A 72,089-nucleotide genomic window follows, 5' to 3' on the forward strand; every position below is an offset into this window, starting at 1 on the left:
TCTGAACCAATCAAACACTCACACCCAGTCAACAGATCTGGGTTTAATCCATCACCGTTCTTTAGCCCACTCTGCCACCCCAGTTCAGACATGGCCATATGCAAATCAGTCTGACCCTGTGCCTCATAGGAACAGTCCAGCTCGAACTGCCGCCGTTTGGGCGGAATCACGAAGGAGCTGAAGATCGGCCATTTTTTCAGCGCTCCTTTTCATTCTTAGGTGTTACATTTTTTTTTTTCCTCAGTTGCTCATGGGAGCCTTCTGAGCCTGTATTTCCCCCCCCCTCTTTCTTGTTCATGTTTTTGGGGTCTATCTGGAGAAGGTGTGTCAGATTCTGCACAAGAAGGAAAACTGTGTCCGGCATTATCGAAGTGTCTTTTTCACCCTCATTTGCTTTTCGACTCATTCAAGACAAGTGGATTCTAACACCAAGAGAACTTGTTCCTCGTCATATGCAAGGCGTCCTCCGCACTACTGGGTAAACCCGGGGTTCCCTGAGTTCTAGAGTGCACTCAGTTATGCCTGTGATGTGTTATAAGCCTGTTGTGTGTTCCCTTATTCTAATCTTGTTGTCCCTTCTTGTTTTAAGGTCAATGCTGTGGTCAGTTGAGTGCAGGAAGGGTGATAGACAATCAAAAATGATGCAGCACCTGGGAAGCCTCTGAGGTCTCTGCCCCCCTGTTTTGTTGCCCCACCTTTTTCCCTGCATCGGGGTTGCCCATCGCCTTGATTATCTATCCAGGGGTAGGGTGTCCGCGGTGGGGGTAGTGGACTGAGAAAATCTTCACTCCTGCAGTGCAGGGCGGGTTGGCAAACGGAACACCAGGGCCCCCATGACCCCAGTCAGCTCCCCGCAAGCGACCTAGCATTGCACCTGCCTTTCAGGTGTAACTGTTTGTGCTTGCTCCCACCAAACGGGAGCAGTCAGTGTTTCCCTGCATGCAAGAGCAAGGGCAGGAAAACAAAGAGTGCTCCCACCCAGGAGCTGGGTGGGAGCACACTAGCTTTCCCTGCCTGCGCTCCTGCAGATAGGGAAAGCTACTGTGTCCTAGGGTGGGCTCCCTTGGACAAAATTAATGAACCGGTCCTGAGGGATGGGATCTCAGGGGCCTTTTCAAGTCCCTGGGAGGGAAGATGAAAACCCCTTTCCCCCATAATTAGTGTTTTCCCCCTGGGGAATGGGCCCACACGGCCTATTTGTGTTCCATGTCCCCTACCCTAATTGAAACATTTTCAGCCACAAGAGACAATATCCCTGGAGCCTTTACTAGGTCAGGGAGGGAGGCCACATACTCAATATGCTGAACATATTTAAAACTTGGGAGGGTCCAGAGGCATATTGTGACTTCACAAAATAAATAAATACATATGTATTAGTATATCATTTTTTTTTTTAGATGAACTCAGGACAGGGGACTAAGTCCCGATTCCTGTAATGGCTTCCTGCAACATTTTTCCTCGTGTTTCATGCAGCCAATCAGAGCCTTGCTCTTGCAGGAGCATGATGGCCCAAAAGTAAAAAAGCTCCCTGAACCAATCAGTAGGTTTTGTATTTTGAAGTTAGGTAGTAAGAGTCCCTCAAACCCAACTGTCCAAGTATACAAAAAATATTGAACCTTAATTTCTCAAAAACTGCTGAATGAATTTTTTGTGCATGTTTATATAGAGCAAACTCGACCCAAAGGTATTGGAGTGCTTTAGATGAGCATCAGTTTCATTCAAATTCACTTTTGGTAGGCAGGAGGAGATTCAGTGATTTGCCAAGAATCACAGGATGTTGAGCTAATACTGGAACTTGTTCCCCAGCTCCAAAGTAGGAGCTGGGGAACATTTGCACTAAATCAAAAAAAGCATGCTTTCGGGACCAAAATCGACCAAATTTGGTTTAAATCTGTTCAGCATCTCTTGCGGTAGTGCTTTTTAAAAGATTCTATGGAAAATGCGTGGGGATTTTGTGTTTTGGGAACCCTCCTCCATGTGTTTGCTAAGTGTTTACTATTTTTCCTCTGAAGAAACCTGTATTTGTGCATCAACGGGCAATAAAAAAGTCATGATTTCAGTCATCCTGTGGTGAGACACTTTTACGAGAAGCATGCCCCGCAGCCCCAGGGACCATCACCCCCCGGGCTTAATTTTTATTTAAATTAAAAAAACCTGTGTGGGGGGGCTTGAACCCCCCACACCGCACGGGGACCACCAGCTCCCCGGGGCTCTAAATATGTAAATTGGGGGTCCGTGACAGACCACCCAGCCCCGGGGACCACCACCCCCCCGGGGCTTTAAAAAAGGTGGGAGGGGGCCACGGGGCCTCCCTCCTGGAGCCCTTGATGACCCTGGGGACCACCACCCCAAAGGGTCGGCTCCTGCAGTGTCCCGGGGGCCCACCCCAGGGACCCTGTAGTTTGCTATGGCAGGGCGGGAGCCTCGCGGCTTTGCTATTTGGAAGAGAGAGCAGGAAACCTGGGGTTGGGGTCCATGGGGCTACAAGTGGCCAGGAGGGGGGCCCTCTCCCAGAAGTAAAAAAAAAAAATAGAAAGGCCGTCCCCGGTGGATGGGTTCCCCAGGGCCAGAAGTGACCCGGGAGGGGTGCCACGAGGCCCCACTCCCCAATAGTTAAAAAAAAAAATGTAAATGCCATGCCCGGGGGATGGGGTCCCCGGGGCGATTAAGGCCTCGGGATGGGGGCCACGCGGCCGCCTTCCTCATTATTTCATATAAAAAAAAGAATTAGGGGAAGGCCCTGGGGGATGGGGTCCCCAGGGCCCAAAACATTGTAAAAGAAGGGGGGCTACACAGCCACCCTTCTTAAAAATTTCTTTTTAAAAAAGACTGGCATCGCGCCGGAGGCCATGCCCCCTTCTTGCAGGACTCTGCAAACACGCCCCTGGCATGTTTGCAGAGGGGGAAAGAATTCCCCTTAAATACTGGGCGTCCCTGGGGGCCAACTAGCCCACCAGAAACCTCCAGGATGCACGAGGGGGCTGCGTTGCAGAGAGGTGTTCTGATGCCACACCCCTTTTCACACCTCTCTGCAACGCAGGTATCTGGTTCTTACTAGAGGTAGCTGGTGGGATAAGTGCACCCCAGGGACCCTCAGTATTCAAGGGGAGTTAATTTCCCCAACTTAAAACACGCCACGGGCGCCTTTGCACAGTGGTGAAGGGAGGGGGCAGGGCCTGAGTTCACATGTGTGCAAACACATCCTGTGGTGCGGTTTAAGTTGGGGAATTAATTCCTTGTCAAGCCTGATGGTCCCTGGGGGCCAACTAGCCCACCAGGTACATCCAGTAAGCACCACAGAGCTGTGTTGCAGAGTGTTGTAAAAAGGGGTGTGGCTTCTGAACACCTCTCTGCAACGCAGCCTCGAGGCACATACTGGAGGTACCTGGTGGGCTAGTTCACCCCCAAGGACCCACAGGATTGAGGAGGAATAATTTTCTTACTTAAAACGCGCACGCACCTCACGCACCTCAGGCCACACCCCCTTCCTTCACCACTGTGAATACACGCCCCTTGGTGCATTTTAAGTTGGGGATTTAATTCTCTTTCAATATTGAGGGTCCCTGAGGGCCAAATAGCCCACCAGGTATCTCCAGTATGCGCCAGGGAGCTGCGTTGCAGACAGGTGTTCAGAGGCCAAACCCCATTTTACACTTCTCTGCAACGCAGCTCTGTGTGGCTTATTGGAGGTACCTAGTGGGATAGTTTGACCTTAGGGACCCTTAGGATTGAAGGGGGATTTATCAATCAACTTAGAACGGCCACAGGGTACGTTTACACAGTGGTGAAGGGAGGGGACAGGGCCTGAGGTGATGTGTGCAAACACGCCCGTGGAATGTTTTAAGTTGGGGTATTAATTCCACTTCAATCATTAGGGTCCATGGGTGCCAACTAGCCAACCAGGTGCTTCCAGGAAACGCCACTGCGCTGTATTGCAGACAGGTGGTGCAGGCTGTGCCCCTTTTTATATCTCTCTGCTACACATCTCTGTGGCGCTTACTGGATGTACCTAGTGACCCTCAGGATTGAAGGGGAATTATCCTCAACTTAAAACATGCTAGCGGGCGTGTTTGCACAGTGGTGAAGGGAGAGGATGGTGTAGGAAAGTGGCTCTATATATACTGGGCCGAAGTGCAACCAGCCGAACTACGTATTCCAATTTACTCACCTGTTATCAGGAGAGACCTCAGTGCTGCATCTTTGAGCCCAGTACTGATACTGAAAAGTAATTTTAACCGTACATACCAGTAACTTGAATTTCCTTCCATAGGCTAACATTGACTGGTTTCACTTGGAAATTCTTTTAAGTGTGGAGTTTTGGAACTTACAAATATTCCTCTAAAATCAGCCAAACTACGAATTCCGATTTACTCCCCTGTTATCAGAAGAGACCTCAGTGCTGCATCTTTGAGCGCAGTACTGATCCTGAAAAGTAATTCTAACCGTACTTACAGTAACTTGAATTTCCTTTGATAGGATATCATTGCCTGCTTTTTGCTGAAAAAGTTTCTAAGTGTCAATTTTTGAAACTTACAAATATTTCTCTTGTTAGGACTGGGGGTCTCTAGTTGGCAGAGGTAGGTACTACAGTCCAAATAGGGACCCTTGCTTCTAGTCAGGGTAAGGAGGATACACTTTTTGGATAACCCCTGCTCACCCCTTTGGTAGCTTGGCACGAGCAGTCAGGCTTATCAAAGGCAACGTGTAAAGTATTTGTACCAACACTCACAGTAACACAGTGAAAATACCACAAATGAACTCCACAAAAGTTTAGAAAAAATAGACGTATTTAATCTAAACTAGACAAGACCAAAACAACAAAAATCCAACATACACAGTTCAAGAATATGGCTTCAAAAGAGTTCTTAAGGTTGCGTTAAAATAATCCACAGTTGTGTCACGTTTTAGCCAACAGTACCTTTAGATGCGACAAAAGTTCCAAGTGAAAGCTGGAGGGTTGAAAAACAAGCAATGCGTCACTCCTGAGACCCTGGGAGGTGAAGCGACAACCCCGCTGGACGCAGTGGGAGTGTTGCAATGACTCCAGCCTGTGTGGGGAGGGATGCGATACTTTGTGTGGATTCCGGTGCGCAGGTTTCGTAGGAAGCGTCTCGCAAAGGTACGATGCGATGATCTTCGGGACGGCGACGATCTCAGGTGCTTCGACGATGCGCAGCGTCGATCTTCTCCTCTCACGGCCCCTCAATGCGATGGCTGTGTGACGACACTCGCAGCGACGTGATGCGGTCCGCAAGCAAGCGGTGCGACGATCTCACCTAGTGACGACAGGCTCTGCGACAATACTCGCAGCGATGGTACTTTTCCCGCACCGGAGCAATGCGTTCTGCAAGCAAAGGATGCGTTGGTTCTTGCAGCGGCAACAGGCGCTGCAACAATCTCGATCTTCCAGGCGGCGGGAATTTCCTCGCACTGACGGGGATGCGCTCCGCAAGCGAGCGATGCGTGAAACTTTGCAGAAAGTCTAAAGCATCTTCTTTTCCAGCTTCCCAAGCACAGCCACAGCTTCCAGAGGCCCCACAACTGGCCCAAGCACTCTAGGAAGGACAGAACTCACTCAGTAGAGTTCAGGGAAGCTGCTGGTGAAGTACTTTTGTTCATGGGACTTCTTAACAGGGAGCCAGCTCAACTCAGGCCCTTGGAGATCTCTTCAAGCAAGGGGACACAGCACAAAGCCCAGCAGGAGGTGGAGCCAGCATTGTGGAAGGCAGGCACAGATCTATTCAGGCCCAGGTGCTACACCTTCCCAACACTCTAGATGCAGATGGAGCTATTCAGCCCAGGGATGGCCCACTCAGCCTCTGGGAGCCACCCAGCCCCTGTCACTCACAAAAGTAACCAGACAGTCAATTCACAAACAGGCCAAGGCAAGGCACACAGAAAGGTCAGACAAGAGAACAGTAACTTTCTAAAAGTTCTGTTCTCAAACACAGTATTTAAAAAACACCTTTCCTAAATGATGTGTTATTAAATTCTGAGTTTAGGGATACCGGACTTTTATGTCCTATCTTGCTCCTATGGGAAGATATGCACAAAACCACTGTACACAGCATTCCCCATGATAGTCTATGGGTAAGATAGCCTTACAATAGTGAAAAACGAAAATGGCTGTAATTCAGTACCAGAGCATGTCACCTGCACTAGTACATTCTTCACCTTTCACATACACAGCACCCTGCCCAAGGGGGTACCTTGGGCCTTCAATAGGGGTGACCAATGTGTACAGAAAGGGAAGGGTTAGGCCTGGTCAGTGGGGACACTGGCCAGGTTGACATGGCAGTTCACAGACTGCCCACAGGCACTGCGGTGGCAGGCCTGAGACACCATTTTAGGGCTACTCATGGGGGTGGCATAATCATTGCTGCAGGTCCACTAGTAGCATTTGTTTCACCAGCCCTGGCACACTCAGTGCACTTTACTAGGGGCTTCTTGGTGATACAAATATGCAAATCATGGATAACCAATTACAATAACAATTTACTCAGGAGCACTTGCACTTTGACACTTATCAGCAGTGGCAAAGTTCCCAAAGCACCCAAACCAGCAAAAACAAAATCTTTTAAGAGTAATAGTAGTTATACCAATTTTTTTACTGATTAACTACAGTTTTTTAACTGTTTATTTATAAATATTTTATTCATTAAATCACATATTTTTCAGGAAAAAAAATTCAAAAATTCCAACTGAAATATGGTTTTTTTTTTTTATTTTTTTTTATTTTAATATATTTATATTATTTTCTTTTTTCCAATTTTATTTTCCGAGTCGCGCACCCAAAGCGTACACATCACGGTGGATGCGCAGATTCTAGCCGCCATTTTAGAAAAGTTGTGAAGGATCCACGTACGGTGTGCAACGGCTGCGTGTTTTTCAGTTACATCATATACATTTAATATCACGTGATGTGCGCGATTGGTATGGGACCAGTGCGCACCTACTGCTCCCATGCATTTGTGACACATGCGCTTTACCGTATGAGATGCTTGTGCAGTGGCGGGTCACGCATGACATCATATACGTGCTGGGGCACGCTCGGTGCGCGACTCCCGCAAAAAAATGTATGTTCTAAAATGATATGTATGTGTCTTTAATATATATATTAGGGCAAGAGATTATCTAAGCATCTAAACCAGCAAAAACTAAATCCAGCACAGCATCAAAAATACAGGAGGTAGAGACAAAAAGACAGGGGAAACCACAACAAAGATGCCAGGTCTAACACCTCTAAAGTTAGCCGAACTACGAATTCCTATTTACTCACCTGTTATCAGGAGAGACCTCAGTGCTGCATCTTTGAGCCCCGTACTGATCTTGAAAAGTAATTCGAACCATACTTACCAGTAACTTGAATTCCCTTCCATAGGCTAACATTGACTGGTTTCACTTGGAAATTCTTCTACGTGTGGAGTTTTGGAAGTTTAAAATATTCACCTAAAATCATCCGAATTACGAATACCGATTTACTCACCTGTTGTTAGGAGATAACCCAGTGCTGCATCTTTTAACCCAGCACTGACCCTGAAAAGTAATTCTAACCGTACTAATCAGTAACTTGTATTTCCTTCCATAGGAATCCATTGTCTGGTTTTCACCAGAAAAGTTTCTAAGTGTCTATTTTCACAAACTACAATATATTACTTAAAAATCGCCTGTATGACTTAAACACATTCCTTCAACTGTTTACAAGAGATGCACTAGTGCTGGATACAGGATCCACCACTGAGTAAGAAAAAGTAACGATAACACTACTTACCTGCTAAGTGAATTTTCTCCCAAAGGATAACATTGGTGATTCTAAGTGAAAAAAATTCCGCTCATCTTTTAAAATACAATAATATCCCTTAAAAATCACTACTGTAACCAAAACACTTTTACTGATCTATTTACAGGAGATGTCCCAGGACTGGATCTAGGATCCAGTCCTGTGGTTAGAAAAGTAATCCATAGAGTAACTAATTGCATTTAACTAGAAATTCACATTGAGCTCAATGTTACATTGTGTTTGAAATTGTGTTGCCCATTAAACAACTGTAACTACTGTACTTAAAAGTATAGTGCCTATTTGCAAAGTATTTAAACTAAAGTAATTAATTCTGAGAAAGTATATTTTGTAATGTAATGTATAATGTAACTATAATGTAATTTAAAAAGTAAAATATTTGAAAAAAGTTTAAGAAATGTAGTAAATCAGTATCAAAAAAATAAATATAACAATTAATACATTTAAAAAATGTCATTTACAAAACCACTGACCAAAACCACACACATATTCACTATCCAGTCCAAATACTCACTTAATTAATTAATACTAATAAAAACTTTCACATAAATAGTAACCAACTTATGTAGTAGTTTAAACAACAAGAGATACAGTGAAACAGATATTCACACAGTTTAATCACTATCCCATATATTTAGTAAGACACTTTAAATTAGTCACTTAGACACTCAATCACAGTGCTACTAAATCCTCCATCCAGACACTTATACATCCATTCATTCTTCAGTGCAGATTGCTATATATATAATACTTTATTATTATTTAAATATGGAAGCAAACAACATACACTGGATAATATCATCAGTGTTGATGTCAGTAATGATGTCATCACGGATGTCACTGACCATGTCATGAATGATGTAATATGTGACATCATCAGCAGTGCATTGCGGGTGCGCGAGCTATAGTTAGCAGAACTAACTGTAACAGAGGAATTTCTATGGTTTTGTACGAGTGAAATGTCCAGCTAACTATAATACCCTTGAAACCTATGTTTTTTTCTGTGAAGTTCTAAGGTTTTTAAAATGCTAATTTCTAACCATAACGTCTCTGAAACCTATCGTTTTATCAGTGACTTTCAAAGCTTTTTTAAATGCTAATTTGTAACTATGACGTCTCTGAAACATATGTTTTTTCAGTGAATTTCAAAGGTTTTTTAAATGCAAATTTTTAAGTGTAATAGTAGTTATACCTTTTTTGTACTGATATTCTACAGTTTTTTAACTGTTTATTTATAAATATTTTATTCATTAAATCACAAAATTCAAACTGCAATATTGTTTAATTTTTTTTGTTTTATTTTTTTATTTTAATATATGTATATTATTTTCTTTTTCGGAGTCGTGCACCCAAAGCGTACACATCACGGTGGATGCGCGGATTATAGCCGCCATTTTAGAAAAGTCGTGAAGAATCAACGTACGATGTGCGACGGCTGCGTGTTTTTCAGTTACTACAGGCCCGATTCACAGAATGAACTTAAGACTCAATCCTAAACTTACTACTATTTTGGCATTCACAGAATGAACTTACTATTTTTGGTATTCACAGAAGTTAGGATTTTGTCTTAAGTTTGTCTTAAGACAAACTTAAGACAGACTTAAGACAGACTTAAGACAAAATCCCAACTTCTGTGAATACAAAAAGTAGTAAGTTCATTCTGTGAATGCCAAAAGTAGTAAGTGCATTCTGTGAATACCAAAATAGTAGTAAATTTAGGATAGAGTCTTAAGTTCATTCTGTGAATCGGGCCCATCATATACAATTAATATTACGTGATGTGCGCGATTGTTATGGGACCAGTGCGCAACTACTACTCCCATGCATTCGTGACACATGCGCTTTACGGTATGCAACGCTTGTGCAGTGGCGGGTCACTCATGACATCATATACGTGCTGGGGCGCGCTGGGTGCGTAACTCCCGCAAAAACTTTTTATGTTCTAAAATAATATGTATGTGTCTTTAATATACATATTAGGGCAAGAGATTATCTAAGAAATTCATAAAAATTATATATTTGTACTTATAATAAACATATTATTTTTAAATATATTTTTGCAAAGTTGTGTTGGGTGCATGCTTCGTGAGCGCAGAGTGCGCGGATCCTATGTGACCTCAAAAAAAATAATTCATTGGTTCATAACATTTCCCACTATAACTATTGAAGGATCCCACCCATTGTAATCATTCTTGTTGGAGCATCTTTAGAGAGACATCTCTTTTCTTTGAAGAGCCCTTTTTGCTTGTTTTTTTTGGTGTTTTATAAAAAATATCAAACAAAATGGCATCTGGACAGTGGCAGCAGCAGGAGGAAGTATCTTCTGAAGAAGAATACTTGCAGGAGGCACCATGTCCACACAGGCCAGAATCTGTTGTGTGGAAATTCTTCACTTCTCCACCTGGAGAGAAGAAGGTAAATGCAAGAAAGGTGACGTGCAAAATGAGGGACCGAGTCCTGTCAAGAGGCAGTGAAAAAAAACTACTGTTGTCGCACTGCTTCTATGTAGAAGGATCTCCAGACCACACTTCCTCTCAACCTTGCTCGGGAGGAAATGAGGCGAGCTGCTTTGAACACCTCAAATTTGAAGTTTGCAGGGAATTCTGGGTAGGAAAACGTTGGAGGACCCACGCATGCCATACCTCGCTGGTCTCCCCCAGGTGTCTAGTTTACAGAATTGTTTAGGTTTGGTATTTTCCCAAGATGGCCGTCGAGCCCGGGGGCAAAAACCCAGGTACACCCCCATCAACCAGGTAGCTGTGCTATAGGTAATTTTAAAGTCTCCACCGTAAGATTAGGGCCTTTTCCTGTTGCAGCCACTATGCCAACCCACGCAAGTGAGGTACCATTTTCATTGGGAGACCTGGGGGGACGCTGGGTGGGAGGAAATTTGAGGATCCACGTAGATTCCACAACTTTACCACACAGAAATGTGAGAAAAAAGTGAATTTTTTAGCAAAATTTGATGTTTGCAGTGGTTTCTGGGTAGGAGAATGATGTGGGTCCCACGCAAGCCATACCTCGCTGGACTCTCCCGGGTGTCTAGTTTCCAGAAATATGTGGGTTAGGTAGGTTTCCCTGGATGGCCGCCGAGCCCCAGGCCAAAAACTTATGGGAACCCCCTTGCAAAACCAGGTTGGTTTGTGATAGGTAATTTTGATGTTGCCTCATTAGGTTTCAGACCCTTGCCTGTTGCGGGTACTTGAGCCACCCACGCAAGTGAGGTACCATTTTTATCGAGAGACCTGGGGGAACACTGGGTGGGAGGAAATTTGTGGATCTACTCAGATTCCAGAACTTTCCACCACAGAAATGTGAGGAAAATGCGTTTTTTTTTTGTCAATTGTTTAGGTTTGCAAGGGATTCTGGGTAACAGAACCTGGTGGGAGGCAGTCGAGTCAACCCATCCTGAATTCCCCTGGGTGTATAGTTTTCAAAAATGTATAGGTTTGCTAGGTTTCCCTAGGTGCCGGCAGAGCTAGGGTTAAAAAACTACAGGTAGGCACTTTGCCAAAATAAGGGCAATTTTTCACTGCAAAATCGAGGTGCAACCACGTTGCGTTTTGCGCCGTTTCCTGTCGCAGGCACTAGGCTGACCCACGCAAGTGAGGTACCATTTTTCTCAGAAGACTTTGGGGAACGTGGGGTAGGTGGACATTTGTTGATCCACGCAGATTCCAGAACTTTCCACCACAGAAATGTGAGGAAAATGCATTTTTTTGTCATTTGTTTAGGTTTGCAAGGGATTCTGGGTAACAAAACCTGTTGGGAGGTAGTCAAGTCACCCCATCCTGGATTTCCCTGCGTGTCTAGTTTTCCAAAATGTATAGGTTTGCTAGGTTTCCTTAGGTGCCGGCAGAGCTAGGGTTAAAAAATTACAACTAGTCACTTTGTCAAAAAAGAGTCATTTTTCACTCTGAAATTGAAGTGTGACCAGGTTGCGTTTTGCGCCGTTTCCTGTCGCAGGCACTAGGTCCACCCACACAAGTCGGGTACCATTTTTCTCTGAAGACTTTGGGGAACGCAGGATGGAAGGAAATTTGTGGATCTACGCAGATTCCAGAACTTTCCACCACAGAAATGTGGGGAAAATGTGCTTTTTTGGTCCATTTTTTAGGTTTGCAAGGTATTATGGGTAACAGAACCTAGTGGGAGGCAGTCAAGTCACCCCATCCTGGATTTTCCGGGGTGTCTAGTTTTCATTGATGTATAGGCTTTCTAGGTTTCCCTAGGTGCCGGCAGAGCTAGGGTTAAAAAACTACAGCCAGACACTTTGCCCAAAAAGGTTCATTTGTCACTGCGCAATTGAGGTGTGACCACGTTGCGTTTTGCGCCGTTTCCAGTCGCAGCCACTAGGATGACCCACACAAGTGGGGTACCATTCTTCTCGGAAGACTTAGGGGAATGCGGGGTGGGTGGAAATTTGTGGATCCACACAAATTCCAGAACTTTCCACTACATAAATATAGGAAAAATGTGTTTTTTTGTACACTTTTGAAGGTTTACAAGGGTAAACAGAACCTGGTGGGAGGCAGTCACGTCACCCCATCATGGATTCCCCACGGTGTCTACTTTTCAAAAATGTATAAGTTTGCTAGGTTTCCCTAGGTGCCGGCCGAGCTAGGGTGCAAAAGCTACAGCTAGGCACTTTGCCAAAAAGGGTCAATTTTTAACTGCAAAATTGAGGTGTGACCACGTAGCATTTTGCGCCATTTCCTGTCGCAGGCACAAGGCCGACCCACACACGTGAGGTGCCGTTTTTATCGAGAGACTTAGGGTAATTTAGATTTGTAAATCAACTGTTATTACCTATTGAGTTTTTATGCATTTATCCCTTCCAAATGAAAGACATTGTGTAAAAAAAAAATCATTTTGAAAAATGACCAATAATTCTCATGCTAGTATGAGTATTCCCAAGTTTGAAAATGTGCAAATATATACTATTTCTAAACTCTATAATTTGTACCCAATTCAGAAATACATAGGTGTCTTTCATACCGGTTTTTCCATGTATACATTTTCCCAGAATAATTGCTCTATACCCGGTACATAATAAAATACCATTGCAAGTTGCTGCTCAGTTTTTGGCTCTGGGTTCGTCGGGTTCTTGGTGAAACTACAAGTCCTATATATCCCCACAACCAGGAAGGTCCAACGGGTGTAATGGTATATTGCTTTTAAAGAGCTAATTTTCAAATATTCCAATTTTTAACTGTTAGTTTCTTTAAATAAACCTTCATGGATTTAGACAAATTACCCCTTTCTGAATTCAGAATTTTGTCTACGTTTCTAAATTGTATAGCTTTCCAGGATCCATTATTGCTTTCAAATTCATTTCTACCATTAACTGGAAGGAGGTTGAAAGCACTAAAAATAGCAAAAATTGGCTATGTCCCAGAAAAATGCCAAAACTGTGTGAAAAATGTTGGTTCTCTGACAAAAGACTGTCATTCCCTAAAAATTGGGAAAATGATGATTTCAGCCCCACAACCCCTTTTTTAATAACATTTGCAGGGAAAACCCAGAGGCTTTCATTTGCAGCCCGTTTTTCCAATTTTTCTGAAAAAAACAAAAATGTTACTGTATTTTGCTTAATTTCTGGGACCCCTCCAAGGGAATCCACAAACCCTGGGACCCTTTAGAATCCACATGATGTTGGGAGAAAAGAACCCAAATTTGGCGTGGATACCTTCTGTGGTCAAAAAGTTACAGGGGCCTAAGCGCTTACTACCCCAAATCGCCAAAAAAGGCTTAGCACAGGAGGGGATAAGGCCTAGCATCGAAGGGGCTAGATCATTTGGGTCTCTGAGTCTGGTTAGAGAGAGGGGTTGAGAGTAGATTGCACCCTTGCACTTTAGCGTATCTTTGATAATTAGAGCTGGAGAAAGGCTGGGACGGTTGCAGGCGCGGGTTGCGCTCTCGAAGTGTATTGAGGTTCAGTAGGATATCTTGGAGGTCCAGGATTACAGTTTCTACAGGCACGGCCCGTGCAGAGCGTTATAGCGGGCGGTGACGTCAGGCGGGGGAGGGTCAGGGTGGGGGTTGTGAAATGCGGGATATGGACCATTACAGGTAAGTATTGAAAAAACAAAAAAAACAAATTTCGTAATCCTGCGCTGCATCACATTTGGTGATGCAGTGCGGGCAACAAAATTTGTTTTATTAATTTTTTTCGGTACTTACCTGTAATGGTCCATATCCCGCATTTTACAACCCCTCACCCTGACCCTCCCCCGCCTGACGTCACCGCCCCGGTATCACGCCCTGCATGGGCCGTGCCTGAGTTTCTAGTTGGCTTTCTAGCAGAGCGAGAAGCTGAGTCGTTTTCTCAGGGGGGAACTGGGCAGGGTGGTCCCGGTAGGAGGAGAGCTTGTCCGAGTTGGGCTTTTTTATGGTGTCAATGGTGTCCATGTTAATACTGTGGGTAGCCATGGGAGGTGGAGGCGAGGAATTGCGCTGTGGTGTTTACATTCTCAAGCATGTGGGTGGAGGGAGGGTGCAGGGAGTCGTATCTAGTGGGATAGGGTTGGTGGTTACTGGTTGGGGGTGGCATTGTGAGGGGGAGGGGGTAGGCAACGGACGAGCTGGGGTTTGAGAACCTCCGAAGTATATTGGCTAGTATGAAGGTGGGGGTATGAACTGTGTGTGTTGGGAGTGAGGGGGAAGGGGTGGGGCAGGTGTGGGATAAGATTCTGGAATCCCATCGCAGTTCGATGTGTCCAAGGCTAGGGAGTGAGTCGGTCAAGGGAGGCGAGCATGAGAGTGAGCATTGCGTTGTGAGGGGTTGAGGGAGTTGAATGCCTCTAGGTAGTCGTTATTGGCTTGGATTAGGACTGTACCATTAGGGTATATGGTCACCGAGGAGTTGTCGCTGCACAAATGGCGATTGGGGGATGAGAACGTCAGTTTGCAGCTGTGGGAGGTGTTGGTGGTTTTGGAAATGTGAAGATGCAATCTGAAAATGGAGTTCCAATTTTCCGGTCTGTCCGTGTGGAAAATGAGATCCATTTTCAGCTGGCCTCTGGATGAGCAGTGGTAAATGTCCGCAAAGAGTGTTTCTGGGTGTTGTTTGATCAATTTGTGTTTTAAGTTTCTTCTGGTGTTAAGGGGAGAGGTTGGGGGAAATTATGGCAAAGGAGTTCGGGCCATGATTGGGGAGGTGTGGAGCAGGGGAGCTGAGGGTGGTTGATGTGGTAGAAGGCATTGTGTCTGCTTGGGGGGTAGCTCCTTCGAGTTCAGCTCCGCCTGTTTGGGTGTGCATAGGACCGGCTATTCTGTTCTGATCTAGGATTACAAGTTTGGCAATTTGGGAGGGCTGATTCGCCTGTGAGGATGGGCTGGGGATGCAGTTGAGTGCAGTCTAGGGATGGGCATCGCTCTAGTGACAAGAGGCAGAGTCGGGATTGCAACGATTGAGTCACTAGAAGCTAGGATTTGAATCCTCGGAAAGGGTAAGATGGGGGAAGAGGTAGTAGTAATAAGGAGCGGCAAGACGTTAGGAGGCTAGAGAATGTCTGTTATATGGGAGTAATGGGTGCTCAGTCATTGATTCAACGTGGTTGTATGGTCGATCTGGGAGGTCTTGGGGAGGTTGCTATGGAACAGGAATAAATGTGATCTCATGGAGGTGGTAGGGGGGAGAATTAAAGCCAAGAGGGGGTCATCATCCTGGGTACAGAAATCAGAGATATGGAGGGATGACGAGTGCTGTTTTGTGTGACTGTGCGGAGATGATGTCGGGATCAGGGTGACACAATGGAGGGGTAGGAGGAAATGAAGGAAATTGATCAGTGTTATTAACCGAGTAGGCATAGGTTGTGAACCGCCATTTTAGGGTCAGGCATCACAGTCACAGGACATGAAACTCTTTATCCAGGGAGAGTGTTTCCAAAGGGTCTGTTTCAAGAGCAAGGAACCAATGGGTAAACCCTTCCTCTGGAGTTGGATCGGGTTGGATCGGGAACTCACCAAAATTGCTGAAATTGCTTGCTGGATGATGCAATTAGTTACACTCTGCATGTCACGTCTACCACGCACCAGGTCCGGTTAAAACAGGACTGCGGGCGCGCCCCCCTTGTAATTGACTGCAGAACAGAGACTGATACAGACGCTTGCTGTTATCCTCCCAAGTAAGTCCTACTGCGTAGAAAATAGTGAAATCTCCCCCCATTTAGCCACCACTACCGCGGAAAGTTTTTAATGTAAGCCCGTCAACTTAACTATTATTTATAACTCAGTGACATTCTTGAAGAGCCACAATATCTTGTGTTTGGTTTGTAATAATACCGCTCGGGTGGGCCTCTTTTAATATTGCCTAATTTTTTGGAACACCGTAATGTTTACAAGTAGCAGATCCCTCTGTAGAATCTGTGTACATGGCCTTAGCATTACTCAATGTGCGAGTGCAATCCAGTCGTCAAGTTAATCCCTCATAGTAACTCGTCCTGTAATAGTCATAATCACTCCTCATTTCATCGTGGAGGTTTAATACAGGGAGATTCACATCTAACATTGTCAATCATCATCATACTAATTATTTCTTACTATTATGGAGCCCCATAATATTTAAAGTACTAAAAAAAAAAATTCAGAATAATTCTACCAGCAATCCAACAATCAGACAAACCATTATTCATTTTGGCAAGTAACTTATATGTCTATTCTTTTCCCTGACATTTAATTTTACGTCCCTGCTAATTCCTCACTGCTGTTCAGCCCGTTGGGAAACTTGGTCATAAGATCTATGATGTATCTTGACTCTAATCTTGTGAGCTTTCTCAGCCTGTCCCCTCCTCTAGCATTTGTAGGAACGTAGTCCAAACCAAAGTACTGTAACTGATTTCTATCACTTTTATGCTTCTCATGAAAATGGTGTGCTACAGGATAAGCATTGTCATTTTTATCTATAGCTCTTAAATGCTCTAGCACTCTGATTTTCAGGTAGGTGGTACTACAAGTCAGAAATATATTAATGGATTTGCTACGTCCTGTTTCTGGTGTATCATAGATTAAGACTCTTTTACTGTTCGTACATGCTTTGCAACGGTTACAGGGATAAAAGCCTTTCATATCCATTAATGTACTGGTTTTTTGTGGTATTTTCTCTAGGTAACTCTTTACCAGAATATCCCTAAGAGACCTTGCTTTTTTGAAAGTCACTCTGGGGTAAGCTGGAATATCATCACGAATGACGTTATCTGTTTTTAAAATATGCCATTTTTTCTTTAGCATCCGCTTCAGAAAATTGTCTTTAGCCGAATATGGGGTGACCATCCCGAATTTCCCCTCCATTATATTTTTCTCCTTGTTCTTATCTTTCAACAGATTTTCCCTAGAGATCCCTCTTACTTTCTTAAGTGCGCTTTCCAAAGTTGTGAACTCATACCCTCTCTGTGTAAATCTAGAGATACATTCCTCAGCTGCTGTTTCAAAATCTATGTCTCTGGTGCTGTTTCTTTTTAACCTTAGAAGTTCCCCATGGGGCATACTGTGGACTACTTTAGGGGGATGGCCGCTGGTAGCAAATAGTATAGAATTCCCAGCCGTGGGTTTTCTGTACAATGAAGTTTGTATCTTTCCTTCATCTATGAACACCTTCAGGTCCAGGTAGTCCACTGCCACTGGACTAACAGTGCCTGAAAAGTGTAAATTCACATCATTGATGTTGAGATATTCAATATACTTCATAGCTAATTCAGTTGTTCCCTGCCAGATAATAAATAAATCGTCAATGTAACGATACAACTTTATTTCCTCTCCTCTTTGATTGTCATCCCCAAACAAACTGGGCACCCGCTCCTCCCACCAGCCAACGAACAAGTTTGCATAGCTGGGGGCAAAGCAGGTGCCCATTGTCACACCAGAGAACTGTCGATAGTATCTGTCTCCAAAGAGGAAGATATTGTTGTTGAGACAGAACTCTATGAACTGTGGTATCATCAGACTATGTTCCCAATAGCGCAACTGCCGCTTGTTCAGAAAGTATTGTACGGCCTTTAGACCATCATTGTGGATTATACAAGTATATAAGCTCGTTATATATAACACCATCAACTTGTACGAAGGATCCCATATCACATCCATGATTTTATTTAAAAAGTCCTCAGTGTCCTTGATATAGGGCTTTAGTTGATTCACAAAATTAAACAAAAAACAATCAATGAATATGGAAAGATGTTCAGTCAAACTTTTCTGTGATGAGATAATAGGCCTTCCAGGAGGATGTACATTGTATTTGTGCAATTTAGGAATGTGGTAAAATGTTGGCACTACCGGGCTTGTGCTTGTGCTTCGTAAAAAAGTATTCAGAATAAATCTCAAAGGTGCACCTTGTGTCTTTTTGCACGGGGACGGCTACTCTGCATTTCATAATCAGCAATTTAATGCAACTAAAGTTGAGATAAATCTAACACAGTATTCAGAAGTTGGTGCAAACTGCAGAGATCACCAGTATTCCCGCAATGAGTGCCCCAAAATTTAACACTATGCAAATAACAGTAATAGGAACAAGAAAGAGTCACACAGCAGTTAAGAAAACAACCAAAAAGGTTAATACATGTTTTTTGTCAAACTTTATTTTTTTTATAAGCATATATAAATCATAAACTATTTTCATTTTTTTAATGAATATATATATATATATATATTCACTGAAAAAACCATAGGTTATAGACCATATATAGTTAGGAATTTGCATTTACAAAACCTTGAAAATTCACAGATTTTGAGAAATTAACGTTTAAAAAAATATATAGATCTGTGACAGCGCTCCGGTTAGCGCCCCGGTTCGCGTACCTGACGCGTAACGGAACTTCGCGAAGCGAAGCTGATTGGCTCTCCGGTGTCTGTCAACATTCTAAACAGTCCGGATCGGCCGCCATCTTGTCTCTCGGTACGATCGGGAGACAAGATGTGGTGAAAAACGAAGGGGGAAATGAAGGAAAGGGGGCAAGGTAGACCACTCCTGACCCCCTAGGATTGATGAGGGGGATATTAAAGTGCCCCGCGGGGCAAAACCAATAATATTTTTTTTGCGATTTTACGCCGTAGAGGCGCATCCCGGTACGCTCACCGGGCAGCTCACCGGGCAGCTCACCGGGCAGCTAACCGGGCAGCTAACCGGCAGCGTATGTCATTTGAGATGTCATCAGTGATGTCATCAGTGATGTCATTTGAGATGTCATCAGTGATGTCATCAGTGATGTCACTGACCATGTCATGAATGATGTAATATGTGACATCATCAGCAGTGGATTGCGGGTGCGCGATATATAGTTAGTGCAACTAACTATATATGGAATTTCATTGGTTTTATGTCAATAAAATGTCCAGCTAACTATATATCGTCTTTAACCTATGGTTTTTTCAGTGAATTTTCAAGGTTTTGTAAATGCAAATTCCTAACTATATATGGTCTATAACCTATGGTTTTTTCAGTGAATTTCATTGGTTTTTTAAAAGCTAATATCTATAGCTGTAAAATATATTCTTTATTACGTGACGTATCACTTAGCCACGTGAGACGCCTCATGAAGCGTCGCATAACCGTGACGTATCGGCTCTGCAGCGCAAACAAAACCCGTAACGTAGATATATATATTTTTTTTAACCTTAATTAGACAAAATCCACACGTGCACATATCTTGAGGCCTTGCAAAGGCACATCAAACAAACAGTCCCTACAATTTTGCCAAGTTTGCTGGAAATCTATTCCCTTAATTTTTTTTTTACTGTTTCTCTTGGTTTTCCCCTTGTTACGCGTACCGGAACGCTACCCGGTGCGCGAACCGGACGCTCCAAAAACACAAGATGGCAGACTCCCGTTACGCTGCCGGTTAGCTGCCCGGTTCGCGTACCGGGAAGCGCCTCTACCGCGAAAAATCGCGGGGGACTTTAATATCCCCCTCATCAATCCTAGGGGATCAGGAGGGGTTTACCTTGCCCCCTTTCCTTCATTTCCCCCTTCTTTTTTCACCACATCTTGTCTCTCGAACCTACCGAGAGACAAGATGGTGGCCGCTCCGGACTGTTTACAATGTTGACAGCTACGCTGCCGGTTAGCTGCCCGGTTAGCTGCCCGGTGAGCTGCCCGGTGAGCTGCCCGGTGAGCGTACCGGGACGCGCCTCTACGACGTAAAATCGCAAAAAAAATATTATTTTCTTTGCCCCGCGGGGCACTTTAATATCCCCCTCATCAATCCTAGGGGGTCAGGAGTGGTCTACCTTGCCCCCTTTCCTTCATTTCCCCCTTCGTTTTTCACCACATCTTGTCTCCCGATCGTACCGAGAGACAAGATGGCGGCCGATCCGGACTGTTTAGAATGTTGACAGACACCGGAGAGCCAATCAGCTTCGCTTCGCGAAGTTCCGTTACGCGTCAGGTACGTGAACCGGGGCGCTAACCGGAGCGCTGTCACAGATATATATTTTTTTTTAAACGTTAATTTCTCAAAATCCACTGGAGCACATATATTGAGACATAGCAAAGGCACTTCGGGCAAACCATATCTACAATTTTGCCAAGTTTCATGTAAATCTATTCAGCCGTTCGAGCTAAAAGTGAGTCCAACCGCCCTATGGAAAAATGAATGGGAAAAACGCGTTTTGGGACCCCCCTTTTTTCTCGGCCCCCCCTTGACGAAACCCCCCCCAATTTTCAGGGGCTGCTCAGAAACAAAATGTGCCATTTTCCTGAAAATTTCAGCCAATTCCGTCCACAAAATCCAAAGTTATTAGACATAGAATTTTCAGAAATCCCATAGAGAAAAAATCCTAACTATATATACCCACTGGCTATCGCCAGTAGGTAATATACATATATAAGCATATATAATCTGCATATCTATATAAATATAAATGCATGCATACATATACATATATGCATACATATGCATGTTATTTACATGAAAGTCTTAAAAACACTAATAAAAGCAAAGCTAAAAAGCCACCTCATTACAAACAGAATGGCTTTAACTTAAACGAGGGCGAGATCTATTGCATTTTCAATGCTTGTTTACTTTGGTTCTATCAAGAAGGCATTCAGATGTGTCACACATTTGCCATAAATTCTGAATGTTAGCACTCTAGTTGCTTATTAGATCACTGTAGTAAAGCTAGTGCTCACCAGGGAAGTCTGCTGCTAATCATGGTTTGCAGCCATTTTCCCGCATTTTTTATCCCGCAGACTTTCAGTCCGCATACCATTATCCCGCAAGGTCATTGACCTCGCATACCATTATCCCGCATTTTTTCAAAACGCATGTGCATTTATCGCGCATGCCTTTACAAAGAATTACGTTTTAAAGGCATGTATGGTAAATGCATTTGCGTTGTGAAAACCACGATGACGAGAGAGGTAAGTGGGTTTGTATTAATTTTTTCGTGGGTTAGTGATTGTGTAGTGTAGTGTAGTGTTGTGTAGTGTAGTGTTGTGTTAGTGTAGTGTAGAGTTGTGGTGGTTGTTTAGTGTAGGGTCATGCTGGGGGTAGTGTTTTAGGGTTTAGGGTTGTGTTGTAGTGTTTGCGTAGTGTAGGGTCATGCTGGGGGTAGTGGTTTAGGGTTTAGGGTAGTGTTGTAGTGTTTGCGTAGTGTAGGGTCATGCTGGGGGTAGTGTTTTAGGGTTTAGGGTTGTGTTGTAGTGTTTGCGTAGTGTAGGGTCATGCTGGGGCTAGTGTTTTAGGGTTTAGGGTAGTGTTGTAGTGTTTGCGTAGTGTAGGGTCATGCTGGGCGTAGTGTTTTAGGGTTTAGGATAGTGTTGTAGTGTTTGCGTAGTGTAGGGTCATGCTGGGGTGTAGTATTTTAGGGTTTAGGGTAGTGTTGTAGTGTTTGCGTAGTGTAGGGTCATGCTGGGGGTAGTGTTTTAGGGTTTTGGGTAGTGTTGTAGTGTTTGCGTAGTGTAGGGTCATGCTGGGGGTAGTGTTTTAGGGTTTTGGGTAGTGTTGTAGTGTTTGCGTAGTGTAGGGTCATGCTGGGGTGTAGTGTTTTAGGGTTTTGGGTAGTGTTGTAGTGTTTGCGTAGTGTAGGGTCATGCTGGGGTGTAGTGTTTTAGGGTTTTGGGTAGTGTTGTAGTGTTTGCGTAGTGTAGGGTCATGCTGGGGGTAGTGTTTTAGGGTTTTGGGTAGTGTTGTAGTGTTTGCGTAGTGTAGGGTCATGCTGGGGGGTAGTGTTTTAGGGTTTTGGGTAGTGTTGTAGTGTTTGCGTAGTGTAGGGTCATGCTGGGGGTAGTGTTTTAGGGTTTTGGGTAGTGTTGTAGTGTTTGCGTAGTGTAGGGTCATGCTGGGGGTAGTGTTTTAGGGTCTAGGGTAGTGTTGTAGTGTTTGCGTAGTGTAGGGTCATGCTGGGGGTAGTGTTTTAGGGTTTAGGGTAGTGTTGTAGTGTTTGCGTAGTGTAGGGTCATGCTGGGGGTAGTGTTTTAGGGTTTAGGGTAGTGTTGTAGTGTTTGCGTAGTGTAGGGTCATGCTGGGGGTAGTGTTTTAGGGTTTAGGGTAGTGTTGTAGTGTTTGCGTAGTGTAGGGTCATGCTGGGGTGTAGTGTTTTAGGGTTTTGGGTAGTGTTGTAGTGTTTGCGTAGTGTAGGGTCATGCTGGGGGTAGTGTTTTAGGGTTTAGGGTAGTGTTGTAGTGTTTGCGTAGTGTAGGGTCATGCTGGGGTGTAGTGTTTTAGGGTTTTGGGTAGTGTTGTAGTGTTTGCGTAGTGTAGGGTCATGCTGGGGGTAGTGTTTTAGGGTTTAGGGTAGTGTTGTAGTGTTTGTGTAGTGTAGGGTCATGCTGGGGGTAGTGTTTTAGGGTTTAGGGTAGTGTTGTACTGTTTGTGTAGTGTAGGGTCATGCTGGGGGTAGTGTTTTAGGGTTTAGGGTAGTTTAGTTGTTTAGTGTATGCTAAAGGCATATTCGTTCTAAAAGTTTTCGTTATTTTAATTTAATAATAATAGTACATGCGGGATTTTTTTTGCGGACTGATGGTATGCGGGATTTCGTCATATATTCGCTAATCATACTTTCTATGGCAAAATGAACCCCCTCATTTTGTTCCTTTTTAAATTAAATGTTTTAAGAGTTACCACTTTATTCCAATCAAGATGGCTTCAGGTGTGCCATACCTTTGTAATAAGTAGGACTGTTAGCACTCTAGTTGTTCTTTAGAACACTCTGGGACATTCTGTCATTGGGCTATAGTTAGGCTACATCTGGCTGATATTTGGGCTACATTTGTTTTTTTTTGTCTCTGGTGGCCATCTTTGGGCTACATTGGGCTACATTGGGCTACATTGGGCTACATTTGGGCTCCAACATATATATAGCCCAATGTAGCCCAATATATATTTTTCAAAGTTAATTTTCGTAAAAACCACTGGAGCCTATATCTTGAGACATAGCAAAGGCACATCGGGCTACCAGTCCCTACAATTTTGCCAAGTTTGGTGTAAATCCATTCAGCCGTTCAGGCTAAAAGTGAGGCCAACCGCCCTATGGAAAATTGCATGGGAAAAACATGTTTTGGGACCCCCCTTTTTTCTCGGCCCCCCCTTGACGAAACCCCCCCAAATTTTCAGGGGCTGCTCAGAAACAAAATGTTCCATTTTCCTGAAAATATAAGCCAATTCTGTCCTCAAACGCCAAAGTTATTCGACATAGAATTTTCAAAAATCCCATAGGAAAAAAATCCTAACTATATATACCTACTGGCTATCGCCAGTAGGTAATTTATATATATATATATACCTGCATCCACTGAGACCGTGGGGTAGAAAGTGCCGGTTTTAAGAGAGATCCTGCGCCCAGAAAACACGCTGCTATCACCAACCTGTGCACGCTCATAGCCAGCCTTCCAACTGGATGCCCCACAAGCAGCTGGCGAACAGGATCACTCACCACAACATCGCAACATGGAATAACTGCATTCTGGGAGTTGCAGTCTTTACACTCAGAACCACGACAGTGATTCCTGCTGAATGAGGCACAGGTGCGCAACAATCTACTTGAGATGAGCCAGTATAAAAGACACTTAGGATTGCAGCGTCAGTGGCAACTTGAAAGGTATTGCATCTGACGAAGGCGAAAGCTGAAACGCGTTATATATGTATATATATATATATATATATATGAAGCAACCTGTGCCCTCCTCGCTCGCTTGTCCTCCCACGCCAAGCTCAGGAAGCAGACACGGACCAGAGGTAATAGGATGCAGATTTCTTTATTCCGCTACTGCCATAACGTTTCGGCTCGCCTGAGCCTTGATCACATGACAGCGTATAGGAGTGCAAGATGTGTTTTTAAAGTGCAAATGCTGTAAGCTGATAGGGTCACTGTGTGAGTAAACAGTGAAAAAAGACCCGCTTCCACACTATAGCGAGATACAGTTAGTCATTCTGAGTTCATGGACAATACGCAGACAAGAAAATAAAGTATATCCAAAGTCTAAATAATACTGACTTAATAGTCCACATTGGTATTTTATAAAAAATTCCGGGTTAAATCCTTTATGTTAAAGTATCACAGTAAACTATTATGTACAAAATACCCAAATCTATCATACTGCATTACTGAGTGAAAAAAGTGCAAGGTGCTGTTTTAAAACATATACAATAAATAGTTCAATTAATTCCAAAATTGATACAAGACAGACTAAGCCCAGTCTATCTAATCCAAAGGATCATGGAGTTGAGTGACCTAATTCCTTACATTTAAATATGATCATGGTAAAACTAGTCAAGGAGACTGCTTATCGAGGAGAGAAAATACACATTGAAGTAACAATCACTTAGTCATAATAAAAGACAGTCACAAAGTGACTCTCAGTCCGCTGAAGCACAAAAATATCAACTGTGCAGTAATTCATAAACTAGAGTGCAACTGAGCGCAAAGAATAATAATAATTCAACACATAAAGTAACCAATACACAGATGTGCAAAAGAGATAAAAAGCATAAAGCCATGATAAAATGTTAAATAATAAATCCCTTAAAACGCACTGTCTAAAAGAAATTTAAATATAAATCTAAGCACAAATGACAATGTAAAGGTATCTGCTGAATTTTAATGTAAACATTTGTATAAATCCTCTGTGAGGTGTAATCCTCCAGGCTGCTTAGTATTGAGCTGTAAAATATACTTAGTTTCTAATTTGCGCAGTTTAGCCTCTCTGTTACCACCACGTCTACTATCTAAAATAGCATCCACCACATAGTATTTCAGCTCCTTGTTGTTGCTTTGATGTATCTGTTTAAAATGACGGGCAACAGGGTACGTATCGTCCTGTGTGGTAATGGCTCAAATTCCGTTTTGCACGTTAATACTTTGCTAATTGGATGTTCTAGATCACTGAATCCATCCTTGAACGTAGTTTTGTTGGTGCCGTGTGTACATGCTTTACAGGTTTTACACCTGAAAAAGCCCCTATTACTCAGAAGCCATTAAGTTTTATTTAGTATCTCAGGGCTGGTATCCACCAGCCTATCCCTCATATTCGGGGCCTTACTGAATGTGATGGAGGCTTGCTTGGGTAAGACGGGACCTATTACTGGATCCTTCAATATTATGGGCCAGTTGGTATTAATGATTCTGCGGATTTCTTTATGTTGATTGCAAAACCCTATGATGAACCTGAAGGATTCTGCTTTGCAACTGTTACCGGCACTGGTCAAAGATCTGTCACCAACCACCTCAGCCGAGGTGTCGTATTTAGCTAATAACTCAGAGCGACTTTTTTCCATGGATTTTAATCTTGCCTTATTGATGGTACCCATATGGTATCCTCTTTCTAGAAACCTGTTGGTGCTATCAGTCTGTGCCTGCCGTAACTCAATGTCGTTGCTTCACAGCCTTCTGAGACGTATCATTTCCCCATACGGGATGCTCCTATTTAAATGAACAGGATGGGTACTACCCGCATGTAGAGTTGTATTTCAAGCTGTACTTTTGCGAAATAACCTGCTTTCAAGTTTATTTCTGCTGGCATATATCACAGTATCAAGAAATGGCACTTCTTCCTGGCTCATGGTGACCGTGAACCTGATATTAAGCTCATTGTAATTCAACTTGTCAACAAATTTCACTGCCTCTTCTTGACTGCCCCTCCATACTACAAACAGTTCATCTATAAACCGGTACCAGGCAATAACATTGTTGGTCATTTCATCCTGAAAGTAAGCTTTGAGGACCAGTTCTTCCCAGGCTCCCATGTGCAGACACGCGAAGCTTGGAGAAAAACTGGCCCCCATCGCTACTCCCTGTAGCTGTCTGTAGAGAAGATTATTGAACATGAAGATATTATGTTCTAAGCAAAATACAAGCATATAAATCAACATTTGGTTATGTTGTTCAAATTTAGCATCCCTACGTATCAAGTAATATTTCACTGCCTCTATCCCATCATGATGACGGATACTAGTATAAAGGGCAGTGACATCCAATGCCAACAGCCAGTCACCTGTCTACCATGGAATATTCTTGAGTTTGAACAAGAAATCACCCGTATCCTGAATGTAAGAATCCAGGGATTTTACATAGTTTTGTAAGAAGTAATCAATATACACTGACGTTCTCTCAAGGAGACCCCCCTCTAGCAGTGATGATCGGTCTGCCCGGGGGGTTGGTTTGATCTTTATGTACTTTAGGTATAAAGTAAATTTCTGGAAAGACAGGGAAATTTATTTTTAAATACCTGTATTCAGAATCAGAGATCAGTTTCTTTGACCTCCATCTGGATAAAAGAGAATGAAATTCATTCTGCATGCTCCTGATCATACCAACATTCACTCTCTCATAATGATCACGATTATTCAATTGTGTGTATGCTTCTTTATCGTACTGAGCCCTTGTTAATAATACAACATTGCCCCCTTTGTCACTGGGGCGCACAACAATGTTCTTGTCCTTATTGAGCTTGGACACCAGTGCTTCGTAATCCGATGTTACTTGGTTATACTTGTAATGGCTCTTGCAAGTTTTCATGTGTAATTCCTCCAATTCCGCGGTTAGATTCTCATGAAAGACGTCACGTGGCATGAGTGGGCAAAAGGTGGAGGGTGGTTTAAATGGAGTCAATGGTGCCCTATCAGTCAAATTGGTCACAATGATGTCCGAGGCGGAACACATCGTGTCCCTCTTTGTTTCTGCCCCGTCCTCATCTACCCATAACTCCAACAGTTCCTGTGAAAGAGTAGTTGTCGATTCTTCCTGAGCAATGGCTGAACTCCCCAATTGCGAACTAGCATCCTTAAGCATGTGGAATTTTTTCAATTTTAATTTCCTTATTGTTTTGTAAATGTTAGTTTGTGTTGCTGCATAGTTTAAATTGGTCTTCGGAGCAAAGGAGAGTCCCAAATTAAGAATGTTCTCTTCTCTGTCAGTTAGGTTCATAGGTGTGAGGTTGATGATGGTCAAATTTGAGTTGTTGGCACTTGTCACTTCTTGACCCAATGGCCGCTGCCCAGTTTTTTGGGCTGCCCCCCATTTCCTTGCCCTTGCCCTCTTCCTCCTCCTCCTGATGTAGTTTTTATGTTTTCGCTGTAGTTTTTGCGCGTCCCAGGTCTTTTCCTTGATCATTTTTTCTTTCTCTTGTACTGGACCCATGGACTCGAGTTCCTCTTGTAGTCCGGCAATTTCCTCAAGAAGTTTAGTGCGGTCGATATCGGCGTATTAAAACCAACTGTCTGGACGCTTCAAGATTACTGTCCGCCCAGTCCCTCATGAGATCTGGATTAAGGTTCTCATAGCTGGGAGCGGTTAGGATACGAAGCCCTCGAGGTATTCTGTTGACATCGATGTAACTCTGCAGGGACTTCGACTTCCACCTTTTACGTTGCTCCTGTCGGGATTTCTTCTCGGGGACTTTAATTTTTTCATGCAGTGAGTCACTCTTGGGGCCACTGACAACATCCAATTTATCCTGGATAGCAATTGGTACGGGGAGACTATCTGAGAACATCGTGCTCGCCCGAGCCTCCCTCTCCTTCACGCTGTCTGCAGACATGGTGTAATGCGGTAAATATAATTGCGGGTGATCTAAACTCCCTTGTCATTTTCTAAACAAACAAAGTTCAGCCCGCGCATCCAAAAAACTCTCCTCCCCTGTAATACCTGGTGCAACAGATACTCTGAGTCCGAATTCAGTCCCGGTTTAGCGCGTCCATTCTCCGACGCAGTCCTGACGGGAATCGTTTTACTTCCGGTGTATTCTTCCAGGTCCAGGGGGTCAGACACTCGTCCTCCTTCCGGAGGTCCAAAACCACCCAGGCAAGCCCAGGCTCAAAACCACTTTTGTAGCGTCGACCTCCTAACTCGCTCAAGTTAGGATGTGGAGAGGGTCCCGTGTATGGCCGAGTGGTGTCAGACCGCCAAATATATGAAGAAACCTCTGCCCTCCTCACTCGCTCGTCCTCCCACACCAAGCTCAGGAAGCAGACACGGACCAGAGGTAATAGGATGCAGATTTCTTTATTCCGCTACTGCCATAACGTTTCGGCTCGCCTATATATACCTGCATCCACTGGGACAGCGGGGTAGGAAGTGCCGGTTTTAAGAGAGATCCTGCGCCCAGAAAATACGCTGCTATAACCAACCTGTGCACACTCATAGCCAGCCTTACAACTGGATGCCCCACAAGCAGCTGGCAAACAGGATCACTCACCGCGACATCGCAACATGTAATAACTGCATTCTGGGAGTTGCAGTCTTTACAGTCAGAACCACCACAGTGATTACTGCTGAACGAGGCACAGGTGCGCAACAATCTACTTGGGATGAGCCAGTATAAAAGACACTCAGGATTGCAGCGTCAGTGGCAACTTGAAAGGTATTCCATTTGACGAAGGCGAAAGCTGAAACGCGTTATATATGTATATATATATATATATATATATATATATATATTAATATCCCAAAAATATTTTGTGGGCGTATAAATATGTGCAATAAAGAAGGGACTCACCTACCGTGATCAAAGCCGTAGAGGCTGAAACGCGTCGGTTGAGCTTGATTCAATAAAATTACTTGAATATCAGAACTTCCCCTGAGTGCCGCGTCTTTTGGATATTAGTAAATGAAATACGGGTCTGGGTTCGACCCCTGCGCAGAGCACCCGCTGGCAGTGTGCGTCTTAATTTTCGGACCCCTTCGTGGTTGATATATATATAAAAAACAATAAACAGCATTCAACAAAAATAATAGAAAACAACAAGGTGGAAGACTCCTATGGGGACCATGGATGTCGACGGCAGAGCCTGGAAAAAAAAGCACAAAATAAGGACGTGTGTAATGCGCATATCAAAGGACTGATAGAGAGAAACAGAGAAGGAAAAACAAGCCAGAGAGAAAAAGAGATGGAAGGAAAGAAAGGGAGTGAGAAAGGGAGAAGAGAGGAAAGGAATGAAGAGAGTGAGAGAGAGAGTGAAGAGAGGGAAGTGAGAGAGAGAGAGAGAGAGAGAGAGAGAGAGAGAGAGCGGAGGGTGTAGCAGTGGACAGACTGCACGTGCCCGTCAAAACCCCGCCGATCTCAGAGGTGTTGCTGAGTCCTGAGTCATGAATGGTGGAGACCACATCAGCTTCTTTGCGGATCTGACAGATGTCACTGAGTCCTGAATGGTAAAGACCACATCAGCTTCTCCGTGGCCAGGCAGATCTCAAACATGTCACTGAGTCCTGAGTCATCAATGGCGGAGACCACCTCAAGGTTAGGTGGTCATATTGAATAAATCATATTATCAAGAAGCAGTCATAGAACATCTTAACGACGAAAATACATACATGGAAATAGATTTTGATCCAACTGAAGAGATCCGCAAAACTCTGTCACTGATTCTCCAAAAAGCACAAAGCACACGACAGAGGCATTATCAATGAGAAAACAAAGAAGTATTTGACACAGGACAATCCCACCAGTCCGAGCCTCTACATGGTACCCAAAGTACATAAAGATATGTCAAAACCACCATGTCGCCCTATCGTCTCAACAAAAATGAGTTTACATGAACCAGTAGGGAAATTTTTGGACAGACTGCACGTGCCCGTCAAAACCCCGCTGATCTCAGAGGTGTTGCTGAGTCCTGCGTCATGAATGGTGGAGACCACATCAGCTTCTTTGCGGATCTGACAGATGTCACTGAGTCCTGAATGGTAAAGACCACATCAGCTTCTCCATGGCCAGGCAGATCTCAAGCATGTCACTGAGTCCTGAGTCATCAATGGCGGAGACCACCTCAGGGTTAGGTGCCGCTAAGCCTTTGGAACTCAAGTCTGTGCCACGTGGTGGTAGGCCCCTGATGGCCACATGAGTTTGGGGTGGCATTAACACTATGCATATGAAGTCCGTGCCAAGGGGATGGTAGGCCACTGACGGCCATACAGCTGAGGGAGTGACTAAACTTCTGCGCAACTTTTCATGGACTGTTTATGGTTGAGACCTGCTTGAGCGTTCACCAGCTAGTCAGCACCGGCAATAAATGATGTGACGTTGTCGATCTATTATATTTGCGTGGTCACATGGTCTGTGCGCATGTGCCGATTGGGTGTGGTGTGTGTGCAAACCTGCCCTCAGGGAGTGGCTGTGAGATGTCGAGAACTAGTCCGTAAGTTGCTGACCTACTGATCGTAAGGCTGTCACCCGGAGGGGAAGTGGTAAAACAAAAAGAGAAGGGACCACCTCAAACCAGAAACGTAACGGCAAAGAAGGACAAAACGAAGAAGAACTGACAGAAGAAAATAACCTAGTTATCAACATATCAGATAGTCAATTGAATCAAGCACAAATTAAAACTCTACAGAAGGGCATGTCCTATGTACCAACAGCACATACTAATAAATTGGAATTGGAAGTGAGTTTATTTAAGTTGACGCGCAAAATGAGATTGCGTCATTTCTTTGAAAATGTAGTCACAGAAACAAGAATAGAACCAACGGATGCACTTAAGGGTTTAAAGACTCCCAGTACATTCATGCCGCCGATCAGCCACAAAACCATAGACTTGTTTGAACAGCTATGTAAACAAGAAATTGGCATGATCAACACTAAAAAAACCAAGCGGAGAAACATGACCAATAAAGAATTTGGAATAGTCAGTGCAATGGCCAAAAACATCATCTGCCAGAAAGCGGACAAAGGGGGAGCGATGGTCATATTGAGTAAATCATATTATCAAGAAGCAGTCATAGAACATCTTAACGACGAAAATACATACATGGAAATAGATTTTGATCCAACTGAAGAGATCCGCAAAACTCTGTCACTGATTCTCCAAAAAGCACACGACAGAGGCATTATCAATGAGAAAACAAAGAAGTATTTGACCCAAGACAATCCCACCAGTCCGAGCCTCTACATGGTACCCAAAGTACATAAAGATATGTCAAAACCACCATGTCGCCCTATCGTCTCAACAAAAATGAGTTTACATGAACCAGTAGGGAAATTTTTGGACAGGTACATGCAACCATTAGTTTACAGAACCAGATCATATATAAAGGATACCTCAGATTTTTTGATGAAACTGCAAGCACTCAACACACAGGAAACAATAATCATGGCCACAGTGGATGTCAAGGCACTGTATACATCAATACCCCATCAACAAGGCACGAGGCGGTGGAAAAAGCGTTGCTGAATAGCACCTATTCACATGAACTACAGGTGTTCCTAATGGAACTGATGGAATTCACCCTTATGCACAGTTACTTCACTTATGAAAACAGATGGTTTATCCAGCGCAGTGGAACATCGATGAGTAATTGTGCCGCCCCAGCCTATGCGAACTTGTATATGACATCATTCAAAGAACAACACATCTATGAAAATGAGGAATGGCAAAATCACCTACTTATGTTTGTCAGATTTATAGACGATATATTTATAATTTGGAGAGGCACCACGGAGTTGTTGCAGAAACAATTGGAGATTTTGGACACCAAAGATGATCGCATTAGATTTACATGGCAGATAAATGACAGATGTATCCAGTTCTTAGATGTAGAGATAACGAGGGAGGGAAACCAATTCAACACCAACCTATGTCGAAAGAAAACAGATAGAAATAACCTCTTAAAATATGAGAGTCATCACCCGCACCCACTCAAAAAACACTTACCCTATTCTCAGTTTCTTAGGGTTAAGAGAGTGGTCTCTGAGGATACACAATGTGAATTGCAATTAGACAATATGGCGAAAAGATTCAAAGAAAGGGGGTACCCACATGAAATAATACAGGAAGCACTAACCAGAACAAGAACCAAATCCAGAAGTGAACTTTTGACCACTAAGACACGGTTCTCTGAACAACGGATTACATGCTTTAGTAAATTTTCTAATGTGAGCTTCCAATACAAAGCTATCATAAAAAGACACTGGCGTATACTCACGCTGGAACCAGACTTTAAAGGAATTTTCTCAAAAGAACCTCGATTCGCGTACACTAGAGCGAAAAATCTAGGTGAACTGTTGAAACACCCAAGGGAACAATCAACTATGAGCGTATTTCGGGGAACTATCCCCTGTTTGAACTGCACCAATTGCCATAACGCAATGAAGGGAAGTTCCATTTCCCATCCCATGAAGGGATACAAGATTCCTTTGAAAGTTAATGCGACGTGCGACTCCATGAACATAGTATATATGCTCAAATGTCCGTGTGGTTCGGTGTACGTCGGACACACGGAAAGAAAATTGAAAAACCGGCTCAACGAGCATAAAGGTAACATTCGCACCAAATCCCCCAAATCATCGGTAGCGGTTCATTTTCAAGAAAAAAAACACCACATCAGCCAATTAAGAGCTTGTGTATTGGAAATTATCCCCAAGAAAGAAGGTCCGCTTAACAAGAAAAATTTGTTAAAAAGAGAAAACCATTGGATATATCACCTGAACAGTTTAAAGCCACATGGGCTTAATGACAGGACTGAATTTACATGTTACTTATGAATTTGGAATTCATCATACACTTAAGTGTGACAAGAATGGTCTTTAATGGACATGTGTTGAACATTTAAGACGCCAAGGCGTCATGGTTACTCGCAACGTAGTACGCTCCTTGATAGCACATTTAGAAAGTTTACCAAGCACACAGGACAATTGTATGTCTCAATAAAGTTTTTTAAAAAAACAGCTACGCGCGATAATCACACAGCGCGCACGTGCGATAGTTTATTCAGGGCTAACATCACGTGAAGTACACGTCATAGCACATCCCAAGAGTATCGCCGGTAGTGGCGGAGGAGAGAGGACACATTTGAACTAACAAGGTGAGCTGAGTGAGATAGAAGTGGCTTCTCCTTTACTGGAGTGCGGCACAATAGCAGAGCGTTGGTTAAATGCGTACGAAAATGCAAGCTAAGTATAACGTAAATTGATACTTGTATAGCGCACTACTCACCCGCAAGGGTCTCAAGGCGCTTGTACGAATACCGCTGTGGAACCCATCCTTGCTTTCCCTGTGAGGTGTCCACTCCTGGGCACCCCCAAGGTGGAGGCCAGGCATCCTTAGCGTTGTGGGGGCCGTTGTGGAGATTAAGCAAGCTATTGCCCAGAGTTGCAGAGTAGGACTCCATGATTGGAATAGGCACCGAGGCGAGAATTATCAGGTCCGTGGAATTTTGAGCCCAAGACACGCCGAGGCGGGGAATTGAACCCTGGTCCCGGGCTAGACTTCTGCATCAGGGCCTGCCGCTCTAACCATTGAGCCACACTTCTCCACGTAGCGCAATAGCGAGGAAGCACATGCAAGTAATGTAAGTCTCATGACACAAATGCCAAAAATATGCGATGACACGCGGTGAAAAGGTTGGGCGTTTACTTAACCACAATGAATTGAGTGCAAGCAGTAAGCGGCATTTTATTAAGGAAGGGAGTCAGCTCAAGAGCCAGTTAGAATGAAGTATAAATATTTGGTGCTTCTCATGAAATATAACATAAATATGGATCTTTTTTAGAAAGTTACTAAACTATGAGCCGACAGTGATTTAGCGATACGAAGACAGCACTTACCCTTGAATGCAGTGTAATAATGGTGGCAATATTAAGTGAAAACACCAACATTTAAGGGATACATCCACAGCCACTACGGGCATTGGTTTATATATTCAGAAAGCAAAATGGGCACTAAAGCATGTCAAAGTGAGCGCGTAAAGGGGGTTAATAGATACCGCAGTTAGAAGTAAAAGGATTATAAATGAAACAGTCAAGTTGGAACAGACTACTAAGGGTGTTTTATGATTGTTTAAAAATTGCAGATTGTTCCCTGATGAAGGTGCAGAGAACACTGAAATGCATTGGAATGTGTATACACGTATTATGGAACTAAATAATGAAATCATGTGAATGAAACATGTTGACAACAAGAAAATTACGAATGAAGAATAACTTGAAATATTGAAGAAACAAACAGAATAAGCGATATTGAATTGAAGTATGAATGAATTGCAGGCTTAATAGAGTTCAGTAAAAAAAAAAAATAGTGCCTAGGGTGACAGCCTTATGATCAGTAGGTCTGCAACTTACGGATTTCCACAATACACTCCAGGAGGGGAGTGATACTCTAGAACACGGATAAAACGGGCAAACACAGAGCAGTGCACATCCCACAACCAAAAGCATGTTGAGAACTAGACCACTGACCTGCACACCAACAGCGAGTACGCCTGCAACAGGTAGCTATGTGGGGCCAACATTGGAATGTAATTGGAGTGGTGTGGCGTGGCGTATGACGGAACAGGGCAGGGATAGACACAATGATGAAACTGCTCGTAGTACTGCGTCTGTGAGTCGAGCGGACAGGCCACAGCTGTCCCTCTGCAAGCCTTGGTGTGAACTGTTCATAACTCACACTTTATAAGTATTGAAAAATCAATTTGTGATTCAGTCCGTCAGCTGGCATCTTTCCGAGGCATTTGTGAAAACAAATCTGAGTTCTTTGTGTGAGAGATACCCCTTTGTGCATACGTTGGTGGCCCCACACGGCCTGCGTAGTGCAAGTTCAGTGGCACCACGTGTCGCCGGCCTTCCATATGTAAATACTCCTCACTAATCGAAGGAAGTCAGGTGCTGTGGTCGCTGTCACGAAGTTGGGGGTCACTGCCATTCAGAACTCAGGACACAGTTACACATGTGGGATTGAGTTGTGTTAATGAGGGTTAGTGGGACTACCTGTCGCCAGTCTTGCATATTGAAATAAGCCTCACTGATCAAAGGGAGTCTGGTGCTGTGGTCGGTGCCACAGACTTGGGGTCACTGCATTCAGGACTCAGGACACAGTAACATATGTGGGATCAGCTTATGTTGAATATGGTTAGTGACACCATGTGTCACCGATCTTCCACAGTGTACGCCGGAGGCAGCGGTGAGGAACGGCCCACAGCCACATGCATACGTTGGTGTCCCCACCAGCCTGCGTAGACTGTATGATCCTGTGATGGCTCTTGGTGTGGACAGCTTCACTGGGAGCAATGTGTCTTGCCTACTGGACTGCGTCATGTGGAATCGGGACTCTCTCTGAATTGTGAGTCCTGCTGACCATAGTGTAGGCCACAGGTATCGATGAGGAAGGGCCCACAGCCATGTGCATACATTGGTGGCTCCACCGGTCTGCGTAGTGCAAGTTCAGTGGCACCACATGTTGCCAGCCTTCCATATGCAAATTCCCCTCATTATTCGAAGGGAGTCTGGTGCTGTGGTCGCTGCCACGAAGTTGGGGTCACTGCCATTCAGGACACAGTTACACATGTGGGATCAGCTTGTGTTAAAGAGGGTTAGTGGCAGCATTGGTTGCCACCGTTGCATATTGAAATATCCCTCACTGATTGAAGAGAGTCTGGTGCTATGGTCGCTGCCATGAAGCTGGGGTTGCTGCCATTCAGGGCTCAGGGCACAGTTAAACATGTGGGACCGGCTATTGTTAAAGAGGGTTACTGGTACCACGTGTCGCTGCCATTGCATATGGAAATATGTCTCACTGATCAGAGGGTGTCTGGTGATGTGGTTGCTGCCACAGACTTGGGGTCACTGCCTTTGAGGACTCAGGACACAGTTACACATGTGGGATCGGCTTGTGTTGAACAGAGTTAGTGGCAGCACGTGTCGCCGGCCTTCCATATGGAAATATGCCTCACTGATCGAAGGGAGTCTGCTGCTGTGGTTGTCTCATGGAGTTGGGGTCTCTGCCATTCAGGACTCAGGACACGGTTCCACATGCAGGATCGGCTTCTGTTGAAGACGGTTAGTGGCACCATGTTTTGCCGGTCTTCCACAGTGTAGGCCAGAGGTAGCGGTGAGCAAGGGCCCACAGCCACATGCATACGTTGGTGGCCCCACCGGCCTGTGTAGTGAAGGTTCAGTGGCACCACGTGTCGCCGGCCTTCCATATGCATCTATTTCTCACTTATTGAAGGGAGTCTGGTGCTATGGTCGCTGCTACGAAGTTGGGGTCGCTGCCATTTAGGACTCAGGATACAGATACACATGTGAGATCGGCTTGTGTTGAACAGGGTTAGTTGGCACCACATGTCGCCGGTCTTCCGCAGTGTAGGCCGGAGGCAGCGGTCAGCAAACACCCATACGCACGTGACATTGACTTGAGCTGTACAGATTGGGAGCATTTGGTCTTCTTAACCCATTAAAGTCTCTTATACAATTTGCGTTGCTACTACTCTTGAATTGTGAACCATGGTAACCCAAGTGTAGGACGGAGGCAGTGGTCAGGATGAGCACACAGCCACGTGGCATTGAGTTGAGCTGCGCAGTTAGCGGCTCCTGGAGCACTCAGCGTGTGCGCACCCTGCAATGGTATGTGGTCCCGGAGGGCCGCACTGGGAGCAATGTCTTTTGTCTAATGAATTCTGCCTTAATAAGGCCACGTGGCGATGACTTATGGTGCAGTGAGTTAGTAGCACCTGAAACACACAGCGTGTGTGCAGCCTGCGATGATGCGTGGTCAGGGCGGGCCACACTGGGAGCAACGTGTCTTGCGAACTGAACTGCATCATCTGCAATCACCACTGCATCTGAATTGTGAGCCGTGCTGTCTGCAGTGTAAATCGAAGGGAGTAGTCGGTACAGGCATAAGTCTGCGGTGCTGTGCCGCGGGTTTGCAGGGGGCTTGTGTGGAGGAGGCCCGCGATCATGACGGCAGCCACATGCCAGGGTGAAGGCTGTCGCTCTGGCAGATCGTTGGTCTTCCCACAAGTGAACCATACCCAGGGCCTGGCCTATTTATTCATACTCCTACGCTGGAGTGGCGTACGTTGGACCAGCCCTCTCTGCTTCCATTTCCACGGGGGGACAAAACAGCTACATGACCGAGATCTCACCCATTGCGTGAGGTAACATGGTTGCGTCCACTGTGCACTACACTACAAGTATCAATACTATATCTCCACATGGAGAGGTTTGTGCTTTGCATATTGAGGTCTGTGCAGCATATCACCGGTACACTTGGCATTGTGTGCCTCCTTCACACATACTTGGTTGTCACATCTCCCAACATTCAGCTATTGTACAGCTGAGGGGCCATGGCATTTTGGGAAGGTCTGATGTCCTGTTTTGCACTGCCTCAGTGGTAGAAGGGGTGGTGGTCCGGGGAGAGGTTCTGGTTGTGGTGGCGCTGGGTGTTGTGGCCTTGTTGGGTGTCGGAGCTGCATGATCAGTAGCTCTATCACGTGTTGGTCTTTAGATGTGGCTGTGAGTTGGGTCCAATTCACGCAGTAGATTGTTTAAGTTCTTACACCAGTTAAAGGTTGATGTTAATTTGTTACTGGTAACTCAGCCTATAGCCTGTTTTTGGATCGCATTGTAGACTTGGCTGGTCGTTGAAAATATGGGGAAGTGGTGTTTTAGTTTTAAGTTTCCACAGGAACGCTTAGTTTGCATTTCATTAGCGTTAGTTGTGGGTCTCGTTTGTGGCAATTTTTTGGGGCGGAAGGTATAGATGGAAAACTCGTGAGATTTGCAGTTTTCACCAGGTTGAGAATGGGATGATAATTTAAAAATACGAAAAAAATAGGTTTTATGAACATAATAATTAGAAATTGGCATTTAAAAAACCTTTGAAATTCACTGAAAAAACCATAGGTTTCAGTCACATTATAGTTAGAAATTAGCATTTAAAAAAACATTTAATTTCACAGAAAAAAACATAGGTTTCAGGGACGTTATAGTTAGAAATGATGCATTTCAAAAACCTTAGAAATTCCCGTTATAGTTAGTTGAGTTAACTATAACTAGCGCTCCCGCAATGCACTGCTGATGACATCACATATTACATCATTCATGACATGATCAGTGACATCACTGATGACATCACTGATGACATCTCAAATGACATCACTGATGACATCATCCACGTGAAAATCTGATGCACCTCATCAGACCCTAATATAACCCTTGATACACCCACTCTAAATACAGACTATAATTTTCTAAACCATTAACCCACCAATACCAGTTAGTACATATCCACTCGCTAATTTGTAGGTCTACACACACATCCACTCATTCACCCATACAGCCACTCATACATACAGTCAGCCATCAATACAGCATTATCATATCCAGTCACATATTTATACAGACACTCACACACCGCCTCTCATTGATAGAGTTATTCACACACCTAGTCAGTCATGGAAATAATCAATCCCACTTTCATTTACTCACCTGTACAGTTATGCACATACCACCTCACTTATTTAAATATATACTAACACATACTTACACTCTAATACAATAACTAATACAAGCATGCATTGATCCATACAGGCACTCTCACAATCACTCAGTGTCACATATACTCATTTATACACTCCAACACTCATATATACTGCCTTTTACATATGCAGTTACTCACACATATACCGCTGAGGCATCCATTCACTCACCAAGACACTCATACGCACACTCACCCAGCCATAGAGCCCTTCACAGATATATACTTGAACACATATACCTCATTTAGCTGCTAACCAAACCATGCAACAGCTTGCACATAAACTGACAACCTAAAATGTGTGAATGTCTGTATCAGTTGGTAACATATGTATTAACTCACTTATCACTCAGTTATACAGTCAGTCACACACCTACTTGATCATCCTTCCTGACTCTTATACACCCATTCATTCTTCAATACACCTTTGCATATATATATATATACATATATATCCACTCTATCCTCTCGCTCAACGAAGGGATGACAAGCCACACCAGCCAGGTACGATCAAAATTTCTTTACTGGGCACAAAACAAGATGCGTTTCGAGCTTACGGGCTCTTGGTATATATATATATATATATATATATATATATATATATATATATATATTCACGCTCCAGGTTGTCCACCTTGTGAGTAGCACGCGAGCAGCAGCTTTATTTATGTGTAGGTGAGGACGGGGATCCGCTCGTAGACGCCGCTCCGTAATGGATCTGCCCGACGCGTTTCGAAGCTCCATCTGCTTCTCTTCAGGGGCTTTAACGGAAGCGGTGTGCGCACCCGCTACACTTCTCCAATTTCATATAACTCACCCGCCAATGGGAGGCTCCAATGAGACTTCTGGGAAGTGTAGTGCGGAAAGCACACAATCAAGTCCTGTATGGACTCCACGAGTGGGCCCGTCCTCGATCCCATGTACGGCTGCTACTTCACTGCCGTGACCCCCACGTTAACGGGGTGGTGCATACTCTGCGGCTGGACTGCCGCATATAGATTCACGCTCCAGGTTGTCCACCTTGTGAGTAGCACGCGAGCAGCAGCTTTATTTATGTGTAGGTGAGGACGGGGATCCGCTCGTAGACGCCGCTCCGTAATGGATCTGCCCGACGCGTTTCGAAGCTCCATCTGCTTCTCTTCAGGGGCTTTAACGGAAGCGGTGTGCGCACCCGCTACACTTCTCCAATTTCATATAACTCACCCGCCAATGGGAGGCTCCAATGAGACTTCTGGGAAGTGTAGTGCGGAAAGCACACAATCAAGTCCTGTATGGACTCCACGAGTGGGCCCGTCCTCGATCCCATGTACGGCTGCTACTTCACTGCCGTGACCCCCACGTTAACGGGGTGGTGCATACTCTGCGGCTGGACTGCCGCATATAGATTCACGCTCCAGGTTGTCCACCTTGTGAGTAGCACGCGAGCAGCAGCTTTATTTATGTGTAGGTGAGGACGGGGATCCGCTCGTAGACGCCGCTCCGTAATGGATCTGCCCGACGCGTTTCGAAGCTCCATCTGCTTCTCTTCAGGGGCTTTAACGGAAGCGGTGTGCGCACCCGCTACACTTCTCCAATTTCATATAACTCACCCGCCAATGGGAGGCTCGAATGAGACTTCTGGGAAGTGTAGTGCGGAAAGCACACAATCAAGTCCTGTATGGACTCCACGAGTGGGCCCGTCCTCGATCCCATGTACGGCTGCTACTTCACTGCCGTGACCCCCACGTTAACGGGGTGGTGCATACTCTGCGGCTGGACTGCCGCATATAGATTCACGCTCCAGGTTGTCCACCTTGTGAGTAGCACGCGAGCAGCAGCTTTATTTATGTGTAGGTGAGGACGGGGATCCGCTCGTAGACGCCGCTCCGTAATGGATCTGCCCGACGCGTTTCGAAGCTCCATCTGCTTCTCTTCAGGGGCTTTAACGGAAGCGGTGTGCGCACCCGCTACACTTCTCCAATTTCATATAACTCACCCGCCAATGGGAGGCTCCAATGAGACTTCTGGGAAGTGTAGTGCGGAAAGCACACAATCAAGTCCTGTATGGACTCCACGAGTGGGCCCGTCCTCGATCCCATGTACGGCTGCTACTTCACTGCCGTGACCCCCACGTTAACGGGGTGGTGCATACTCTGCGGCTGGACTGCCGCATATAGATTCACGCTCCAGGTTGTCCACCTTGTGAGTAGCACGCGAGCAGCAGCTTTATTTATGTGTAGGTGAGGACGGGGATCCGCTCGTAGACGCCGCTCCGTAATGGATCTGCCCGACGCGTTTCGAAGCTCCATCTGCTTCTCTTCAGGGGCTTTAACGGAAGCGGTGTGCGCACCCGCTACACTTCTCCAATTTCATATAACTCACCCGCCAATGGGAGGCTCCAATGAGACTTCTGGGAAGTGTAGTGCGGAAAGCACACAATCAAGTCCTGTATGGACTCCACGAGTGGGCCCGTCCTCGATCCCATGTACGGCTGCTACTTCACTGCCGTGACCCCCACGTTAACGGGGTGGTGCATACTCTGCGGCTGGACTGCCGCATATAGATTCACGCTCCAGGTTGTCCACCTTGTGAGTAGCACGCGAGCAGCAGCTTTATTTATGTGTAGGTGAGGACGGGGATCCGCTCGTAGACGCCGCTCCGTAATGGATCTGCCCGACGCGTTTCGAAGCTCCATCTGCTTCTCTTCAGGGGCTTTAACGGAAGCGGTGTGCGCACCCGCTACACTTCTCCAATTTCATATAACTCACCCGCCAATGGGAGGCTCCAATGAGACTTCTGGGGAGTGTAGTGCGGAAAGCACACAATCAAGTCCTGTATGGACTCCACGAGTGGGCCCGTCCTCGATCCCATGTACGGCTGCTACTTCACTGCCGTGACCCCCACGTTAACGGGGTGGTGCATACTCTGCGGCTGGACTGCCGCATATAGATTCACGCTCCAGGTTGTCCACCTTGTGAGTAGCACGCGAGCAGCAGCTTTATTTATGTGTAGGTGAGGACGGGGATCCGCTCGTAGACGCCGCTCCGTAATGGATCTGCCCGACGCGTTTCGAAGCTCCATCTGCTTCTCTTCAGGGGCTTTAACGGAAGCGGTGTGCGCACCCGCTACACTTCTCCAATTTCATATAACTCACCCGCCAATGGGAGGCTCCAATGAGACTTCTGGGAAGTGTAGTGCGGAAAGCACACAATCAAGTCCTGTATGGACTCCACGAGTGGGCCCGTCCTCGATCCCATGTACGGCTGCTACTTCACTGCCGTGACCCCCACGTTAACGGGGTGGTGCATACTCTGCGGCTGGACTGCCGCATATAGATTCACGCTCCAGGTTGTCCACCTTGTGAGTAGCACGCGAGCAGCAGCTTTATTTATGTGTAGGTGAGGACGGGGATCCGCTCGTAGACGCCGCTTCGTAATGGATCTGCCCGACGCGTTTCGAAGCTCCATCTGCTTCTCTTCAGGGGCTTTAACGGAAGCGGTGTGCGCACCCGCTACACTTCTCCAATTTCATATAACTCACCCGCCAATGGGAGGCTCCAATGAGACTTCTGGGAAGTGTAGTGCGGAAAGCACACAATCAAGTCCTGTATGGACTCCACAAGTGGGCCCGTCCTCGATCCCATGTACGGCTGCTACTTCACTGCCGTGACCCCCAGGTTATATATATATATATATATATATATATATATATATACAATCGAAAAAGGTTGCCCTTCAATGAAAACGCCACATTTGGGGAGAGTTACTTCCTTTTATTTGAAGACCACAGCATTTCAGTTCCCCAACAAGAATCCTCTTAAAAAGCCTACCGTGTTTCAGACGCTGACCGTCCTTGTTCACAGGCTGTCGGGAGAGAAAGAACAAGCTGCGCTTAGTGTCACATCTGCTTAAATGTTAAAGTCCCGCCCTCGTGAGCGTCGGCACGCTGTGCCTCCTGGTCTTTGTAGTTCATCAGCAATAAAGCCCCAGTGGGTGCAGCTGTACTTTCAAAATAACCTCCAATGTTGTACCCCAGTGGGTTGATGTGTGTCAGGGACTCCTGAAAAACTGTTTTTAATCCATCATTCAAATGCGGTCTTCCCCAATCCTTTATGCACGACCTGGTGTAAGCCATGCGGATCCGCTTTTCATGCAGAAGGGCGTTCTCGCGGTTAAGGCTCACCGCACAAAATACAATCGAAAAAGGTTGCCCTTCAATGAAAACGCCACATTTGGGGAGAGTTACTTCCTTTTATTTGAAGACCACAGCATTTCAGTTCCCCAACAAGAATCCTCTTAAAAAGCCTAACGCGTTTCAGACGCTGACCGTCCTTGTTCACAGGCTGTCGGGAGAGAAAGAACAAGCTGCGCTCAGTGTCACATCTGCTTAAATGTTAAAGTCCCGCCCTCGTGAGCGTCGGCACGCTGTGCCTCCTGGTCTTTGTAGTTCATCAGCAATAAAGCCCCAGCGGGTGCAGCTGTACTTTCAAAATAACCTCCAATGTTGTACCCCAGTGGGTTGATGCGTGTCAGGGACTCCTGAAAAACTGTTTTTAATCCATCATTCAAATGCGGTCTTCCCCAATCCTTTATGCACGACCTGGTGTAAGCCATGCGGATCCGCTTTTCATGCAGAAGGGCGTTCTCGCGGTTAAGGCTCACCGCACAAAATACAATCGAAAAAGGTTGCCCTTCAATGAAAACGCCACATTTGGGGAGAGTTACTTCCTTTTATTTGAAGACCACAGCATTTCAGTTCCCCAACAAGAATCCTCTTAAAAAGCCTAACGCGTTTCAGACGCTGACCGTCCTTGTTCACAGGCTGTCGGGAGAGAAAGAACAAGCTGCGCTTAGTGTCACATCTGCTTAAATGTTAAAGTCCCGCCCTCGTGAGCGTCGGCACGCTGTGCCTCCTGGTCTTTGTAGTTCATCAGCAATAAAGCCCCAGTGGGTGCAGCTGTACTTTCAAAATAACCTCCAATATATATATATATATTACCTACTGGCGGTCGCCAGTAGGTAGTTATAGTTAGGACCTACTTTCCATAGGAAATCGTCAACATTCTATTTGGATTAACTTTGGCCCTGGTGGATGAATCTTTGCGAATTTCTCAAAGAAGATGGCTCGGTCCGCTGCGCTCCTTCCCTGAAAATTTGGGGGGGATTGGTGAAGTGGGGGCTGAGATAAAAGGGGTGTTTGTTGATTGTACATTTTCTGTTTGACCTTATATGTACCCAAAACATTCTTCTTGTACTTGTACCGCCTTCTTTTGAGCCCCTATGTTGGTATAAAAGGACCATGCTCCTTCTGTTCAGTGTGCTACTTCATATACTACCGAAGGGTGTTGTGTGAATGTAGTTCTCCCTCATGAGGTTAATAAAGTATTCTGTTTTATATTCCAGTTTCTGTGCCAACTTCTTCCTATTGGTCTAAGGACTTTGTGCAGAGAATCAATCAATCAATCAATCAAGGACATTTATAGAGCGCACTACCTACCCGGAGGGTCTCAAGGCGCTTGGGGGGGGGGGTGCTGCTACTGCTCGAACAGCCAGGTCTTGAGCTTCTTCCTGAAGGAGAGGTGGTCTTGGGTCAGGCGCAGGTCGGTCGGGAGGGAGTTCAATGAATACACGCTGTGCTCTGCAGACAGCGGATTTCGCCCCCTCGCTGCTCCCTCACAACGCAGTAAGATTGTGCTTTACTTCCGATTTAAAGATAATTAATCTTGACGGCAACATATCTCCATGGTTCCATTGAGCGCTTTCTTTTTCTTCAAGATCGAGCACTTCTCAGTCCGTTTCAGTCCTCTTTTTCCGCCTGGCGAGCATGAAGCTCCTGACCGGTTAGTCTAGCCGGCTGCCATCTTCTCCCTGTCATGAGTCTAGGTCTAGGTATAAACCAATCTTACTGTTAGACCTGTCATCCTTAGGGTGGTCTTCCCTCAAGCCTTTTGTCTGATTACCTCCACTTGTGCTGTATCTTTTTGTTGGACTTAGGACTCTGATCACTTCGCCAGTGCTAAAGTGCATGTGCTTCTCTCTTAAACAGGGTGACATTTGTGTTTACATGAATGTCATATTTGGTTTACCTAGAAGTCCCTTGTAAAGTGGTATACCATATACCCAGGGCCTGTAATCTAAATGCAACTATTAGGCCTGCAGCACTGGTTGTGTCATCCACAGTAATCTGCGGGACCATATCAGGATGTGTGATGATATAGAACAGTCATCGCACCAGGACTGTGTCAAATGGTTGGTGAAGGGGCTGTGTGTGTGTGTCAGCGGTGTTGGCTTGCTCCATGAGATATGACTGAAGGGGGGCCCAGATGTCTCGGGGGCCGGGGGGTGGTGGGAGGAATTCGGTGTAGGTGGTTAGCTGTTCCAGGCAGTAGATTAAATCATTCAGCCACACTTTGAATTTAGGCGTTCTCCCCCGTACCCACCTGCAGGCCACCTGTCGTTTAGCAAGCAGTAGTGCCAGAGAAACGTATTTTCTCAGGGAGGCGGCCAGCTCCTCGGTATAGCCTAGTAGTGTGACCAGAGGTTCTTTGGGGATAAATGTAGTCCAGTTATGCGGTCCAGCGCACCTAACACCTCCATTCAGTAACTACGAACGGGGGGACAGGCCCTGGCTACGTATCTGAAGTTGGCTCCCTCCCTCCCACACTGATCACAGCAGTCAGCGTCACGAAGGTGGAGGCACATTAGGCGCGCAGGAGTGTAATAGTGACGGTGTAGGTAGAGATAATGAATGATACGTAGTCTACTATTCGCAGATATTTTCCCAGTTTTCTGACAGCAATAGGGCCACTGGTCGTCAGTGATGGGAGAGTCTAATTCTGCTTCCCAACGAGCTCTAGCCTGGGGAGGGTCATATTCACATTCAGTTTGCGTGGTGAAATAAAGCATTGATATTGCATGCGCGGGGGTGTCCTACTAAACGAGAGTGTGTAGAGGAGCGAGTGTAGAAGGTTCCTGTGGGAAGCTCGGTGTGAGAGTTCTAACATCCTGCTTTAATCAAATATAGTGAAAGCATGCTAACGGGGTGGGTGTGGTGGTCCCAAAGAAGTCCTCACTATTGCGGAATATTCCGTTGATGTAGATCTGACCCCATGTTTGAATACCAAGCTTGTGGAGGAGCTGGCAGCATCCTCCCTCTCGCGTGACCAGGAGGTCAAGCCGGCCACGGATAGGCAACAAGGGGGAATATAGGATGGTAGTATGGAGGCGGTGGGCCAGGTCATGCTAAGCGCTAGTGGTGCAATCCACCATGGAGGAAGACAGTCAGTGTGGTATAACAGGTGTGCTTAAGTATGCGGAATAGGGGGTTGGGGACATGTAACTGTCCTCAACTGCTAAGTGAGGCATGTAGGAGGGGTCATTCCAATATTCCGCAAAGTGGACCTGGGCGCAGCTGAAATACAGTTCCAGATCCTGGATCTCATAACCCCCCTCACTAAAGGGCCACATGAGCATGTCCCAGAGTAAGCGGGTGTGTTTCCCTCCCCATGTGAGGCGAATTAGTTGAGTCTTGAGGGCTTGAAAAAAATGTCTGCTAGGGGCATAGGGGATGTTGATAAATAGGTAAAGCAGTTTGGGTAGGATTACCATCTTTATAAGTGAGGATCTCCCAGCCATGGAGATGGGCATGGCAATCCACCTGGTGATTTTCTCAGTGAAGAGATCCAAGGTGCGCCCCTAATTCGCTATCATCAAGGCACCGCGGTCGCTTGTTACGACAATTCCAAGGTATTTAATTGTGTCCCCACACCATGCCAGGGGATAGTCAGCGGTGAATGGCGGAGTTGCAGCAGTTAGAGGGAAGATTTGGGATTTTCCCCGTTAATTTTGATCCCTGAGAGGTGGCCAAAGAGGATAAGCAGCCAAAGGTTAGGATTAAGGCTGTCTCTTGGTTGCGCAGATAGAGGGTGAGTTCATCAGTGTACATGGAAATCAGGAGTTGTCATTCAGGGTAGATAAGGACATGTTCTTAATAATGTTGGCGGACCTTAGCGGTGAGGGGCTCAATGGCTAGGGCAAAAAGGATAGGGGACAATGGGCAACCCTGCCTAGTGCCCCTGACCACAGGGAAGGGAGGGGATTTACTTTGGTTAATCAAAACGCTGACCTGTAGGTCAGTGTAAAGTAGGTTGATCCATGCTAGGAAAGGGGCGGGGAAGCCCATGCACTGAAGGAAGAATGCCAGGTAGTCCAATTCAAGGGAATCGAACGCCTTGGTGACCTCAAGAAAGACAGCCACTGTGTTCATATCAGGATCATTGTCTTGGAGGACAGCAAAGAGGGTCCGGAGATTCTGGGAGGTGCCTCTGCTGGGAATGAATCCCGACTGCTCCAGGAGGACTAGGGCGATCATGAGGGGACTGAAGTGATTTGCAATGAGGTTGGCAAGTATTTTTGCATCGACATTGATAAAGGAGAGGGGTCTGTAAGAGTCCAACTGTGTAGGAGGTTTTTCTGGTTTGGGTAGGGAAAATATGAGCGCCTCCTGCATTGAGCGTGCAAGGATACACGTCTCTCTGGCCTCTTCATAAACATGGCACAGGACAGGAATGAGGTGACGATAAGTTTTGTAGAACTCAATGGGAAGGCAGTCCGGGCCGGGGGCTTTGCCAGACTGCAACTGCATTATGGCAGAGATAATCTCAACATCTTTGTGATACGCTAAGAGGAATTCTCTCTGGTTATCTCCTAGCCAGGTGATGGTAGTGTCATCAAAGAAGGGGGTGAAGTCGATGAGGTGTGTTCTGTTTGAGGTATACAGGACACAGTAAAAGTGTTTGAAAATTGTGACTATCTCGGTTGTGTCTCTGTGTATGTTCCTTTCCACGTCGGAGATTTACAATATGGTGTTGGAGAACCTCGGAGGCGGATCAGGGCCGCAAGAGCTTTCCCCGGTCTCTCGCCCTCCACAAAATGGTAGGCTTGAAAATATTTCCCTCTTGAAAATATTTCCCTCTGAATTTACATTCCCTTTCAGTCGTCTCCTGGTAGTCTGGGAGGAGTTCTTCTAGGTGTGTCTGTAGCTTGGGGTGGGCGCCGTTTATATGTGGCTCTCAGTGTGTTTGAGTTCTCCCTCTAGCTTATTAAGCGTTGTTCGGATGTCTCTCAAAATTACCCCGCTCTTGGCTATGCAAATACCCTGCACAGTGACGTTGAAGGCTTCTCAAATTGTGCAATATTGGGCAACAGAGTTCTAGTTGCAGAGGAAGAAATCTTCAATTTTTTGTTCAAGCTCGGTTTTAAAAACAGGCTCTAGTAAGGCTTGTACAGGTAGACGCCAAGACAGGTATGGGAATGGTTTGTGTGGGGGTGTGAGCATGATAAGGATGGGAGAATGATCAGAGTAGGTGCGCGGCAGGTGGGAGGCCTGCAGCAGCCAGGGGGTGAGGCCTCTGGAAATAAGTAACTTGTCTATCTAGGACCAGGAGGAATGGGCGGTGGGAAAGCAAGTGCCTTCTTTGTGCATAGGGTGGATGCTACGCAATGCGTCCACGAGGCCATGATCAGAGACTATGTGGTTGAGGGTACTGTGAGCATTCAAATAATGATGAGGTTGTGGGTGGGATCTGTCTACTGATGGATCTAGAGTGACATTAAAGTCCCCTCCCCATACTAAGGGCGTTGTTCCCAAGTGTAGTATCTTTCCCCACAAGAAACGGAATAATTTGGGGTCGTCAGTGTTCGGGCCGTAGCAGGAGACTAGTGTGATAGATTGGGTAGACAGTCTGCCCCATAGCATGCTGTATCTACCTTGTGGTTCGGCAAGTGCTCCAATAAGGGGAAAGGGGAGTGTATGCCTGACCAGGGCAACCGTACCGTGTGTGTAGGTGGAGTAGAAGGAAAAACAGCGGTGGGATGCCCATCGAGCAGCAAATGAGGAGGGGGTACTGGGACTAAGGTGTGTTTCTTGGAGCAGAGCACAGTGTATGTTGTGACGGTCCAGGTACGAGAGTATGTGTTGATGTTTGTGGGGGTCTCCCAGTCCTCTCACATTCCAGATCAGAAAATTGCTTTGCGGAGAGCTAGGGTGGGACTCCATAAAAGCAGATCATAAGTGGTCTGTTGGGCATCAAACAGTGTTTGGGTCGGTCAGTTGCATCAGTCATAGGAGTCGGGACAGCAGCGAGGAGATGAGGCGGCAGAAGGGTTTTGCGGGGAGGGCGGGTGAGAAAGACTTCAGGGCGAACCTCCCTGTTGGTAGGAGCAGCACAGACTCAGCGGGAGGGCAGTCTTGTCCAGAGGGGTGGCAAAGAAGTGTGGGCCCCCAGTCAGGGAATGGAGGTCGTCTAGCAGAAGCAGTAAAGCAGGTTGAGGTTGTCCGCCTCAGCGACGGCCATGTGAATAGGCCTTGTGGTGGCCTACGAACAGGAGAAATTGTACTGGGAAGACGTAGGTGCAGCCAGGCGGGGTGTCCAGCTGACCTCTCACCACCGGTGTGGGATAGCAGGCAAGGGAGGTGGGCGCCACAGACGGACATACCAACCCCGGCGGGCGCAGGGCACCTTAGCAATGCAGCAAGCGGGTTGGCCAGTGTCCACGTGGAGTCGGGGGCGGCAGAGGCCTTCGGAGCCTATAAGGTCCGGCAGGGGGCCGCGCGGGCCAGGACCTCCCAGTCCATCCACAGGCCCAGGAGCGAGGCAAGGAAGGTCGGGTTATTTAACCCCAGCAATGGCCAGGTGAGTAGGCCCAGTGGAGAACGAGGGCGTGGCTGGAAGCAGGGTGTCAGAGTGGTGGCTCGTACCACGTGAGGAAGGCAGGGCCAAGTGTCGCAGGCATGGGGTGACAGGAGAGGGTGGACCAACCAGCTCAACTCACGAAGCCCCTGCCAACAGTCCTCCGTACAGAGTGGCCAGGACAGGAGGCGCAGGGCAGAGCGCCAGCCACAGATGTCTCTTGAGGGCGAAGTGCCATGTGTCCCAGTGTCTCCCAGGTCCCGGGGGAAGATTGGCCGTGCAGTCAGCAGCAGTGGCGGTAACGGGACCTCCAGGCATCCGGACCACAGGCAGGGAATCTCCGTTTCCCAAGCTGGAAGGGGCTCCGGGGCAGGCAACTGTTAGCGGTGGCACATCAATGAAGAAGGAGGCTGCCATTTTGATCCAGATAGGCCCGGGGGACAGAGTCTGTCTTCATGGCTGTGGCAGGATATGCGGCGGTATTCTCCCAGGAGCAGGTTGTAGGTGGCGCGTGCTACTCCCTCATCAGTTTTCCGGGCGTACAGGGCAAGAGATGAGGAGGATGGCTGATGGATTGGATCCCGAGCTGCAGGAGCCTCACATAAGTGCAGCCATCTTGCTTGGCGCCCTCTAGCACTGACCAAACACCCCTTTTCTTACACATGAGTCACCCCTAAGTTAGGCCCTAGCTAGCCCTACTTGCAGCGTGCTGTGTATGTAAAAGGTATAACCTGTACTTGTAAATTTGACCTGTCCTAGTAGTGACAAACAGATACATTAATTTTTCACTACTGTGAGGCCCACTCCTCTCTTAGGCTAGCATTGAGATGTCCTTAAAACACATATAAGCTATTGTTCCTGATTAGATAGGAGTGCTGGACCATGTTTCATATCTTTGGACTACCAATGATAAATCCTCTTTAGGGGTAAAGATGGATTACTATTTTAGAAATGCCACTTTTTAGAAAGTGGGCATTTCTCTGCACTTGGCTTAGCTCTGTGTGCCTGCAGCATATCTCCAATACACATCTGGGATAGGTGACAGCTACACTTTGAGTAATCCCTCCAGACAGCCACAAACACAGGAAGGGTGGGAGTGACGGAGAAACCATCTGCATTCATCTACATTCTGATAGCTCTTCCTGGACAGGAATAGGGAGGGGGAGCTGACACACCTGAATCAGCAGTGTCCTGTTCCCACACAAAAGGCTGATTACCCCCCACATATATCCTGGCAGGCAGGGCTTGTATAAAAGGGGACCTGTTTACTTTCAGGGCCTGCCTTAGAAGTCACCCCCAATTTAAAGGCACATTTGGGTATAAGTACTGGTGCTCTGACCCTACCGGGACAGTACACTACTGGATCTGTGAAGAACTCTGAGATGGGTTAAGACTACTGTGCCACATTGATTGCCACTTTGACTGACTGCTGCTCTGAAGGAACTGTATGATTTGCTGAGCTGGACTGCTGCCTGTTGATCTCTGTCCTGCTGAGGGAAAAGACTGGACCCATGTCACTTGAACCCATGAGTGACTCCAAGGTCTTGCTAGCTTGAACCTTATTCTGAAGTCTCAGGGTCATTAAAGACTTCCTGCAACTATGCAACAGCACCTGGACTCTTCCATCAGTGGGTCCTACTCTGCCAAGTGGTGCCAATCATGGGTCCATGAAGGTGAATTTCTCCTGTCCAGAACCATCAAAATTGATACAGTGATCACTTTGTACCAATTGGAACTGATGCATTGCCTTTCGCCGCCAATGCAGGAGCAGATCGATTACATCATCTTGATGGACTGCACGGCTAGATGATGAGAGACAGCCTGGCTCAATAATGATGCAGCACCTGCATTGTAAATAGGTTCTTCATTGCCTGTGTGGAACGCAACCCATGCCTCAATACTGCAACGCCAACACTTTGCCCATTCAAGCTACCTGGTCAGCGAGCCATGCATGGGTCCTGCAGATGACCTGTCCTCCATTGCAGTGGGCCTGAATTTTGTATTTACCCTCGTCTAGCGCAACCTCAAGTAACCCTTAAGCACAATTATTCTCTATTTTCTAAACCTGTGTGGGGTATTGTGGTGTTTTCATTGTGCGAGTGTTTTGCACAAACACTTTACACATTGCCTCTCTAGCGAAGCTTGACTGTTCTGTGCCAAGCTACCTGAGGGTGTGCACAGGTTATCTTTTAGTGTGCCTCTAGCTTACCCTGACTGGGATTGTGGTTCCTACTTGCAAAGGAAGCATACTCTGCCAACTAGAGTCCGAATGTCTAACACTTACCATATTTTGAGGAGTGAGCACAAGCACTATCGCACTGGTTAGCAGTAGTAAAGCGTGCAGAGTACAAAGGCCAGCAAAAAAGATATCAGAAAAATGGAGGAGGAAGGGAATAGACCACCCTAATGCTAACAGATCTAACAGTGATGAAGTCTCACACCAGCAGAAGCCAGTAGTAGGGTACAGGCAGGTCCAGCTGGGTCTGGTCAGCCGAACAGATACAGGTCAGGTGTTTTGAGCTTGGTTTGTACCTATTGCTCAGACCAGGGTGTCAGTCAGCTAGCCCTTGGAGTCACTCTGGTGGTTCTGGATTCAAAGAGCTGGTCCAGCCTTCCTTCCTCAGGCAGCAGGGCAGTACTTCTTGCAGCTGGGCAGCAGAGTAGGTCTTCTTCTGAATCTTCCACATGTCCAGAAGTTATTTTATGAATGCTTCAAGAGGTCCAATATTTATGTCTGGCTCCAGCTTTTGATTCGAAATGGTTCAAACACCTATACTGCTCCCAAATCCCATTCTGGAAACTTCCTGCCGCCCCCTGCCCAGATTCCCAGTGGTCTGGGGTCACAATAGACTCGTGTCAAGTCCCTTTCTGTGTGCTGGGGCAGCCATTTGAAATGTAATTGAGTCAGGGAACAGCTCTGCCCAAAACCATCCTTCCCCCTTTGTCTCACTATCTGGGAGGAATATACAAAGGCCAATGGTCAGCTACACATAGTCATGTCACCTAGGACACAGGTGGCAAGCACCATATGGTAAGGACAAGGAAATGACAACTTTCTAAAATTGGTATTTTCAAGACTGTGACTTAATATCAAACTTTACTATTAAAGAGGGGCTTAAATTACAACGTGTTAGAGTGTAACATCAATTTCCTGTCTCCTACCAAACTTATGTTACCACTTCTTATGTGCAATAAGGCAACCCAATGTTATTCAATAGAAGATATAGGCCTTGCAATAGTAATAAAAGACTTTAGGAGTTTTTTTTTATTTCCAGTACATGGGAAACTTAAACCCACATGTCCTACTTTCTAAATACAAGGCACCCTGCCCTATGAGCCTACATTAGTAGTGACGTATATATAATAAAAGAAGGTGTGGGCCTGGCAAAAGGTTCACAAGTTCAAATAACCATTTAAAACTGCACTTCAGGTTGCAGTGTAAGGCCCGAGACATGTTGTGAAAATCTACTGTGGTGGGCGGCACAATGTTTTGGAGACTAACACCCAAGGGTCTAACACTTATCTCCTGCAACAAAAGTGTCCTGGTGGTTTTCCTCCAGTCTGCGCCGGGCTCTATACTTCCTCCAGGCCTATTAATACTTGCTGGAGAGGTCCTCTGTTGTTGAAGAGGTGGCTTGGGACTTCAACTATCTGCAGTGGTGGCGATGACATGGCCAGAATCTCTCTGAATGGTAACTCAAGGCAGTGATTGTGGTCTCCTCCTTTTCCTCCTCCAGGACGACTAGCCATTGATACTCCACTGCAATGGCCTTCATCTAGTGTAGGTGTAGCTGAGCAGCTATTCTCGTTGAGAATCTGGGTCATGGCCTCTGGCAGTAGCAGCTAGATGATCCAAAAAAAGAAGTAAAGAAAATGAATTGTAGCACTCAACTCAAATACTTGTTTATGTTATCAGGTAGCAACGTTGCTTGTCCAGTAGGGATACTGGATTTTTTATGTGATTCTTTGTACATAATTCATATACCAGCACATGGCATGAATTAATTCATGACCAAAGCCATTATCCAAAATATTTCTTTTTCGAAAATGGATACAAAATTTAATGAATTCATGTGGTGACACTTTCGCCACACACTGTGGGTCTGAGTCCCAAAAGTAAACATACACATTCCTATTCACAAAGGTATTTTTATCTTTATGACTGCAGAGTGCCTGCAGACAAAAAGATAGGGCTGTCCTCTGATAGTACGGTAGCTTTGCTTGCAGGACATCATTTTTTTACACAGCTTGTTATCTATGTTTCTTGTTTTTCAAAAACAAACTTCCAAAGTAGATTATTGGCCTTGATACTATGAGAAGTGGGGTTTCTGGTTGGGATTGCTTTTTTTCCTGACGGACTCAAACAAGAAAAGGTATTCATATTGTCAACAACAAACAGGGCAGAGGGTCTAAGGCACTGAGACAGAGGGCCTGATATCTTTGTGGCCACTGGTGTAAGGTTTCTGATAGCGAAGTCCACTCTACTGGCTCAAACATTATGTTTCGTCCAACACCGAATATAGTGGGCAAGCTAGCAGTTAGGCAGACAGGGTACTCCACAACAATCTACAATTGCGACAGAGTACCCTGTTCACTAAACTCTAAAAAAGGCTGAGAGTTTAAAATTACCTTATAAAGTGGCCTTACATATAATATTACTACATAGCTCAGCAGCAGTTAATAACGTGGAGAAATTCATTCTAAAAAAACAATTCAAGCCCAAAACAGCTGCACCTCTCATATTTTGGTCGTATTCAATACAGAGAGAACTACGGCTCCTATTTATCAATCATCTACCTCCACATATAGAAGAGGAACCTACTGAATAACAAATACTGGATGGTAAGGCTTGGTAGAGTAGGACTGCAGTGGATATGAAACTAGATTATTTGGTGAAGAGGGCACTGTGGTCATCCGCGCATGGAAGGTGGGTCAGGCCTCAAAGGATACCATAACAACCTGTCAGTCTCTCACTATTCAATCAATCAATCAGAGTTTTGTAGAGCTCACTACTCACCCGTTGGGGCCTCAAGGCACTGAGCGGTGGGTGTGAGCAGCTACGTTGGGGGTCATTCGAAGTGTCAGGTCTTGAGGTCTGTCCTGAACTGGTTCAGTGTTGGACTTCACCGGAAGTGAAGGGGGAGATCGTTCCAGGTCTTGTCTGTGAGGTAGGAGAAGGATCTTCCACCCACTCTGGTCCTGTAGAAACATGGTATGGTGACTAGAGAGAGGTCGGTTGAGTGGAACTTTCTCTTGGGGGTGTGGTAGGAAAGGCAGTCATTGAGGTATTGAGGTCTGATGTTGTGGAAGGCCTTGCAGGCGTGCATGAGCAGCTTGAAAGTTATAGCGCAGTGGGAAACGGTGTTGAAGGCTGCAGATAAGTCCAGGCGGATGAGGGCTGCCATTTGGCCTTGGTTGAGGAGGGCGCTAATGTTGTCTGTGGCGACGAGGAGGGCGGTCTTGCTGCTGTGGTTGCTGCAGAACCCGTATTGAGAGGTGTCTAGGATGTTGATGGATTCAATGAGGTTTGTTAGCTGGGTGTTGACCTCGTTTTCGATGACCTTGGCTGTGGAAGGAAGCAGTGAGATGGGCATGAAGTTCTTGAGGTCTGTCGGGTCAGCTGAGGGTTTCTTCAGGAGTGGATTGACTTTGGTGCGCTTCAAGTTGTCGGGGAATGTGGTGGTCTCCAGGGAGCAGTTGATGGTTCGACATTGCTCGGTGTGATGGCTCTGGTGGCCCTGTGGAAGATGTGAGGTGGGCAGAGGTCAGAAGGTTCTCCGGAGAGAATGCTCTTCATGGTCTTTAGGGTGTCTTGAGTGGGGTCAAGTACTCAACAGAATTTGAGCCAGGAAACATGCACAAATATTTAATTTTTTCGATTGTGTGATTCAATCCTCTGATAAATTTCCTGCAGGGTAGGCAGCATCTGCAAAGCGTACAACCCAATCAAGCATTACCCAATGAAACTTGGCCAGTCAGGCATGCACAAATCAATTCCCAATATTTCACCACATTTCTTGCTTTGCCTGCCCATTAGTTTCCACCGGTGATAGCCTTGTGTAGGAAGGCCAAAGCATACAATATTGTGGTTTGATCCGTAATGGGCACTCTATCTAGCAGAAAAAATATTAAGATGGGCCCCAATGAATATCTCGAAAGATAAATATACTAAAGACAATGGCAATGTATTTTTCATCATGTCAAAATATCTGTTTGCAAGAAGCAGATCATTCATGAGTGAGAGCAAACAAAGATGTTATGCACTTTCTCAGAAACAAACGTACTGACAACAAGCACCACTGTCAATTCAGTTAACATCACTTACATTCACAAATGATTCCAGCTTCAGAATCCTAGCATTTATGTGTTCATCTTCAAAGCCATACATAAACATTGAAAGTATTGTTTTATTTACATTTTTATTGAAATCTAATTCATATTTTTAATTTTTCTTTATTTAATACATTTTAGACAAAATAATTTGAAAACAGTAATTAACTCGGTGATTATTTTTTGGGGAAGTATCATTTCTTTTAAACACGTCTGTTTGTAGTTTATTGTAAAGAAGGTCTTCGCAATAAATAATTAAATGTGCCATCAGAATGATCTCATCTTCAATAGCTTGGCTAGCCAGCATAAACAAATTATTATGTAAATGAACACGTTAGACTGCTGGAAATATGCAATTTCTGCAGTGTATAGTCTGTACACAACTGTTTCAGTTGAATTTAAAGTTCGTTGTAGCATGCTGCTTTGTAAGCTAAGCTAAATCTTGACCAGACAAATTAACGAAGAATGCAATAAAGGCCAGAATAAAAGATCTATGGCCTCCCAGTTGCTGGTAAATGAGATTTCTTTGAAATGCAGATCAGCTGAAATAGATTAGTGAATTTTAGCTCCTGTCAACATCATAACAAAATACAAATACAATTGTTCACCGGCCTTATCTCCACGCTTCCATCTGCTTCCTTGTTATTTACTCGCCTTGATTTACTATGCAGATCTAAATAAGGCCCATCAAGGAGGGCTTACAACACAATGGCTCCCTGAGCTTTACATCAAGGTATTTGAAACAGATGCCCTGGAAGGGCGGCCATCAAACACATATCTCTAATGAACTTCGAGATCACAGAAGGTTTGGTATTTAATACCGGGAGAAAGCGACAAATCACAACAGCTCATGAAAGCAAATGCCGACCAATCTTGATGAGATTAGTACCTGGCAGAATTATTAGGCCAATAAAAATGGTGGCTTGCGCTACTAAGAGTTAACTTCCAGCATTTCGAAAACAAAAGCAAAGCTTCGAAAAGTGAAAGCTAGTTGACAAGGTTAAAAGGTCGTGTTTTTTTTCTTTTTACTGGTGACTTGTAAACAGTCACATCACTGTTAACTCTTGGTGTCATGGGTTAACTGCGGCAGCACTTTCTGATAGCACAAAACCTTTAAATATAACAAAACTAAGCAATATGTGCTATCAGCATGTGATATCTAAATGACGACACGCAAAATTGAATAATTAATGTGCCGATTTTTTCCCAAACTCTTCATAAATATAACGGGCTGCGGAGATGAAAATAATTGTATTTCGTTGTAAAATCAACCATGTATTTTCAACACACCAAGACTTTTGCAGATTTTAATGTATCTATACGTGAGGTAACAGCTATTTAGCCGGTTGCTGGGTAAATAGTGATTTTTTTTCTATGTATTTAGCCCTAGGTATATAGTAGAATTTAATCACCATTTGGCCTGTGGTCTTTTCAAATAGCAGAGAAGCGCCACTATTTCCCAGTAACTGGCTAAATAGTCGAGATTCTGCACTGTTTGGACGATGAAGTAGAAAAGCTTCGCAATTTACCCGTTTTCTGCCTAAATAGTAGAGATTCTACGCTGTTTGCATATAGCAAGGAAACGTCATCATTCATCTGCCTGCTGAGTACATGGCACAGATTATGTACTGCTTGGCCGGCTGCCATGGTAATATCAAATACACTTTACTATTTACTGGCCTATGTCTAAATATGAGATATTGGGCCCGATGTACGAAGGGTTTCAGCATTTATTTAATGGTCAGAATTGCTATTTTGGGCCGTTAAGAAATGCTAAATGGCCTTGCCAGATATACATTGGCCAAATCGATGTTGCAATTTGCGATTTCTACTCTGCAAATTGGCCATTCAGGAAATGCTGTTACCATCAACTTCAAGTCGATGGTAACCATGTGCAAAATAAAAAAAAATGCATTAAAAATGCATTTTTTTATTGTAACATGAAGCGCACAGATGCCCCTAGCGTATATGTGCACTTACATGTGCACTAGGAAATTCGGGGTGCCGTGAGTGGGCCTTAAGCCCAGAGGCACCCTTATTTTGCATTTCTTAAATTGCAATTACCTATTCGGAAATGTAGGGAATGCAAACCCTTTCCTATTTTGCCCAAAGGTGGGAATCCAATGGCATTTCCTATTTTCGATTCCTTAATAGGAATGGCTATTAGGGATTTGCACATTTTGTATGTATCCTTTTGCATTTCCTAAACAGCAATTCCGTTTGAAATACCAACGGGAAGCTTTGAACATCTAGGCCATAAAGTACAGTCAAGGAAATTGATAAGAAATGTCACTATTAGGGCTGGACTGGGAACCAAAACCAGCCATGGCAAAGTGCTTGGCTGCCTCCCAGGGGGGGGGGGGGGGGGGGGGGGGGGGGATAGGGGTGATAGGGGTGATTTTGTTACAGCGGATGATATTGCAGCGATGCTGCAAAAATGTCCCTGTAACAAATACGGCCCCCAGGGGCCCAAAACCGGCCCCAACTCTGTCGGCACACCGGGGAAATGCTCGCTATTGCCAGTCTGGCCCTGGTCACTATTCACCAGGCTAATCGCTAAGCAGCAAACAAAATGCACTATTTGTCTAGCGACTGCAAATTGTCAAGAAACGTCACTATTCCTCAGGCTGCTGGCAAAATAGCAGAAATTAAGTACAACAGCCCAGCAGGTAGCAAAACAAATTCACTATTTACCTGTCTGCTGTCTAAATGGCCAAAATTAATTAATCTTTGGATGGTGGCCTTGAAAATAGCAAAGATATTTCACTATTTACCTAGCTTCTGCTTCTGGCTAAGTAGCAGACATTATGTACTATTTAGATGGCTGCCTTGTAGAAAGCAAAGAAGCTTCATTATTTACCTGGCCACTGATTAAACAGCTTAAATAATATACTGTTTGACCAGCACTTTTTCAAATAGCATAGAAACTTCATTATTAACCTGGCAGCTGACTAAGTAGCAGGCATTAAGCACAATTTGGCCAGTAGCCATACAAATAGTAGAGAAACTTCACCATTTATCCTGCTGCACACATCTTAAAGTATGTATTATTATGCATAGTACAGAGTTCAATAGGCACTTACACTACCATGTAGAACTCCAAACAAGGAGTTGCCAGAATTAGTACTCATCTCTTTATGCAATTTAGTGGTAAATGTGGCTTACGTGTTATTTCCACCCAAATAGCACTACCTCATTGGTCTAAAGGCTCCAATAGCCATCAAAGAGAACATTTTCAAATTAATTTTGCTCATAGGGCACATCTGCCACTCCATTATACCAAGGGCCAAGACTCAGCGACATAAGAGTCCCATTATGTAGCTGGCAAGTACTCTGCAAGTCCTCCTGTTCTTTTAAGTGTACCTGAAGTTGTGGCTAATGATGAAGCTGATTGGATCTTTTGCAAGACTAGGTGAAGCTGTTCATCCTTCTACAGCTATATACTCACTGTTTCTCACAAAGTCATGGCATTACACCACGGTCAGATATAAGGGTACCAAAAGGCGCCATGGTAATGCACCACCTCTCCTTCTATCTTGAGTTAACATGCAACAAATTGGTATATTCTGGAACGAGCAATTCTTGTTCAGTTCAATTAAACAAATCAGAATAATACAACTCAAAACAAAGCAAATGCCAGAACTGGGAACATTGTGCTCCAGTAAAATGGTGCCATATGATATTTGGGGTGATCTGTTCAAAATACAAACCATTTCTTAGGTCCCCTTAGGCAAGTCACCAATGCATTATAATTAAGAGGCTTCATTCCAATCTCATGACACAAGAAAGATATCACTGAAAACAATAGAATCGATGTAGCTATACAAATGTCAGTCAACGATTTTGCCTTTATAGCCATGTTTGGAAAGTAAATATTAAATATAAATAAAGGACTACATGTTTGGTAATGAAATCATCAGTCAAATCTAATTCATATAAAAAGAAGTGTCAGGAACTGAGGATCAAGAACATATACTGAGTAATCTGATTTCCAAACATGTGGTTCTTAAAAGGCAACATCTATGCATTGCCTTCACAGACCCGTTGACACAGTTGATGTTGCAAACTTGTGGGTAATTATTATCATAGTCTTGTTAAATACTTTGTAGTTTTTTTAACATTTCGGCAAATAGTGTGGAACTGATTTCATACAGCCAGTATTCGGACTACAGACACAACAAGTATAGCCACATAAGTGTGCTGTGGTAGAGTTACAACACCTCTTGCATTTTCTACATGTAAATAAGTTGCATGCAATATTTCAATAGCCACATTCTGTGTTTCATAGTTTGACACTGACATTTTTCTACCATATTTACACTGATGTTGTGGTACATGTGGTATTAACAAAAATGTTAAATGGTCTTATAATAATCATCATGAGAAGGTAGGGTTGAGGGAGCAAAGGAGAGTAATATTTTGTTTCATTGCACTTCCAGCATCAGAAATGTTTAACTAGGGGCCTGGCTAGCAGCTGACAAAGATGGGCACACAATGACCGAGCTGCGCTAGTCATCAGCTGAAAGCCCTGAGAAGTCCATCACAATCCGGTATACAAGACTGCACTTTTGCCCGGAAGAAGGCAGGAAGTGACAGCCAATACCCGCCGTTCGAAAAGAGCCCAGCGGAATCGTAGCAATGCTTGAAGGAGAGAGACCGATGCGCTGTGCCCAGACAACATGGGGCCGCCCACTTGCCAGGGCCAAACGTAGAGATTTATGCTGCTCGCCGGGTCCCGTGAAGCGCCACAGTCAACACAATAGAAGCAGCACACTTGGTAACAACAGAAACGTAAGCCAATCTGCAGATTCCGACCGGAGGTAGGAGCGTGTCTCATCCCAGATGTGGCCAAGATCCATCTGGGCTCGCCTCCGATGTCACAACCTGGAGGCCCGAATCTGACAAGTTGGATGAAGCGCGGGCGACTCTGGTGCGCCTTTCCTCCCTCCCACACAGAAGTACAAATATATACAGCAACGGCCCTTGATCCAGCAACTGGCTAGCCCCAGGTAACAACTTACTGCAAGAAGGGGACGGAACTGGCGCTGGGATGCTGTGATCGCATGCTGGGAACTCCGCACAAGAAGCTGATGATGAGACCTCTGCTTAATTTAGAGACTCTGTCCATCACCACCCCTTGTTGTAAATAATTTTGTCCACCCTAAGCGTGGAAGGGTATACTCAGATGTGAGTCCCTTGCTCATTGCACCATCAGGATTCAAGCAAGCCGGGCCGAAGACGCCTGAAATGGCAGAAACCGGTCCCCGGAAGCTTGTTTCCTTCCCAGTGTAAGAATTGGCTTTTGTAGTCTGGTCTGCCCTGTTCCCATGATGCACTGGGCCAGGGACAGACTAATTTGCATACAGCCAGGTTCTGAAACTGGGATGGTGCAATGAGCTAAAAAACGGTGTTGGATCTAGCCCTGATCTCTTGACTGGGTGAGAGTACTCTGCTTAATTCAGAGACTCTGTCCATCACCACCCCTTGTTGTAAATAATGATGATGAGACCTGGCCAGGCAGGTAAACAGTGAGTAATCTGACACGCAAGTGAGTGCCCTCTGTGGAGGCCCCCCTACCTTGACCCAGAAACTGCTTGCCACCACTTGAAGAGCCAAAGTAGCAGAAGCAAACACCATAGTAGCAGTTACCGGTGCTCAAATTGACCAATGACCACATATAACCTGCTTTAAGCTTGGACCCGTGGTAGCGCCTCGCATTAGGGAGTGAGTCGCACACTGTGTGGACATGACATCAGTCGTGTTGGGGATACTTCTGTGCTCTGCCCGATCCCTGCAGGATGTTGCTGGGGGGGCCTGGCTTACAGTGCAGCCATACAATATTCCAGCAAAGGGCAGCGCTGATAGCGGAGGGCCTCCACCGTAAATAGTGAAGCTACAACCATACTTCCCCCAGTTTGGAGCCAGCAAACAAGCAATGACAGTCCAAGGCCTCCCCAAATCACAAGCCACAGGGGGAAACAAGCAATAAGGAGGAGCTGGGTCAACCCAGTTAGGCGGCTGCTGCATGTCGCTGTGTCCCTGTGGAAGGCTGTTGGGGTGGCAGGCTGGGTGAGCAGAAACACAGCACATCAGTGCGTAAGGGAGCACCAACAACAGACGGCTCCTAGTCGGGAGCTCTTCACATAAGACAGCAAGTGGACAAAGTAGGCGATTTAGAGGGCCATACAAATGCTTGAGTGCTGTAGGCCTGGGTGAAGGGCCTAGTCAACACCAATAGGCCCCTGCAGGCTATCCAGGCACACCGTCCCTCCGCAAATATGCTCTGAGGGTTGCCCCCCACCATAAAGGGCAAGCGGCAAAATCAGATCCTAAGAGGGAGAAGACATCGCTCATCATCCCGTGCTCCACCGAATGGCTGCCGGCGACAACCGGAGGGCACCAACAATGATCCGCAATAAGGGTACGGGGCCAGGTCAATCAAATTGACAAGTATACTGTGGTGGTCAGGCGTGACGGAGGTGCAACCGGAACCACAACGCCAGCCGGAGGAGAAGAACAAACCCCAGACCCTTCACTAGAAGACATAATGCTGGCAATCAGAGATCTAACGGGCACCCTGGAACCAAAACTCGATTCTGTAATGGAGGAAGTCAACTTTCTTAGGGCAGACATTCGGAAACTCGCTGACAAGATGTCGACAGCCAAAATAAGTATTGGGGCCTACATTCTAAAACAAAGCATCTGGAGAAACAGGTGCCATCGCTAACTAAAAATCAAACAGAAATCCTGGCCAGGTTGGAGGATCAGGAAAGCAGAGCGCGCCGCAATGACATCCGGGTGGTGGGTGTCCCAAAGGGAATTGAGGGACAATCAATGGACCTCTTTCTAGAAAACTTATTTCTCAACAAGCTTAAGCCCATGCATCTGTCCACGCTTTTTTCTGTGGAACGAGCACACCGGGCAATGGAACCCAACCCGCATCCTGGAGTTCCCCCCGCACTATCATAGCCCACCTATTGAACTATAGAGACAGAGATGCGATCTTGCAAGTGGCACGCACGCATGGCAATCTGCAGCACAAAAATGCCACTATCCGATTTTACCCCTACTTCATGCTCCAAGCCTAACGACAATGACGCACCTTCGACGCAGTGAAACAGACCCTCAAGGAGCAAAATGTAAAGTACATGGAGCTATTTCCAGTGAATCTCAAGGTTCTTTCCAAGGGGAAATCATACTTTTTCACAACGCCAGAAGAGGCATGGGACTGGCTGGAAGGCTGACAAAGAGTTGGGCGGAAAGGAGGCGGAGCCCGATCGCAAGGAATGAAGGAATAAGGCTCAAAAAGATGAGATACTGGCTCCCCGCCTGGCAGCTCCGCCCAGCTGCAGAACTCAGATAAGTGACCTTCAAAGGGGACAATTACTGCTATTCAAAGTCTCTTTTCCTCCTTGCTTTCTGTTCCAAGGGAGGGGAGACAGGGGGATCGTAATATGAACAGAGACATTATATGGGACATTAAGCAGTGAAAATCACTGAAACAGAGACTCAAGGCTCCTTTCGCAAAATGTCTTCATACATATAAAGACTGTTAACAGACATTTTCTCATGGGAAAGTATTGGGGTACTACAGCCTCCGACAGCAAAGTAATTCCATCAATGCTGGCAGCTTGTCCACTACCCCTCAGTGATAGTTACCAAAGCACAGTTCGGGCGACAGCCACTCTTCAAATTGGGGATGTGGGAGGTTTTCAACTCAACTAGCACGGATGCAGGAAGAGGGTAGTTGGGGTAATTGTTTAATTTAGTTGTTAGTATTCTAACCATTGCTCAAGACAGAAATAGTTGCTATAGGATGCATGTAGACACCGGGCAGACCAAGTGAGGGGGCGCCTCACAACTGTGAACCCCCACAACCAGGACAATAGGTGAAACTACCAGAATCCGAGCCTGGACCTGGAATGTAAATGGACTGGGGAACAAAATCAAATGCACACTTGTCCTACAATATATCAACCGGCATGCCTCAGACCTAGTAATGCTACAAGAGACACACCTGAAAGGGAACCACTACAGTCCCTAGATCGCTTCAGGTATAAACTAGTAGCCCATTCGGGGTATTCTACTGACGCTTGTGGGGTGGGCATCCTGATGCGTAATACATTGCCCCTCAACATAGACAAAACTTGGTGCGATGATGCCGGCTGCTGCAAAGCTGTAGTAGGTAGATGGGAGGGGCGCCTGCTTGCATTCTGCTCATTTTACATACCACTGAGACTGCACTCAATCATTCTCCTGAAAATTGCACGCTTCTGGTGGGCCTTCCTACAGGTACCCTCTTAGTTGGATGGGACGTCAACATAGTGGGAGATCTCAAACTAGATCCCCCAATGTGCCGGCAAGCCAAAGGAGGTAACAGATTTTTCCGAGCTTTCTGACGTCCATGGGCCTAGCGGATCTCTGGAGAGCACACAACCCTCAGGAACGACAATACACATACTATTCGGCGCAACATTGATCCTTCTCAAGAATTGATTACTTACTCAAACACCATGACAAAGTGGTGGGCTTCACACAACTGACACATATGGCAAGGGGCATATCTGACCATTCCCCGGTGGGCGCCACTTTCCGGGGACCTACCTTTAGCAAGGTAGCATAACAGAAAATTGACCCCTGGCAATTAAAAGAACCAGCTTTATGAAATAAACTTCGTGAAGAGACCAAACTGTACTTTCAAGAAAACATAGGACCAGTCAACTCCCACCAGATTTAATGGGAGGCCTTCAAAACCGTGCTGAAAGGCTAAGCCAGGCGCAAATAGGGGGGAGAAGTAAGAGGAAGTTTTGAAAATGAATACATCAGAACAGGAGATCTATAAAATAGAGTAAGAGGCAATAGCCGGAGGGAGCGCAGACCAGTGTCATAAATTTAAAAAAGCACAAGGAGATGATGGACGGAGCGTTGAATTTTTCAGACACTCACCCCCAGTCACAGATTTGGGTTGAATCCATCATTGTTCTTTAGCTTACTTTGCAACACCAGTTCAGACACAGCTATATGCAAATCAGTCTTGACCCTGTGCCTCATGGGAACAGTCCAGCCTGAACTGCCAAGTCATGTCTTCCCTGGACCAGAAACAAGCATCCTGGTACCGGTTTCTGGCTAACAGCCATCATCAGCCAGGTTAGCTTGAATCCAGTGGCAAAGTGAGCAAGGGACCCACGTCTGGGCATACCCTGCCAACCAAAGGGCGAACAAAGCAAACAGAAGGAGATGATAGACGGAGGGCTGAAACTTTTCAGACACTCACCCCCAGTCACAGATCTTGGTTGAATCCATCATCGTTCTTTAGCTCACTTTACCAACCCAGTTCAGACACAGCTATATGCAAATCAGTCTTGACCCTGTGCCTCATGGGGAGAGTCCACCCCGAACTGCCAAGCCATGTCTTCCCTGGACCGGAAACAAGCATCCTGGGACTGGTTTCTGGCTAACAGCCGTCATCAGCCAGGCTAGCTTGAATCCAGTGGCAAAGTTAGCAAGGGACCCACGTCTGGCCTGATTAGTGGCAGTCATTTCCACCATCATCCACCTCGACCAATCAGGCTTTATGCCCCATAGAAGCACTTGCCATACCTATGACTTCAACATGGTGTCCTACACCTGACAAAAAATCTTTCACCTCACCAGACAACATTGATGGCGCTAGACGCCGCGTTGGCCTTTGATAGTATAGCATGGCCCTACTTATTTGCCGCATTTTCAAGGCTGGGCTTCAGGCCTAAGTTTTGCGAATGGGTAAAACTGCTCTACCAGGGCCCACTGGCCCAAGTGAGGGTCAATGGTGCACTATACAGACTCTTCCAGCTGCAAAGAGGCACTAGGGAGTGTTGCCCCTTATCACCACTGCTGTTTGCCTTGGAGCTGGAGCCATTGGTGCATTGGATCAGGGCAGATCCACTAATCTATGGTACCGTGGCTCCAGGGGGATGGGAGGAGCGCAATTCTGTATCTTTCATGACCATACAACTCCCTAGCAAGGGTCCTACATACCTTTGAGTTATTCGGTACCTATTCGAGTTACACCATAAATTGAACCAAGTCAGTAATATTCCTCTTGTCGGGCCCCTCTCCAAAACTACCAGCGAGGTGCGAGGCCCAAATCACAGTAGACAGCTTTAAATACTGGGCATTCAAATAACCTAAGATCATCATCTGTTCCTCCAGAGGAACCTCACCCCCCGTTGGACAGGCTCCACACAGATGTACTACATTGGCACACCTTGCCAATGTTCCTCATGGGCAGAGCCGCCCTATTTAAGATGATGGCCCTACCATGTCTCCTGTACATCCTGAAGAACACTCTATTCCCAGTTCCACCAACCTTCTTCAAGTGCCTGGCACAAAAGCTCTGTACACTGCTATGGCAGTGGGGCGTGCCCAGGATAGCACTATACAAGCTGCAGACTGGGGTCTATGAGGGCAGCTTAGCCATACCAGACATCAAACTATATTACTGGACATCGCAGATTCTGGTTATAAATGAATGGGCATATGCAGACAAGGGAGAGCCAGCCTACAGAGTAGATAGAGATGCCAGGCTGGGTGGATGTTATGAGCCACTCCTCTATGCTTGCAAGCTGTGTCCAGAATGGCCAGCATACACTACAGCCGTAGTCACATGTTGGACAGAGGCTAGCAGGTTTCTAATATGGCAGGTAAGGTTGACTGGCATGACACCCTTGTGGCTGGGGGACCGGCTGCGGGAAGTGGCAACACTGGAGGGATTCAGGAGTTGGCAGATAATCGGTGTTGAACATCTCCGAGATGTGTGGAGAAATGGCACACCTCTCTCCTTTGACAGCCTACAGCAAGAATATAGCCAGGCACCGACCCAGATAATCCTCTACCTGAGACTCACACATGCCTCACAACGACACATACAATGAGGAACAGCCATCCTCTTCCTTAGAGGGCAAGTTGCTAGTCAACCCCATCTCAGAAAAAGGAACGTCAACAATATACAGTAAACTCAAGCAATGCATCAGATCCCCTGATTTCACTTCGTAAGACCTGGGTAGATGACCATGGTAATATAGAGGATGATGATTGGACGGAGGCCCTCCAACGTACCAGAGAAATCACAATTTCCACACGTTCAGACTGATACAACTTAAGATACTTCATTACTCCTACTACCCACAGACACTCCTTCACAGATGGGGAAGGCCACAAAAAAATGTTTAACTAAATTAATGAGATGAAAATCCTCATGAAGGCTTGGAAATACAATCCTACTTCAGCAGTTATTCTGGGTATCCCTGCGTTTCCTCCCAAGTGAACTAAGCAGTGATGTATGTCCTTTGCAAATGCTCCATCCCTTTCCTTTTCAGTTTGGCAGATCTCTGAGGAATGAAAGACATCAATATTGAACCTATTCCAATTGAGATGGACAACTTGCCTATCAATCCAAGCTATACAGCGACTGTTCCTAGTAGCAACAGATTAACATTGCATGGGCACAAGACATTTAACCTGTGCCTCTGTGGGGCGATAGCTGTCCAGATCCCCAAATGGTCTCTTGCCTTCATTATGTATGGAAGCTCCGTATGTGTGGTTTACTGATGGCAAGTGAATGGTGGCGTACATCTGGGTACAGGTTTGTGACCCTGTTTCTGAAGGCTGTCTTAGTCCATGGTGGACATACTATCCTGCATTTATTACTTACTAAGCCCACCTCCCTGAAACCAGTTGTAGTTGGTGGATGAGGATATTGCTACCTCTTTCTGTAGGATCACGTCCAAACATTTTGCCTTCCTCCACCCCTTTCTGCCGAATGTGTTTCGTTAGCTTTAAGACTCTGGGCACATTACCACTGCCAATAAGTGTTACAGTGCATATACGCTCTACTCAATACATGATAACATTGGTTTATCCAAAACTGGCATATTTAATGTACTTATAAGTCCCTAGTAAAGGGCACTACATGTGCCCGGGGCCTGTAAATAAAATGCAACTAGTGTTCCTGCAGCACTGATTCTTCCACCCACTTTAGTAGCTCTTTAAACATGTCTCAGGACTGCCATTGCAAAGCCTGTGTGTGCAGTTTTTCTTGCCAGGCCCATACCTTCCCTTTTAATATATATGTCACCCAATAGGAATGTCCTAGGCAGTCTCAAGGGCAGAGTGCAGTATATTCAAAAAGTTGGACATGTACTTTTAAGTTTTACTTGTCCAGATAGTAAAAAACTCTTTCATTTGTTTTTCACTACTGCAAGATCTCTCTTGCAGGTTAATATTGGGAATATCTTATTACAAGGTAAAAGTGCAATTTCCAATTGGGAAAAGTTAGAAATTTTGAGTTTGGTGTGTCTGGAAAATTTAAAATCACAAGTAATGGTAAAGTAGGATTTTAAGTTGCAAGTCTGAAAACGCAACTTTTAGAAAGTTGCCATTTTATTACTTTAATTATTCTGTGCCTTCTACCTGTCTCTGAATATACGTCTGGGGTGGGAGACAGCTAGGCACTCCCTCTAGACAGCCACATACAATGGGATGGGAGTCTAGGTGTGATTTTATGGCCCTTAATGAGCCATTAACTGGCTTGATGGGCGGCCCCAATTGCACCTGAATAGACTGTCTCCACACAACAGGCCTAACAACCTTGTATTGTCACTCCAGCCAGCTTTGGGCCAGGGCAGGGGAGGAAGGGGGTTCCTTGCACTTCAAAGTCACTATCTAGAAGCTGCTCTCACCTTCCAGAACCAGGGCACCAAAGTATAAATACTGGCCCTCAGACACCACCACTTTAGTACATTTCTGGTCCTGTGGATATTTTGCCAGGACAAAGGACTGCTCTGCTGCTGAAAGGAGTTTCACTCTACTGGAATTCTGCTTTTGCTGTACTGTCCTGCTGCCTGCTGCCCTCCGTGCCTGGTAGTGAGAAGGACTGTACCTGCATCTTCATAACCCAGAACCAAGAGTGACTCCAAGGGCCAGGTGACTGGTCTCCTGTTTTCTGAAGTCTTAGGGACACAAAAGACTTCCAACCAACCTTGCTCTGAACCTGGACTCTGCCATCTGTGAGTCTGCAATGCCAGGTGGTACCACCCTAGTCCAGGACCCTTGGAAGTGAGTCTAAGGTGCCCTGCTCTTTGAGGTCCTCATCAGAACTCTTGTGAAGCCTAGTAAACCAAGGCTGCACAGACTGCACGCTAGGATTTAAGGTACAGTGTTCAGTAGGCCAAAGTGGGTCCATGTAGCCGGCTCCTACTTCATCATGGTCAGCCTGAACTTGTGACTTTGTCCCGTTGTGTTGCAAGCAGATAACCACAGTTGGCACTTACCACTTTTATGCGCTATTTTCACCTATATCTTTAAAGTTGCATATATGAGCATCAACTTATTGGAGTTTTGTCATCATTGTCTTATTTATTAAAATGTGTTCTATTTTTCTAACCAGGTGTGGTATATTTGTGTGTACTGTTTTCACTATTTTACTATTTGAAGTGTTGCCCAAATACTTTGCACACTGCCTCCTAAGTTAAGCCTGCCCAGGAGGAGGACTCACCATCGCTCACAAGACCCCCCGGCCGCCTCTCCACGTCAAGCAGGAGTGACCCCACTTCAACACAGAACATCTCAACTTCCAGATCCAGACCAGCCCCAGAACCACGCTACCGTGCACCCTCATCTATAGACCGCCGGGACCTAACACCCACGTAATCACTTCCATGGACAACATTCTACTCGTGGACATGTACTTCCACCTTGACAACCACAACGACCTGACACCACTGCTCTCCTCGACAACCTCGACAACCTCGGACAGAAACAGCTGTTCAACACGCCCAAGCACAGTGTTGGACACACACTCGACCCGATCTTTGCGGAGGAACAAACATCCGGTTCAGCCACACCACACAACCTTCCTGGAATGAACACTACTGCGTCCATTTCACCTTCAACACCACCACCACACCGAAGCCCCCACTGCGACCGCCACAAAGAAACTGGAGCAAGGTCACAGAAGAACTCCTCTTTACCACCCTCCTCCAAGACCCGCCAGTACCACAACCGACACCAACTCTTCAGCCACAGATCTTCACCGCTGGATCTCCTGCTATGCCAACAAACACGCACCCCTCTGACACCCTGCCAAACAACACCCGCTGAAGGCCACATGGTTCACCACTGAGCTACAGGAAGCCAGACGCTCTTGCAGATGCCTAGAGAAATCCTGGCGAAGCCAGAAAATGACAAAAGCACAGAACAACCATAGGAGCACCCTGAATGAATATCACCAGCGCATAAGGGACACCAAACACACCTTCATAAGAGACAAAGTCCAGACCAACGTGACCAACGCCAAGGAACTGTTTAATGTCATACAGCAGTTCACAAAACTCCCCAACAAAGCCATGGATGTCACACCGTCCCAGCAACTCTGCGAAAAGCTCAGCTCATGCTTCCACCTGAAGATCAAGGCCCTCTATGACAACTTCTATGAACCTGCGCCTGACAACATCTCCCCCCAACTCTGCCGATAGGCCAACCATCATGACCTGGAATCCTGCTACCGTCAAAAACACCACTACTACCATGCAGAAAACCCACTTAGGAGCCCCCATGGACCCCTGCCCATTACACATATTCCACAGGGCCGTCGCCGCCATCGCACTAGAACTGGGACAGACCATCAACACCTCCCTCATGTCTGGCATCTTCCCAGACAACTGGAAACGGGCAAAGGTAAAACACCTTCTTAAGAAACCCTTGGCCGACCCAACGGACCTGAAAAACTACCGGCCCATCTCTCTCCTCCTTTTCACGGCGAAAGTCACTGAGCGACTCCTGAATGCCCAGCTGACCACCTTCATCGAAGAGAACGCCATCCTCGACCCCTTCCAGTCTGGATTCCGCAGCAATCACAGCACCAAGACCGCTCTCCTCACCGCCACTGATGACATCTGCTTGCTACTCGAACAGGGACTCACCGCGGCCCACCCTCATCCTCCTAGACCTCTCCACAGCCTTTGACGCAGTTTCTCATCGCACTCTCACAGCCAGACTTCACGACACAGGGATACAAGGAACCGACCTCAATTGGGTCCGATCTTTTCTCTCCGGCAGAACCCAGAGGATCAGACTCCTTCCCTTCCTCTCCAAACCCACCGATATCAACTGCGGAGTACCCCAATGCTCATCTCTCAGCCCCACTCACTTCAATGTCTACCTGGCCCCCCTCGCCGCCATCGTCAGACAGCATGGGCTCAGCATTGTATCCTATGCCGACGACACCCACCTTATCCTCTCACTCATGAAGAATCCCGAAGACACCAGGCTCTGCTTCCAGGATGGAATGAAGAGTGTGGCAGCCTGGATGAAAGACAGCTGCTTGAAGCTCAACTCAGAGAAGACCGAGGTCCTCATCCTTGGATCCTGCAACTCTGTGTGGGACAACACCTGGTGGCCCTCCGTCCTCAGGAATCCACCCACCCCTACTGACCACGCACACAACCTCGGCATCATCCTCGACTCCTCCCTCTCCATGAACCGCCAGATCAACGCTGTCACCTCCACCAGCTTCAACTGTCTGTCCATCCTCTGCAAAACTTTCAAAGTGGATCCCCCTAACAGCAGAAAGACCGCCACCTATGCACTCATAACCAGCAGACTGGACTACGGCAACGCCCTGCAAGCCAGAATCAACAAAACCCTAATACACAGACTCCAGACCATCCTGAACGCCGCTGCCAGACTCGTCGTCGGAACTCCGCATCACGAACACATGCCCTAACACCTGTGAGACCTCCACTGGCTCCCCATTGAGAAAAGGGTCACCTTCAAACTCCTTACCCACACCTACAAATCCCTCTACAACATCAGACCCAAATACCTCAACGAGAGAGTATCCTTCCACGTACCCTAGACCTTGCCCTGGCAGATGTCCCCACATCCGCAGAAACAGAACGGGCGGGAGAGCTTTCTCCTACATCGCAGCCAAGACCTGGAACAAGCTCCCCGTGAACATCAGATACTCGCCAACCCTGCACACCTTCAGGAAGGACCTCAAGACCTGGCTCTTCAGCTGATCCTGAGCTGACCCCCCCCCCCCCCCCAGTGCCTTGAGACCCTCATGGGTAAGTAGTGCACTTTATAAACCCCTGATTGAATGATTGATTGATTGATTGAATGATTGCCTGCTCTGTGCAAGCTACAGGAGGGTGAGCACAGGTTAATCTATGGTGTGCATCCGACTTACCCTGACTCGAATTATGGTTCCTGCTTCGACAGGTTGCATACCTCTGCCAACCAGAAACCCAATTTCTAACATTCCTGCTCTAGTGAACCCACTTATCCCCTGCTTCATAAGTTCGACTGGTCTCTGAGGCACTGTGAACAGATGAGGGCTGTCCTTCTGGAATCAGCAAAACAATATTGGCCACTCCATAATGGTCTGGCCAGGGAATCTTTGCTTCAGAATTCATCCAGGATGAGGTGGACAAAAAAGTAAGAAGCACTTCAACAGGATTGTGCTTCATTCTGTTGCAAGGTTTGTATAGTGCTTCTTGTCCCATTTCGGACCCAAACACGTCTGGGTTGACAGCTAAGAAATACAAAATTGTTTGTTGTGCATGATTGATACATG

This window comes from Lissotriton helveticus, chromosome 1_1 (genome assembly GCF_964261635.1).
Source record: "Lissotriton helveticus chromosome 1_1, aLisHel1.1, whole genome shotgun sequence".
Lineage (NCBI taxonomy): Eukaryota > Metazoa > Chordata > Amphibia > Caudata > Salamandridae > Lissotriton > Lissotriton helveticus.